The 72,089-nt window shown below is 38.9% G+C and overlaps 2 protein-coding genes across 3 annotated transcripts; one reads left to right on the forward strand and one right to left on the reverse strand.

The window, feature by feature from the left end:
• Window positions 1-8,282: 8,282 nt before the first annotated feature.
• On the forward strand, window positions 8,283-9,798 carry LOC107766858 (uncharacterized). Its single transcript, XM_016585746.2, has 2 exons — window positions 8,283-8,565; window positions 9,073-9,798. Exons 1-2 carry the CDS (start codon window positions 8,385-8,387, stop codon window positions 9,588-9,590), a joined length of 699 nt encoding a protein of 232 aa, XP_016441232.1. The 5' UTR covers window positions 8,283-8,384; the 3' UTR covers window positions 9,591-9,798.
• Window positions 9,799-10,994: 1,196 nt separating this feature from the next.
• Window positions 10,995-13,993, reverse strand: LOC107766848 (NAC domain-containing protein 71). Of its 2 annotated transcripts, XR_012693976.1 has the most exons (5): window positions 13,295-13,993; window positions 12,714-12,991; window positions 12,296-12,619; window positions 11,622-12,208; window positions 10,995-11,474 (listed from the first exon to the last, which is right to left on the reverse strand). XR_012693976.1 is itself a non-coding variant. In XM_016585736.2 (4 exons), the coding sequence occupies exons 1-4, from the start codon at window positions 13,449-13,451 to the stop codon at window positions 11,933-11,935; spliced, it is 1,035 nt and encodes a 344-aa protein (XP_016441222.1). In that variant the 5' UTR covers window positions 13,452-13,993; the 3' UTR covers window positions 11,605-11,932. The 2 variants fall into 2 exon arrangements, 1 of the variants encoding a protein (XP_016441222.1); XM_016585736.2 differs by lacking the exon at window positions 10,995-11,474 and having other exon boundaries at window positions 11,605-12,208.
• Between the last annotated feature and the right edge of the window lie 58,096 nt (window positions 13,994-72,089).

A 72,089-nucleotide genomic window follows, 5' to 3' on the forward strand; every position in this document is an offset into this window, starting at 1 on the left:
AAAAAAGAACCAGATAGAGAGAGAGAGAGGAATCTGAAAATTAGATAGATATACAGACAAGGATATACACACAGGGAGAGAAAAAAACCAAGAGAGAGGAATCTGAAAGCGGGATTGAGAAGAGAAGAAAAAACATAACTAAGAAAAAGAAAAAGAAAAAGAGAAGAAAGAATCTGGAACAAAAATAGAAGAGAAAGAAAGAAAATCTGAAACATTGTTTCTTGAATCTGTTCGGGATTTGTTTGTCGATATTGCTTGGTTTTAATCTGAAATTCTTCTTAAATTTCTGTTACTGTTCGTTTGGTTTCACGGGACTTGTTGTTTTGCTCAAATCTACTGAGTTATTTGGCATTTTCTGCTGATTTTGTTGCTGCTGCTACTGCTGAAATTTGCCACTTTTACCCTCATTTTCAGGTATATATTTTAGACTCATGTTGTGGAAAGCTTCAACATTGCCAAATAAATGAAGTTTGGAATTATAATTATGTCTTTTACTCGTTTAAATCTATTAGTTTAAATTTCAGTTTTGTTTCGGTTAGTTAACATGGTAGTATGCTTAACATGATGACTATTAGTTAATCATTCCCTTTTGAAGTTCGTATAAGCGTTGTAATAATGTTATCTATTTCAGAATTTCATTAAGTAAAAGTTATGTTCAAGATAGGGAACATGGTAGAAAGTTGGTCATTAATTCGATCTTGTGATATTGTTAGCTAAGTAAAGAATAGTGTAGAAATATCAAAAAACTATGTTATTAGCCTATTTTGTCAAATATCCGATTTTGTTTAAGGCTAGATAATGTTAATTGTATTTTGTTCATATATGGCGTAATAATGGTTATGTGTATAATCAATAGTTGAAAGGTGCATTGATATAATCCGTTATGTTTATAATGTGGGAATATTGAATGGTGTAGATGTATATTTATGTTATATGTAGTATCATCTTATTACGTCAACAGGTAGATTAGCTCTTTTTCTTAATAACCAATGGCCTAGTTATTTTAGGAATGCGATTAACTCATTTCTTTTAAAATAAGGTAAAAGATAATGTCAACAATTTTTACAACGTGTAAAGGTATTGTTTGCAAATAGCTCGCATAGGTTGAGAATAAAACTTGGCTTGATTATGTCTATCTCAAACTCAATTATAAGCAGAATTAACATAATCATACCTATTGGATTAAAAAAACAAGTAATGTAGAAGGAGATTAGGTTTTATAAATTGTAACAATTTTAAGAATGTAAATAGCGTTCGCTCCAAATATAACAATGAAAATTCTTCGAAAAAATATTACTTCGTTTATTAAATCAATTCTTTTCCTAAGTTTTATACGCAATTCGCTTTTTGGGTAGACAAATATTATATTTACGATAAAAATGGTAATACTAAGCACACGTTGTTTATTTATTTTTTTACTCTTTAAATTCGAATGGTTTTGAGGAATATAATTCACACACGAAAAATATAATTTGTGGTCAACACTTAATAAATTGTGAATTCTTTTCAAGGAATTTAGAGGCATCTCAAATAGGGATTTCTCATGACTTTCACATAAAAATGTATGGATGTAATAAACAATTTGAGGAAAATTTATATTACCATCAAGAATATTCTGTGTGATAGGGGATACGTTCGAAAATTTATATTACCATCAAGAATATTCTGTGTGATAGGGGATACGTTCGCGTGACCTGATTATATTTCTAAAAGCAATTCGGATTATGCGTTCGCGCAACTTCGAGCGAACATTTAATAAAAAGGGGTTCTTCGGAGAATGTCAAATTAATTTCATATAACCGGAGATGTGCAGTTCACTATTTAATCATACAAGAGCGACGAACGTTCTTAATTTTATTTTAAGCACAATTTCGAACATAAGTCTATTTTTATAATAAAAATAAACAAAAAATAATATTATCAATCTTATTGTGTACACGTATGCGTGACACGATTCTTTACGTTTATATAAATATATAATATGAATATATGTACGCGTGATTCGTTTCAAGAAATATATATATATATATATATATATATATATAACACGAATATACGTACGCGTGATTCGTTTAAGGGTTTATAATTATAAACAATCCAAGGCGGTAACAAAATCATATAGCAAGAAAAATATATTTAGCAAATCGAGATAATTAAGCCAATAACGGTTAAGCGACCGTGCTAGAACCACGGAATTCGGGAATGCCTAACACCTTCTCCCGAATTAATAGAATTCCTTACTCGGATTTCTGGTTCGCAGAATAACAAACAGAGTCATGTTCTCCTCGATTCGGGATTAAAACTGGTGACTTGGGACGCCTTGAAATTCCCAGGTGGCGACTCTGAAACAAATAAATAAATCCCGTTTCGACTATCCTTTAATTGGAGAAAACTCCCTTCGCACCTTCGCCGGGAGCGGAAAGAGTAGGTGTGACAACACAGAGATGAAACATCAAGCAAAGAAATTAGTCGAACAGTAAAAAAGAAAGGCCAGAGTTGAACCTTTAAGTATTTTAAAACATTTGCAGAAACTTAAAAGATGAAACCTTAGTTCTTAGAGAAAAAATGAAATCGGTAGATAATAGCAGTAAAAATGAAAGAATCTTAAAGGAAAACGATTAAATAAACTCCAATCACTTCAGATCTAAAGAGATCTGAACCTATTTAGCCAAAAATAGTTAGGTTTGTGCAAAAATAAACAAATGTGTAAAAATCGAGTTTTAGACCGGAGATTTGAAGACACGAAAATACAAAAATGATAATACTCACAAACAAATGGTGAATACATACGGATTCATCAGAAGATTGAGGGATTTGAACCAAGTCTGTTCGAATCCTCTTGAGATTCCATCAAACAACAAAGAAATCGAACAACCAATAGAGATAAGAGGCCGAATATGGCCTAAGAACGAAGAGAAACCCTATGGATTGAAGGGGGTTTAGGTGACGGCGGGCTAGGGTTAGGGAGAGGTTGAGAGACAAGAGAGGAAGAGGGGATTTAGGGGCGGCGGAATGGGGAAATGAATAGGGTTTAGGGGGGTTATGGGTAATTAAAAATGGTAATAACATCCTAGACCGTTGATCTATGAGATCAACGGCCAAGATTTGATCTGGGGTTGGGCGGGTTTAAAGATTGGGTTATTGGGTATTGGATCAGGGTTATGATTTAATTGGGCTGGGGTAATAATTTGGGCAGGTCCAAAGTTAAATCAAATTAAAAGAGGCTATTTGTTAAATACGCAATTAATTTGATAAAATAATTTGTAAAAATAGCTAATAAATGATAAAAATGCTATTGATGCATAAAAATAATTACTTAGTATTATAAAAATATAAAAGGTCATTTTCGTGTAAAATAAAGTAATTATGCACATATGAGCTATTATTACAAAGTTATTGCAATTATAGCCTACAAATGTAAATAGGGTTATGCATAAGATAATTAAAGCTTGATATAAATATAAATGATAAAAATTAAGCAATAAAATTATTATAAAACCCTTTGTGATGCAATTAGTAATTATTTATATAATAAAAATGCTAGGATAAATTAATTAAAAATCCTTTAAAAATGCAACAATTATGGAAAAATATTGATTGATGCACCTGCATTGTTTTGAATATATATATGTATTTTTAAAAATAATATAGGAAAAAATTGGGTATCAACAACTTCCCCTCTTTACCCGGGAAGGATGAAAGAGTTATCGGGTAAAGATATGATGGCCAATTTTGACCGAATAGGGTAATTTGAGAGACATAGGCCGCACTCTGGTTTCCAAGATACCTACATATCCTTGGTTTTATAGGAATCAGGCCGTGTGTAGTTCTGGATCCACCGACGAAGTATACCGATAGAGTTATCACAAGGATGGATACAAGGTTTCGAATAGGTGAAATGGTTACGGTGAGCGGTCAGGTTTGAAATAGTATGAAGGAACTGGAGCAGGATTGCTCCTGTTAGGGATGATGGTTGCTCGTCGGGTTACCTACAAATAAAGGATGCACTACAAGCATATATCTCTACGTAAATTTAAACATGATGCAAATTCCCTTCAGACCATGAGAATTGTCTTTGGACGGTTGAGGATGAAGTCCTTAGACCATGATGTACCGGGCCATAAATTGTACGGTAAGGGATTCGCAGGCCATGAAATGATGTTCTCGGGACATGAAAATAGTTCATCCGAACCATGATGCCTTTGAATAATGATATGCAAGTTTGAGAGATCCGCAGGCTATGAGGATGATGCCCTCGGACTATGACGCCTTTGGACAAGTTGGCTATATATCAGCCCATGAAGTGTATAGGCATGGTACCAAAGGTAATAACAAGGCAAAGCTTAGCCTTGTGAAAAGTTTGGGGGCAGAGCTTAGTCCCGAGAGAAGTAGATAATGCAAAGTTTAGAATAGAGCAATAGTTATGTAGAGGGAGACAAAGCTTAGTCTCACGAGAAGGCAGTGCTTAGCCTTATGCAGCTAGGGAGGCAGGGCTTAGCCTCGTGCAAGATTTGAGATGGAGCTTAGTCTCATGCAAAGAGAAGGAAATGCTTAGCCTTATGCAAATACGTAGGCAGGGCTTAGCCTCATGCCAAGAGAAGGCAATGTTTAGCCTTATGCAAATATGGAGGCAGGGCTTAGCCTCATACAAGGATCGAGATAGAGCTTAGTCTCATTCAAAGAGAAGGAGTGCTTAGCCTTATGCAAATATGGAGGCAAGGATTAGCCTCATGCAAGATTTGAGACAGGGCTTACTCTCATGCAAAGAAAAGGCAATGCTTAGCCTTATGCAAATATGGAGGCAGGGCTTAGCCTCATGCAAGATTTAAGACATGGCTTAGTCTCATGCAAAGATAAGGAAATACTTATCCTTGAGCAAATGCCGAGGCAGGGCTTAGCCTCATGCAAGATTTGAGACAGGGCTTAGTCTCATGCATAGAGAAGGAAATGCTTAGCCTTGTGCAAATGTGGAGGCAGGGCTTAGCCTCATGCAAGAGATAGGGCTTAGACTCATGCAAAGAGAAGGCGATGCTTAGACTTATACAAATGTGGAGGCAGGGCTTAGCCTCATGCAAGATTTGAGACATGGCTTAGTCTCATGCAAAGAGGAGGCAATGCTTAGCCTTATGCAAGTGTGGAGGCAGGCTTAGCCTCATGAAAGATTTGAGACAGGGCTTAGTCTCGTGCAAAGAGAAGGAAATGCTTAGCTTTATGCGGTAGACAAATAGCAAATAGGAGCAGAGTACTTCTTAGCTGGAGATATATTTGCGCTCGGCGGTCCAGTTATTATGGTTTTAAGGCATACACACTTGTGGTTATTCCTTGTCCCTGCGTTCAAAAAAAATCGTGAGTTTTGCGGAGGAGGTTAGTTCGTGCCTTTGTCTTGCTTGCTTTGTTTTGCTCTATTTTGGAGGCCCTATTTGAGTTACCCTGAGTAACACCTGGCGGCCATAGAAATAAAGTTTTCTAAAATATGCACTTATTAATGAAATAGAGTTATTTTAGAAAACATAGTGGTATATAATATCAATTAAATTAGATGAACTAATGACTTTAACACTTTTAGAGACATTCCGGCTTCCTTGAACTAGAATTTTGAGGGTCATCCTCAAAAAATTTCCCCAGTTTGATCCTTCGGCCATTCTGCATGCAATGAAATATGTTGGCTACTCTGGAATTTTGAGAATCCTTCTCAAAATTCTGCCCTAATTACTTAATCGATTTCTAACTTTCTGGCATATGATGGCATCGGCTGGACTTGTTGCGGAATTTTGAGGGTCCTCCTCAAAATTCTTCCCCAATTTCTAGTTTTGGGGAAATAAAAGTTTAATTAAGATATAACCAAACCCACAAGGATGCCTACGTATCCCCTCTTAAATGATAATCAGGTCAAGCATAGTTCAGTTATATCAGATGAATGAATGCAAACAATCTAAGCATAGTATTTCTTGACTGCATCCGAATTGATAGGTTTTGGCCAAACTTCTCCGTCCATTTCTATGAGTATGAGTGCTCCTCCTGTTAGCACCCGGTGAACCATGTAAGGACCTTGACAGTTGGGTGAAAATATCCCTTTGGCTTCATCCTGATGCGGGAAGATTCGCTTTAGCACCAGCTGCCCCGGTGCGAATTGTCTTGGTCTGACCTTTTTGTTGAAAGCTCTGGACATTCTATTCTGATAAAACTGACCCTGACATACTGCATTCATTCTTTTTCTGTCTATGAGGGCTAGTTTCTCATAGCGGCTCCTTATCCATTCTGCATCACTGATTTCGGCTTCTTGTATGATCCTTAAAGAAGGAATTTCTACTTCGGCTGGAATGACAGATTCGGTACCATAAACCAGTAAATAAGAAGTTTCCCCAGTTGATGTGTGAACCATAGTGAGGTACCCCAATAGGGCAAAGGGTAACTTCTCATGCCATTATTTGTGATTTTCTACCATCTTCCTTAGTATCTTCTTGATGTTCTTGTTAGCAGCTTCCACAACTCCATTCATTTGAGGCTTGTATGCTGTAGAGTTTTTGTGCTTGATTTTGAAGGTTTCACATATGGCTTTCATCAGATCACTGTTGAGATTGGCGGCATTATTAGTGATAATGGACTCGGGAACCCCGAATCGGCAAACAATACGATCTTTGACAAAATCTGCGACGACTTTCTTGGTTACAGCTTTGTAAGATGCAGCCTCTACCTATTTTGTGAGATAGTCAATAGCCACTAAAATGAAATGGTGCCCATTAGAAGTGGTGGGCTTGATCGGACCGATGACATCCATTCCCCAGGCACCAAAAGGCCAAGGTGCACTTGTTGCATTGAGCTTATTTGGCGGTACCTTTATCATGTCTTCATGTACCTAGCATTGGTGGCATTTTCGGACGTACCTGATGCAATCCGTTTCCATGGTCATATCCAGCTTTGAGTATCTTTTGGCTAGAACAAAACCGTTCTTATGTAGTCCGCAAGTTTCGGCATGTATCTCCTCAAGAAATCTGGAAGCCTCCTTTGCGTCAACACACCTTAACAACACAGATCAGGAGTTCTTCTATACAGGGTCCCTCCGCTTTGGAAGAAGTGATTGGACAGCCTCCGCAGAGTGCGTTTCTGAGTATGGTTTGCCTGTTCTGGATATTCTCCTTAGAAGAAGTGGATGTTATAACAAGCGCAAGTTGAAGAGAGGATGGACTCAGAGAAGATGAAGAAACTAGTGAGGATTTGGGAAAGGTTTGTGAAGTAAAGATTGTAAAGGTTGGGAAAGTGACCTATTTATAGCGGCCGCTTCAACGGTTTGGGGAAGCCAATTGCCGACCATCAGCCGCCTTCAATTAATTACCTTGGGAACTATGCATACGCGACCTTTCAATCACTTCTATCGCTGACGTCACGGAATTGACATCATGATCGAGGCATTGGAGGATCGAGGATCAGATTGTTTCTTATCATCTTACTCTAAGAAATGCGAGGATTATCTGTATAGAGTCAAAATCAGGCATGACCGATTTCATGTTCTCGAGGGTCACTTCGAGATCAAGTTCGGAATGGACCAGGCTCGAGCCCGAGGGCAGAGTACAAGACTCAAAGATCGAAGTGCTCAATGAACATCGAGGCCAAGTATGACCTACCTCAAGATAATATCGTTATGGTTTCATAACAGAAAGAGCGAGATTCCTGCAGCGGCCCTAGATCACGACGTAAATTCCGGAACGGATTTGTACTAGGCGGTTAGACAGCTGTATAATAAGATTCCCTACTACAATTAGAATTGTACCTTATTTAGGATTCTCCTACTATATAAAGAGGACCTCAATCATTTGTAACGCATCAATCATTGAGAAGAAAATATACATATTTCACTTTCTTGCTTATTGTTCATCCGATTTGCTTTATTTTTTTATTGTTCTTATCCACCTACCTCGAGGTCATCATTGCTCGAGATCAAGGTCTACTTACACGCTGGTTTGACTTACTTTACTCTTTAATTTATACATTGAATTCCTTGTTCATCAATTAGTATTGGATTAAATCACTTATCTTTAAAACCACAATACAAGTTTAATTGTTACTCGGATTTTAGGGTAAACACAAAGAATTTAGTAAAAATATCTTAAATTACAAAGTTGACTTGCAGAAAGCAAAAAGTGAAGGATAACTTGTGGGGGATGGATATCATGAGTAGTATTTAATTACCATTACATATTAGCAAAAAAAAAAAAAAAACATTAATGTATATAAGATAAATCCTAAATAGCTAAGAGGACAAAAGTTTCAAAAAAATTTCATACAGATGGCTCCATATGTAAAACGGATAAGGCTTTGTATGAAGAGAAAAGCGCCACATAGAAGTAAGCGAAGGAGAGTGCTCTATTTGCATCAGCCATCTTCAAATGACTTGCTCCATAGCAATACTAAATTCCATTCCAAGTCCTTATTGTAAATGTTCTCCGCGGAGTTTATTTAACTGGGATTTTGGTAATAATAAAAAGACTGATGATAAGCCACAAGTTAGATACCATGATCTTGATCTTCCTTTCCCTCCTTCCCTAGTCGGCAAAACATTCTTGAAAGGTACTTCTTTCTTTCTCTGTTACAGATAATTCATATAAAGAATTCAAAAATGAAATGAAAAGAAAACCTTAGTTGAACTGAAGATCCAGAATTTAGAGACGGTAGATTCGGCTCCGACAAGTGTTCATGTATATATTCTTTTTTTCTTTTTTTTTTGTTTACAACAACAGCAACAAGCGTAGTGTAATTTCACAAGTGAGGTTTAGTGTAATTCCTCGTGTGGGGTCTGGAGAGGGTAATGCGTACAAATAACTTATACCTACCTTGTTAACAGAGGTGGACCTATGCTATAGGTAGAAGGGTCACCGGCACCCGTTAAGTTAGGCAAATTATTTATGTATACATGTATATGTCATTAGAAAATTGTGACATATTAGTAGCAAACATCCTATATACAAATCAGATTTTGGTTGAATTAAAAAGTGCACCCGCAACCTTAAAATCCTGGGTCTGCCTCTGCTTATTAAGTATATTTTATTTTTTGTTTCTCTGATGATAATTACACAGGAAGGAAACTGAAGTGCTGCTATAAGGCCTCGGTGGATGGATTTAGTGCAACTGACTTTCACAACAACAGTGATTTCAAAGGACCATGTGTGATTATTGGCTATACAACAAAGGACTTTAAGTTTGGAGCATTTAATCCAGAAGGCTACAGAAGTACAGATGATTACTATGACACTTTTGATGCATTTCTCTTTTACTGGGCTGAAGATGAACAACAACCAATAATCTTGCCTAAAGTAGGGGGAAGTGGTGCTGCTCTATTTGATTATGCTAGAGGAGGGCCACAATTTGGTGCTGATGGATTGTTAATTGGACCTCCGTTGGCTCCTGTTATGGGTGGATTTGCAGGTCCTGATACTAATTCTGGGATTGGTGATTTAAGGCAAGCTAAGTCAAGATTGGGACTTTCTTATGCTAAAAGGCCAGATGGTAAAGAGTCATTGTTTGGTGATGAGTCCAAGGCTGAACTTGATGAAGTTCTTGTATTTTGCAGTCCTCAAATTGCTAGCTTATATTGACTCAATTTTGGCAAAAATGGATGCCATTGCCTCAGGGAAAGTAAGTCTCTATGATCTTGAGGTAACTAAAGAAAATGTGTATTGTTATACTAGGTTTTAAAATGTATCAGTATAAATTTCACATATTGTGTATAGAAATGGGCTGCAACAGATTTTCCATTTCCTGTAACTAATGATATTGCCAGCTCATGCCATCATTTTTCAATAAGCCAAAGTGGAGCATAAGTTTAAAGTACAGGCCAAGAGGAGTACATAAAAGGAAAAGCATACATAAGTCCATAAAGGATATCTGGTTTTATTGTAGGATTATTTGCTAAGTGATAAAGGGGCCACACACTTCTTTGATTCCTCTCTAGCTAGCTAACCTATGGTCTTATTGCTGAACTAATAGTGAGTAGGAAAGAGCAATGTTTGATCAGCTGGTGTGCTTATCTTTCTTTCCCTTTTTGAGTTAATGGCTTCTGAGCTTTTGGTTACACTATTCCAAAGCTTTGTTAGTGTTGTTTCTTTGATTCATTTTATTACTGAAGCAAGAATGGTTGGGAGGACATCTTTTGTAATTGAGTTCAAGGAAACTTAAAGCAGCAAATGTTTGATTCTCACTTTTGTGGAACTTGCTTTTGTATTTTCCTTTATTGGTTTAGCAACTTCATTTTAGATTACCTTGATACCGTCCAGCATCAGATATGTCCAAGGCAAGAAATAATAACTCTTTTTTCTTGATAATTTGTGAAGTACTGTTAGTAACCGTAATCTTTTTGAAACTGTCACGAGCACACGGTGAATATGACTGAAATCTTTTACCATTCACTCTTTTAGTCAAAGAAATGTTGCATCAAATGGATTTGTTTGAAGTTAGAAAGCTAGGGAGAGCAAAGAAATGGTGATTCTTCTTTCAAGTTTCATAACACCCTGAAGGTGTTATAGACACATCTGGTGTGGAAATAGGCCTTCAATTTCCAAGAATAGGGGCGACTGCTTGTTACCTTTTCATTTACATTTGCCATCTTACTAGGTTTTGAGCCCACAAGATTGTTTTGGATATGTGCTTTGCCTAATGTCATCTAAATGGCAATTAAAGTGCCAATGATGATCAAATGATGTCAGATATAGCATTCTGAATCATTTTTGTAAGAGATTGAGAAAGGCAATTAAAGCCCTTAATCATGTAATTGAACTTAAAAATGTTAATGGCTATGAAAATGATGCTAGAAAGCTCAATCCTTTAACTTTCTTTTTTTCATCCTTTGCTTGTGATTTACTTTAGTGTTCCCTATTAGGATGGTAAAAGCAAGATTCTTTCTGGTCATTTGTTATAGATTCTTTTGATCATGAATGCTTGGAACTATCAGAATCACATCTGTTGATGTCAAACAAACGTTCAAATTAGTGACCGGAAATACTTAACTCTAAATTTGCATCTCATCCATATACCTACGAGTACAAGTGAAGCTTGGTTTATACATAAATAGTTATTGGGAAGCTATCAAGACCACAATCAAACTAGAATAGCAAGTTGTGCATATGAATCTCAGGCTGCATTTGACTAATTAGTTATTCAGTTATCAACGGGGCACTTCACTCTATTAGAACTTTAAACAATGTTTTTTCTTTAAATCTTGGTTGCATGTGTTGAAACAGTTCAAAAACTTTGTACAATGCAACCAATAGTTGCTGATTAGAGGAAGTCACTAGCTAGGAAGCTCTGCTGATAAACAGAAGCCCTGGAACAAGTTAATACAAGTATTTAACCATGCATTTCAACTTTGCAAAGCTGCTTTGGCATTTCTGGTACAAGAAAATTCTGAAAATTTGGAATATGTAGAGTGGGAAGACTTTAAATTCATAAGGTCTACGGCATTTTCGCTCCATTTTGATTGATATCTGGATGTTTGAAGCATCAAAAAACATTAATTCATATAGTCTACATATATTTCAGCTCAGTTATTGGTTCTTGATAACATTTTCATACATGGAAATGATCAGAAATAGAACAGTGACACATATCAGAAAGGGATTTAAGAAGCTTACTTTAACAGAAGTTCAGCTACTAACTTGACCATATGTCCATATCCCAGTGGCATCGTTAAAAATGATCATCACTGGGTATCTCATACTTCACACAACTTCAATGACAAAATATAAACACACCGAGCTGCATTGAGCTTTTCTTAGTATATTCTTATATCAGACTACTTAAAATATCTTCCTGTGACCATACACCATTATGTTTTCCCGATATCCAATTTTCACTACTCTGTCTGCATATTGGAGCTTGATTTCAAGTTTAACTCCTTGGATAAATGAGAGAAAACTTTACACCTATTTCGCCCCAATGTTCCTCAGAAGAGATTTGGATTTCCCAATAAGTTGCTCTGGTTATAACCTTTATACGAAATATCCTCATTGCGATAGAATTCCATGTAGGTTCCCTCATCTAAGAAGGGAGGTGCAAAGCCATAGCCACTGAGATCACCAGAAAGTTCAACGTCCCCTCTAAAATTCGGGAAAGATGAACTTGATGTGAAGTCATATTGATCATTTGGCTGCCATGAAGTCAAGTTTGGGAAGTCATACACCGGATAATTTCCAGATATACTTTGTACTTGAAGACATTCCTACATCCAGCCACCAAAATATTAATAATACAAACAACCAGAGTGGAAACAGGAGTGAATGCATAGAAAATAGAAAAACATTAGTACCTTTGAAGGATCAAGAATCATATTCTGAGACATCCAGAGGTTTGCAGCATTTGTCCCCATTGCAGACTCGGACTCTCCTATTTGTGTTGTCTGATAAGGTGAACCGATAGGAGTTGAATAGTTGCTGTCGTTGCACACGTATGTATTTTGAGTACTTGGCATGTCATCAGAAAATACAAGGGGTTCATTTGAGGTTACTGCTGATGTAAAAGCTTCATTGGTTGAACTGCATTCAACCTGTTTAGAGGTTGTTTCTGCACGACCATCACTTGTTTTCGATGAAATGTCCTTTCTCTTGATAACACGACAAAGAGCATAAGGCCCCTGAAGATATTTAAATAGTAGTTAATATCATGATCAATCTCTTGCAGGTTTTCATTAAGTGGAAGAACTTTACATTATGATTTATCAAATTTACCTGGAAACTTGGAGTGCCTTGTGAGACATCATCACATAGGCGATATTCATGCATCACCCAATCAGTTCTATCCCCTAAAGGAGCTCTTCCGCGATAGAAAACCAACGTCTTTCGGTATCCAACAACTGCAGGCTTACAGACCACTTTCCTGTCTTTCCCTGTTGCTTTCCAGTATCCACATTTTGTGGCTCGATTGGTTCTCGAGCCATTCGGGTACTTCTTGTCCCGAGGACAGAAGAAATACCACTCCATGTCACGCTTTGGCAAGAAAGATTTCTCTGCATCCCAAAGACATGATAACAGTACCCACAAATACCAATATCAGAATAAGCATTTTTAGAACTAACTAAAAAAAAAAAAAAAAAAACTCTAATGCCTTTATACATGTTTTTGTTTTTGATATGTGGTTAGGGTGTGAATATAGATAATAACTCCAGCTTTAAAGTGTGAAAAGAGAGAGGCCCCACAGAGCACTCCATCTTGTGACCATATATTACAATATTATATGATTTGTAATTCATAAAAGAAATGGTTCTTAATGCGTAGGTAAGTTATCAAGCTGATCAAGAATGTATATATACCTGGAAGCTCCCATGGGTCAAATTTATACAAGTCTATTACTGGAATGACCTCCAACTCAATCTCAAGTTCATCAGTTTTCCTTTTCAGGTAATATCCAACCAATTCCTCATCAGTTGGATGGAAACGAAATCCTGGAGGTAGTGATGTTCCTCCCATAATATAAATTTAGCAAAGTACTAAGTACTAACTACACACAGAATCTTCTAAAACTAGATAGAATAGACCAGGCAGAAACTTCAACAGAAGTTAGAAGCAATGTGAAATTTAGCTAAGTGCCCCAACAGTACCTATTGAAAATTTGAAATATCCAAAAGTAAAAGCTTTTGGCTACACTAAATTTTGTCTCAAGAATTGCGAAAAATTTCCACAAAATGCACCCCTGGGACAACACAATCATCTTCTGGAAAAACTGTTCAAAACTGCCTTTCTTGCAAAAAGCCCCCCTCCCCCACCAATATTTCTTTGAGATTGGAATTCAAAGGAAACTCAAGTGGAAAGGTAGAAAATGTCACTATAGAGTTGTTGAAATTTTTCAAAGAAAGGATCTTTTCTAATACCAACAAGCCTAAACAGTTCAAAAATGACAAATGTGGAGAGTTCGATTGATCTAAATCGAAAAACAGACACCAGATAAAGGTTTATAGTAAGGTATACTTAGTTTAGAGTCTATAAAAAAGAGAAGTTTGTGTAGAGTAAAAGCAGAGGAATGTGGATGAGCTTTTATAGGAAATGAAAGGCCAAAAAGTCCAAAAATATGAAAACCGAAAGGTTTTGTAGCTTGTCTAGTGTCTAGGCTACACCAAATTCTACAAAAAAGGCCCCACTTAAACCAGAACCTGATTCACACCTAGAAATAGTAATACCCTGCAAAAGCAACCACTACTGACAGTTCAAAATTTGAGCATCCTGGAGTTCCACAATACTATAATTTAAATAACCGTGAGAATTCATATAATCGAATTTTTAAATTTTGTGTATTTTTTTGACAATTGTATTAGGCTGTAAAGTATTCTTCCAAATATATCGGTGAAGGGAATCTTAGTGTAATTGGTAAAATTGTTATGTGACTAGGAATCACGGGTTTAAATCGTGAAAGTAGAAACTGCGTCCAATAGACTCTTGTAATTTAATCCCTCCCCGAACCTCGCGCATAGTTGAAGCATAGTGTACCGAACTATTTATATTGGTCAGAGGTCTTTCCCTACTAGTCTTGAACTCATGTGGTCTTTCCACATCATCATGAGTCAGACAAAACTACTTTTGCTTGGTTTAATGGGAGTGATTTTGTCATTGTATGGCCCAATGTTCGAAAGGGAACAGGTCCTTAAAGGGTTTGATAAGCTTATTAACACTTTTGTGTAGTCACCAAAGAGTACAACTTAGTGGAAACTCTTATTCTGATTTTCTTTTTCAATTCACTTTTTTTCTTTAATCAGATGTGCCTCCAGTGACTTTGAATTCACATTGTTTGAAACTCCTTTGAGATGCTACCTGCATCCCAATTTATGTGAACCCTTGGTACGAAGTTTGAGAAAAGAGAAGACTGTGTGGTGTAAAATGAGGCACATATATTCTGTGTGGTTATAAATCATTGTGTAAAGGTAAATTGTTTCTAAATAAGGAAAGTGGTCATTCTTTTTGGCATAAACTAAAAAGGAAATAAGTTCACATAAATTGAAACGAAAGAAGTATTATAAAGTACATGGTAAGTTGAACGTTGCAGCCAAAACCAATGTGATCCCCATTAAGTTATTGGTTTCGGCTGTGATTAGTCTTAATTTAATTAATAATAATCTTCTGTATAAGATGGTCCCCAACTCTCATTATCCTCAAGAAAAAGGTGCAGATTAATGTGATCTCATAAGATTTACTTGCTTTAATCCTTTTCACACTGAAAAATGAGATACGAGACATGTCAGAAATTATTGTATATATTCTGAAGCTAGCTACATTTAGAGCAACAACTATTAGAAACCGTGAAGAGTTCATTTATCGGGAAATTAAAATTCTATTAAATTTTTACTTTAAAGCATGCATATTAGTTCCATAATTTGGAGCAAACAAGAACTAAGTTTGGGAAGTTAGGAATATTTTCTTGTCTTCCCTTTCGAAAAGCAACATTAGAAAAGGCTGCAGCCTTGTCATCCTAATTCCTACATCGAGATTAATAGCATCTATTGTATTAATGGGAACTGAAGAATGGTAAAGAATCAGATTTCCAACTAAACAAGCCATAGAGGTCTATGTTTAACCAAAAAATAAAATTTTAGTCAAAGATAGAATTTAGAAGAACACGAGCGACTGATAATCAAAAGAATATATAAAACGAAGTAATTTAGGTAGCAAGAGAGTAATCAAGAGAAAAACAAGTAAACCAAAGTTTATATCTTTAGTATTTCGTGTCCCCACAATTGATCAGCTGTCTCCCTTTTATAGATATCTTGGAGATATACGTTTTGCTCAAATCATAATGAGGCTATTATGAGTAATTAAAGACATTTAATGTTACGTTACATAATCATTATATTCAATACAAATTCTCTAACGTATTCCACATTTAATGCCTATTAATTGCTGTATCTGCACTCTTTTCTATTGTCAGATTCATTCCTTTTGATTCTCGGACATAAATGACTTAGATAGGTACGGGTGCTGGGTTATTTGTATTCCTGCCCGTGCCTCTTCCTCTGCTATTTGCTCGTATCTGTTGCAACTCGTGCCTCTTGGCTAGTTATAATTCTTTGACCATTTGACCAGTCTACGTGTTTCGACACGTCATCTTCATATTTAAATATAATTTTTCCCAATATAGATAGTCCCCCTACTTTTCATTTATTCATCAGTTGAATATTTGGGAAGTGGATTTCATTAAAAGAGAATTTTTGTCACCATTAATGATATAACAAAATTGACGCTTCAATTGTCGCTTCCATTTAATGCTTTGTACATGTGTCTTTTTCCCATTGGTTCTGTAGTTTTGCAGTCCCTTTTCAAGGCTTTTTACGGCTCCACTATTCACGAAGTGCCAGTTATCATTATTACGGTCCTTCCATCACTGCACTTTTACTTTTAGCGGTGGCGTATTAATATAAATATAACTTCTTTCCTTGTCTTTTACCACATAAAGCTTATTGAACACTTAATTCCTCACATTATTCTTCTTCGCCATGTCTTCACCAAATCCCAACCCTAAGAGAGTTCCCATTGTTGATACCTTCCCTAATGCCCCCATTAGACATAGAAGGGGAGGTAGACTTCGTAGCTTAGGGTCTACTCGCGGTGGCGGTTCGTCTATACCTTCTCCTAGTTCTGGTTCTTCTTCCAAACCAGAGGTTCCCTTTCTCACAGATCCTCTTCTAGGGATAAAGAACCTTCTGAACCATTACGTGAACCTTTAGTAGAGGAGATAGTCCCTACAGAATTATCTTTTTACCATGATAGGGAATATCTTCGAAACCAGGTTTCCGCCTTAGATCGTGCTGACGCTTACCCCACTCAAATTACAGAAGTTTTGACTCCTGTAGTTCGCAAATACTGCCATTGGAGTAATGATTTTTCCATTATTTTCCCTAATCCAAATAAAAGAATTACTTCTTACTTGACTGGGTTCTCTTTTGTTTATACATACCCTTTCACTTTAGGGTTCAAACCAGCTATTGACCCAGTTATTCTTGAATTTGCCGTTTCTTTAATGTCTGTTTGGGTCAAATTGGCCCAATCATATGGAGGGTTGTTGCCTGTTTGAGGCATTTAACCAATTTGGCTGACGTTTCCTTTACTTTCCCTCACCTGATTCATCTTTACTCCCCTAGAATTTTCCGTAATGGCGTTTTTACCCTAGTGGCCAGGAGTAAAAGGGTTTTAGTGAGCCCTGAAGATGACAAAGACCATGGCTAGTATGCCCAATTTGTTGCTGCCCCACTGTTGGTTTAGTGGGTGAGAATAATGTTCCCTTCCATGAGAAGTGGAATTTTGCACGTAAGTCTTTTATCCGTCTCGCACCTTTTTCCTTCAAGTTTATCAACTTCTCTAATTTTTGCTTCTTTTTTTTAGCAACGGTGGGAGTGGTAGAAAATATTCCCATTTTTTGCGGTTGGGTAGATAAATTGTTGAAGGCCGCACTAATAGATAGTAGGTCTTGGAAAACACTTTCTAACCGTTACGGCTGGAAAGTAAAGACTCATGGTAAGAGTTTTTATTTCATCTTTCACGCATGTATATATTTTTCTTTATGGTTCTAACTTCTATCCTTCTTTTTATCAAGATTTGCTATTCGAGGAGTTACTACTAAAGCAGTTGCGGCCTCTCGTGTCTCTTCGGGAACCCGTACTCCTTCGGGAACCCGTATCTCTTTAGAAAGAGCCCGAGAAATAGTCTTGGGTTCTTCTTCTGCAAAAAGGAAAATTGTTGAAGAAGAAGACTCTAAAGAAGAGGGAGATGGGGGTTCCCTGGTGACGAGGCCACGAGCTAGGAGACGCATCATCTCTGATGACGAAGTCGAAGTTTCCCCTCGTCTTTCTGTTCCTCTTACCGAACCTATTGAAACCCCAGTAATAATTCCTGACGATGACTTCACTCCCTATGATACCCATGAATCTATTGATCAACTTTTCTTCAGTGGTTTTGGCAGTGGAAATTTAGGGCCTGTTTTAGATGAAATACCCTTGTCTTCTTTCTCAACTCCCGTGCCTGTGATTCCTTCCTTACCAGCCCCAGCTGTTTCTGTTCCTTCTTCTACTATTTTCACTTCCTCTACCGCTCCTCCTTCGACAACTCCCCCTCCTATTGTTCACCATACGAAAGCGGGCTCTTCAGGTAGAAGTGCCGCAATGAGGAGGGTAACCATTGAAGTTCCTACTGATAGCAGCCTTTTGAGAAAGTCAGGTCAGGCAGATGTATGGCTGGAACCTTTAATCAGTCAAATTGAAAAAGCAAAGCTGGAGAGACATAGTTCCCTGACTCTAATGAATGATATCGTGCATGCCACTTTGAAGGTACTTTCCTTCTCTCCCTTCTTTACCTTATAAAAATTTTTTATCTTTGGGATTCTTATATTCTTATTTTCTTTCCTTTTTTTAGGCCAATCTTATCGGCACAGAAATGATGAGCAGAATCTTTCTCTTGGAGAATGTAGCACGTGATTCTCAGTTGGAGGCGATCAATTGGAAGGAATAATTTAAGAGTGCACAAATTGATATGGAAGATTTACAAGAAGGCAAGAGTACCCTAGAACAGCATATGCAGGCTTTAACTTTAGAGTTAGCGGTTGCAAAAGCTTCCTCAAGCCAAGCAGAAAAAGACAAAGAACGTCTCAAATCTTCCTTCTCAGAGCAACTATCTAAGTCCAGCGAAGAGAACAGAGAGTTGAAGGCTCTTTTGAGTCGAAAAGAAGTTTACGCTAGAGAGCTCGCGCAAAGCTTAACTCAAGCACAAGAAGACCTTCGAGTCTCGGCTGATAAGGTTTGTGCTTTAGAGAGCTCTCATGCCTCTCTTCAAGCTTCTTACAACTCCTCCTTGGCTGAAAATGAAGAGCTAAAGAATGAGATTACTGATTGGGAAAAGGATTATGAGACCCTTGAAGAAAAATCTGTTGTTGAGGTAAGTTGGGCATTTTTGAATTCACGTCGAGATACCCTAATTGAAGCTGGCCAAGAAAATTTCAACCTGGAGTCGGAGTTAGCTAAGATCAATGAAACCATTGAAAAAGCTCAGCAAACTCAGGACTTCCCTTCTCTCGTGGTTGAAGCTCTCGTGAATGTTGAAGTTGATACGGGTATCCCAACTCTTTCAAGCCCAATCGAGCCTATTGTTACAAGCCAAGTTGAAACCTCATCTGTTGATTCACCTGCCAAATTGAGCCCGCTGCTATTGATGTTCCTGCTTCAGTTCCACAAACTTCTCAGTAACCAGTTGTCACACCTCCCTTTTACCTGCGCCCGCAGGGGCGTAAGGGGGTAAGGGAGTTTTTCCAATTAAAGGACAATCGAAACATGATTTATTATTTAATTCAGAGTCGCCACTTGGGAGATTTATGGTGTCCCAAGACACCGGTTAAATCCCGAATCGAGGAAAAGATTGACTCTGTATTACAGTTCGCGAACCAGAAATCCGGGTAAGGAATTCTGTTAACCCGGGAGAAGGTGTTAGGCATTCCCGAGTTCCGTGGTTCTAGCACGGTTGCTCAAATGTCATGTTCGACTTATTTATCTTATTTTAATACATGTTGAACCTATGTGCAAATTTTAACTTTTTACCGCTTTTATTATTATTATTGTTAACGAGAATTGCAACGTCGTGAAAACACATATCGAACCACGTTACATCAATGCACCCATGGTTATTGACACATTTCGATTCTGTTGAGATTTGGATTTGGGTCACATAAATGTGCACTCGAGTTTAAGAAAGTAAATTATTAAAAGCACGTCTAAAATGACTAGCGCGTTATTATCTTTGGGGAGGGCCGTGAAATTCACTAAATGGCCCATCCCGAATTCTAAATGTTTCATTTTAACCATTTAATAAGGACCCCGCAATTTATATATTTTTGTTTGGCGAGGCTCGTCTCATTTATTATTTAAAAGGCAAACCTAAAAGCGACTATGAATTGCTATTTTTATTTTGTCTCTAAAAAATAACGAAAAGGCCCTAATTAATTAATACGTCAACAACCTTACTATGAGAAAGGTTGCCTCCAACATTGGGCCTATAAGGACGTTTGCAGCCCAACGAGCCCGGGGTTTGAGCCTGGACGGGAACATCACAACACGAATTTGGGCAGTCCAATCAGCTCCAAACGAATCATCTGATGGCCCAGACCCAAACAATACTTTATTTACATTATCAGTACTGAACTAGTACTCGATTAACTTGGTATTTAACTATTGGGATACGGAAGTGAACTATATGAAATCCGGAGCTATTTGAACTTGTTTTTACAATTATTGAAACGAATCAATGCTTAAGAACTGTCATAAAAAATAAACTAACACTAACCACTTTAATGATTCACGATTTCCTAATAGAACTGCTGAAGGACACATTGACACTAAAAACCATTCAAGCCTATTTTATAACTACTGAAATTAAACATTCAAGGTAGGCCTTTTAACTAAGGTTCTAAAAGAACTACTGAAATCAAGTCACACTATACAGCCGTAGTAAACCATCCAGGGAAATTTTGGCAGTCTACTACAATCCCTATACAGCCTGGTCATATTTAAATTACCTGAATGAAACAAAACAGCCACTCCAGGTTTTATCTTATACTACGCTAAACGGATTCACAAAGGTCTTTAACACGAAATTAACTATGACTAGTCATGAACTACTCTGTACCATGAATTTGGCTACAACCAGTACTCAACAGGTGCAAGAATCAGCTAACAAGGAATTAACTACAATTGGTGACTTACTGGGAAAACCAATCCAAGAAAACTAAGCTATAATAGTCTATAATCCAGTTATTGCATAGCCCAGTTCTATTCAGCCAACGCAACTATAAACAAGAGTCTAAACATACTTAACGAACAAAAATGTTCAAATATACAAATCAGAAACTGAATTAAATTAAAGTCTTCAGGCTTCAATTACAAGTTCATCCTTTATATTTCAGCTTCAAAATTATTGAAGTCAAGCTGTGTACCTGGAAATCAGTTACAATGGAAGAAAAAGAGGTCAGCCACAACAATGCAATAGTAGCAGCAACAAACAATAACACCAGCAGGTTGACAATCAACAGCAACAAACAGGGCCAAGCTCAAGACCAAACCACAATCACAAAGCCCAGGAAGAAAGAAGCTTAACCAAAACACTGAATCTACTAGAAATTAGACTAGGCAGTCATAGGACACCTTTTAGCAATCAGATAATACCCAGCACCCTTGAGTAAATCACCAAATATCTTCAAATGCCCTGAACATCCAAGCACAGAACAGGAATAGAGAGATTTGAACTATTTCTGCTCTTGAAATCAATGTAACAGTGTGAGCTGATTGTCTAAAGCACTCTCTCAAACTCTTAAGGTTTCAAAGTGTAGAAGAATTCAGCTTTAAAAGCTCTCAAGAAAACTGATTCTCAAACTCTCTCTATGAGTTCTAGTTCTCAGAAACTGATTCAAGAAGGAAGACTCTCTCAAAGACTGAACCCCCAAAAAAGGACCCCTAACTCTGTCCTAAGTCCCTCTATTTATACTCAAACACTGACCCTGCCAGCTCGTAAGAACACAAGTAGAATTAAGAAACTAATTCTGCCCATGATCCCTTTAGAACTCCACTAGAGTATGTTTTGTCCCCATTAACCCTTGTCTTTTCTTTATTTAAAGTTCAAGCAGGTATGGGCAACATATTTTAATCAATTCCTTTTAAGCTTCCCTATACCATTATGTTTTGTTCCCCACTAATTATTAAACAAATGCATTATTTTAATGGTACACTAGTGCTTAGTGGACAGAACACTCAGACTACCCATTTCTTCAAGTTTTCAATTCCCAAATTACCCCTGAAACCCCTGTGATTGCAGCTATAACCAATTCTCCTAAGTTCTGAATGCAACCTTATAACTCACTACTATCTAATGAACATTATCATACCAACACTGAATTCAAACCAATGTCAGATTCATTTCAGACCTTAAACAGTAGGATTCAATTCATCAAACTCAGACCACAGTTTAAGCTTGAAACTCAAATTAAATGAATAGCATTAAAACAAAGATGTAGGAACAGAAAGCATACTAATGATGAGCCCTGAAGCTAGGAATCTAAGGATCACAAAATGAGTCAATTGACACCAAATAACTTGACGAGGACTACTAAACTACAAACATGAACGGACTAAGCGGCGAAACTATTTAATCGACTCAACAATTTACAGCATATGCTAATCAATAGAAAAAAATGGACCAAGAAAAAAAAAGGTCCGAAAGAGAAGAGAGAAATAAATCGAAAAGATGATGAAATACAATGAAGCTTAAGCAGATAAACAACAACAAAAATAGAAAAGAAAAAAAAGAAAAATACCTCAAAATTACAGGCTAAACTCCAAACGGTTCCCATTTTAAACTTTGACTTGAACTTTTGAGGTCCAAACGGACCTCAATCGATTGTTCTCGACTGAAGACACTCGACTAAAGTCGATTAAGAACCTCAAATTTCCCCTTTACTCGGACAGGTTCCAGGTTTTGGCTCTCTAGGGTTCTTCAATCAATTTAAAATTCGACTAGTTCTTGCAAGATTCGAGTCCAAGTAGGGGTGGTTTGGGAACGAGGGAGGTCAGGTGGAGCTGGGGTGTGAACTTGGGACTGGTTGGGTAGGTTTAGGGTTTTGCTCGAATCTTTAATTGAAGATTCGAAACAAACCGGGATGATTCGAGGTTAAAGGGGTAGGGATTTGTGTTGAGGGTGGTTAGAAGGTTCAGGGGTGTGAATTTGAGGGTCATCGGTCCTCAGGCCGCCGGGTATTCAGGCGAAGGGAACGAGGGCGGCTAGGATTTGGTGGGTCGTTTGGTTCGTCTCTGAAAGAGACGACTGAGGGGGTTTGGAAATGAGATGGGTAGGGTATTGGGAGGGGGTTTGATAGGTTAGAGTTTAATCAATTGATTTCAGCCGTTGGATGATGGGAATCCAACGGCCACAATTGATTTGTTGATCAAAACGGGGTCGTTTGGTAGTAACGGGGTCGGGCGGGTATAGGAACGGGTAAGGGAGAGATGATCTTGGCCGTTGATGGATTGGGATGTACGGTTGAGATTGGACGTGACAGATACGACGTCGTTTGGACGTCGTATTGCCAGGTCGGTTGGACCGGGTAAAAGGGGTATTCAGACTGGGCCTGCGGACATATTGTTTAGGCCTGTAGAAAAAATTAGCCTGGTCCGAGTTTATCAACTCTTTCTTTCATTTCTTTATTTTATTTTTTAATTCTTAATTACCAAAAGTTCAAAATTAAATTGTAAAACCAAAATTAACTTAGGAAATACTAATTAACCCTTAGTAATATTTATCACACAAAATTAAATACAAAGATAATCACACAATTTGACATTAGACATTAAAAATGCGAAGTGTGTTACTGTTTAATTAATCCTAAATTGTAAATGCAGATGCAACACATATATATTTTTTGTATTTTTCATTAATTAAAATAGAATAAACATTCACAGACAAAATACAAAAAATTATCCAAAATAACACAAAACTATTTTATTTTGAATTTTTGGGAGTAGTTCTTGTAGGGCAAAAATCACGTGCTCACAGCTGCCCCTCTTTGTCCGGAAACATGAAGAGTTTTCGTGCAAAGATAAAGTGAGCGGATACGAGCGATTTTTGTCCGTTAGCCTACTCCGTGTGAAGTATTTTTGAAAGATTTGATCGAACCTCTGCTTCAAAGGCTTCCTACATATCCCTAGCTAAAAGGGAATCAAGTCAATGTAGTTCGGGAAGTTTTGGTAGCTGGGACTACCACGGAGCTGTGGTTTTACTGTTACTGCTGTTGCTGCTGCTGCCGCTACTTACTAACCTCCTTACTACACCATGCTAAAAGAAAACAAGAAGCTAGACTAAACTATAGTCTATGAATTACAAAATCTTATCTAGATCTTCAGTCGTGCTCTTGTGTCTCTTGTTGCTTTGACGTCTTGGTGACTGGTGTTTCCTCTGATGTTTCTTTCTTTCTGTCTCGACTCGTAGTCTTCTCTTGATTGTTGAATTTGAACTGCTTATTTCCTTCCTATGAGCTTCGAATTATTTTTCCTTCGAAGCTTGAACCGCCTTCTTCTGACTAGTGTTGCCTTCCTTCCGATTTCTGAACTTTAATTTATGCTGGGGATCTTTGTTGCAACCCTCCGCTCTCCGGGTGGGCTCCCGACTTCTACTACGACTTAAAAAGATAATACCTCCATTCTCCAGGCGGGCTCCTGACTTCAACTACAACTTGAAAATATAACAACCTCCATTCTCCAGGCGGGCTCCTGACTTGGACTACAACTTGAAAATATAACAACCTCCATTCTTCAGGCGGGCTCCTGACTTCAACTACTTCTTAAAATATAACACCTCCATTCTCCAGGCGGGCTCCTGACTCAACAACTTCTTAAAAATATAACACCTTCATTCTCCAGGCGGGCTCCTGACTTCAACTACTTCTTAAAATATAACACCTCCATTCTCCAGGCGGGCTCCTGACTTCAACTACTTCTTAAAATATAACACCTCCATTATCTAGGCGGGCTCCTGACTTCAACTACTTCTTAAAAATATAACACCTCCATTCTCCATGCGGGCTCCTGACTTCGACTACAACTTGAAAATATAACAACCTCCATTCTCCAGGCGGGCTCCTGACTTCAACTACTTCTTAAAATATAACACCTCCATTCTCCAGGCGGGCTCCTGACTCAACAACTTCTTAAAAATATAACACCTTCATTCTCCAGGTGGGCTCCTGACTTCAACTACTTCTTAAAATATAACACCTCCATTCTCCAGGCGGGTTCTTGACTTCAACTACTTCTTAAAATATAACACCTCCATTCTCCAGGCGTAATAATAATGACAAAAACGGTTAAAAGTTAAAACTTGCACATGAGCGGGCTCCTGACTTCGACTACAACTTGAAAATATAACAACCTCCATTCTCCAGGCGGGCTCCTGACTTCGACTACAACTTGAAAATATAACAACCTCCATTCTCCAGGCGGGCTCCTGACTTCAACTACTTCTTAAAATATAACACCTCTATTCTCCAGGCGGGCTCCTGACTCAACAACTTCTTAAAAATATAACACCTTCATTCTCCAGGCGGGCTCCTGACTTCAACTACTTCTTAAAATATAACACCTCCATTCTCCAGGCGGGCTCCTGACTTCAACTACTTCTTAAAATATAACACCTCCATTCTCCAGGCGGGCTCCTGACTTCAACAACTTCTTAAAAATATAACACCTCCATTCTCTAGGCGGGCTCCTGACTTCGACTACAACTTGAAAATATAACAACCTCCATTCTCCAGGCGGGCTCCTGACTTCGACTACAACTTGAAAATATAACAACCTCCATTCTCCAGGCGGGCTCCTGACTTCAACTACTTCTTAAAATATAACACCTCTATTCTCCAGGCGGGCTCCTGACTCAACAACTTCTTAAAAATATAACACCTTCATTCTCCAGGCGGGCTCCTGACTTCAACTACTTCTTAAAATATAACACCTCCATTCTCCAGGCGGGCTCCTGACTTCAACTACTTCTTAAATATAACACCTCCATTCTCCAGGCGGGCTCCTGACTTCAACTACTTCTTAAAAATATAACACCTCCATTCTCCAGGCGGGCTCCTGACTTCAACTACTTAAAATATAACACCTTCATTCTCCAAGCAGGCTCCTGACTTTAACTACTTCTTAAAATATAACACCTGCATTCTCCAGGCGGGCTCCTGACTTCAACTACTTCTTAAAAATATAACACCTCCATTCTCCAGGCGGGCTCCTAACTTCAACTGCAACTTAAAAATGCGTTCTATTGTCGTTGTTCCTTCCTGCCTCTTGAACCATTTTCCTTCTAACTTGAATTATCTTCTTTCAGAACTGCTTCCCTTAAAACTGGTGTTTCATTCCTCTGAGAACTGCTGGGGATAACACCGGTGTTTCATTCAAAATATGTTATTTTCCTCCTTCAAAGACTACTTCCCTTAAAGCTGGTGTTTTCCTTCCTCTGGAACTACTTCTCTTAAGACTTGTGTTATCTTCCTCCCGAAATTGCTTTCTTGAAAACTTGTTTTGTCTTCTTCTGACTGCTGGGGATACCACTTTTCTCCAAACTTGTGTTATCTTCCTTCTTCCCCAAGTGGGTACCTGACTTCCAGAAAATTTTCAAAAATGAAAAAAAAAATCTGCCCCAGTTTGACAATCTTTCTTGTGGCATGTCTTTCTGTCATCAATAACATTTCCTGTCTCTGCTTAAAATCAAAGAGAATTTGTTAGTTTAAAATGTGGGGATGCTCCTGCTGGGGACGGTTTTCCCTTTTGCTCTTTTCCATGCTCTACGTTGTTCGACCATCTTGAAACTTGGCTGATAACTTCCGACCTTCTTGATGATTCCGTATTCACCAACTTCTCCACCGTTGTTTTCCACCTTTGCTCCATACTGTCCCGAAATCTTAGACCAATCCATCATTTGGTCTTACAACGACGTCTTTCCATCCCATCACATTATCCTCGCATGTCTTATCCCCATTTACCTTGCACTATGTTGGCAACTGGTAGTTAGCTCTGAAAATCCTTCTTAAAAACAAACTACTATTGATAAAAAAGAAATGGAAAATGATGACTTTCGAAAGATAGAACAAGAAAAATCTTTCTGAACAATTGTTTGAAGAGAAAATAACTTATCTGAATGGTATAACCGATCCCAATGGTCATGTCGTGCATTTTTGGATTAATCAACCCAGTCTATTTACATCAATCAATCTTTCTGATGTCCCTACTTTGCATTTCAAAGGTCCCGCAACCCATCTTCTTTTGCCGAAACAACATCTTTATTCTGCTTGATGTCTCGACGGATCCTTTCCATCAAGCTTATCTCGTTTGCCCCCTTTTAATTCCTTGTCGCCTTATAGTGCCCTTCGAGGGGTTTTCACTAATAAGACTCTCTCGTTTCTCTCAACTCCCGTCGCCTTATGGTGCCTGTGAAGGTTTTCACCGATAAGACTCTCTCATTTTCATTAATTTCCCTGCTTGGACCGGAGTATTACCCTGATATGAATCACTTCTGTTTGCTCGACTTGTCATCTCTCGAAAAACTGATCAGAAGGTCTTTCTTTGGACCGTAATGTGGGCTTTTGGATGGGATTAGAAAGAAAGGGTATCAAAGGCTCAAAATAATTTGACATGGGTTTAAAATTACAACTTTTGGAATCACATTTCTTATTACAAATACAACCTCTGCCCCAGTTTCTTGTTTGGGGATCTTTGGATATTTTATATCACTTTGACCGAGCCGTAAAACTGCCTACGTACCCTTAACAGGGATCAGGTCAAACGTAGTTCACACCTGAATTTCCTTGTTGTTATATTTTTTCACTTTTTTTCTCTTTTTCTTTTCTTTCTTTTTCTCTCCTTTTCGTTATTGATTCCAAAAAAGGGGTATGAAAGAAATAAATAAGGCTCAAAAAGGGGAACAAAGGGTAAAGTATTTAGATAGTAGAACAAATTGCCTTCGTCATTTTAATCTTCAAAATAATGCCAAATACAAACAATCAACAATTATACTAAAGAAATCATACATAATATCTTTTTACTGCATCAAAATTGATAGCCATGTCTATGCATTTTCCTTCGATATCTGTTAAACATAAAGCACCATTGGACAATACTCTGGTTACAATGAATGGCCCTTGCCAATTTGGGGCAAACTTGCCTTTTGCTTTAACCTGATGTGGAAGGATGCGTTTCAGCACTTGCTGACCCACTTCAAATTTTCGGGGACACACCTTTTTGTTGTATGCTCTTGCCATTCTCTTTTGATATAACTGGCCATGGCACACAGCTGCCAATCTCTTTTCATCAATCAAGTTCAACTGCTCCAAACAGGTTTTGACCCACTCATCATCATCAATCTCAGCCTCAGCAAGAATCCGAAGGGACGGGATTTCAACTTCCGCCGGTATTACTGCTTTAGTTCCATATACCAACAAATAAGGAGTTGCACCTACCGAAGTACGGACAGTAGTGCGATAACCCAGCAACACAAATGGTAATTTTTTATGCCATTGCCTAGAACCTTCCACCATTTTTCGAAGTATTTTCTTTATGTTTTTGTTGGCTGCCTCAACTGCTCCATTCGCCTTGGGACGATATGGGGTGGAATTGCGGTGTGTAATCTTAAACTGTTGACATACCTCTTTCATCAAATTTCTGTTAAGATTAGCACCATTATCCGTGATGATCACCTTTGGGATTCCAAATCGACAGACGATATTTGAGTGAACAAAATCGACCACTACTTTCTTGGTCACAGACTTGAAAGTTTTGGCCTCAACCCATTTGGTGAAATAATCAATGGCTACCAGAATGAACCTATGCCTGTTGGATGCTGCCGGATCAATTGGTCCAATGATATCCATGCCCCAAGCGACGAAGGGCCATGACGCTGACATTGTGTGCAATTCCAATGGCGGAGAATGAATCAAATCTCCGTGTATCTGGCACTGATGACATTTGCGCACAAAACTAATACAATCTCGCTCTATGGTGAGCCAATAATAACCTGCTCAGAGAATTTTCTTTGCCAGCACATATCCGCTCATATGTGGTCCGCAGACTCCTGAATGTACTTCGGACATGACAGACGTAGCTTGTCTAGCATCTATGCATCTTAACAATCCCATGTCTTGTGTTCTTTTATATAAAACTCCCCCACTCAAGAAAAATTCGCTTGCCAACCGTTGAATTGTTCTCTTTTGATCCCCCGTGGCTTGCACTGGGTATATCCCTATTCTGATGTATTCCTTGATATCATGAAACCATGGTTCACCATCAAATTCTTATTAAATCATGTTGCAGTAAGCATGCTGATCTCGTACTTGAATATGCAAAGGATCGACATAGGCTTTGTCCGGGTGGTGCAGCATTGACGCGAGGGTAGCCAAAGCATCGGCGACCTCATTATGGACCCTTGGAATATGCTCGAACTCCATTGATCTAAACCATTGACAAAGATCATGCAAGCATTGTCGGTATGGTATGATCTTCAGATCTCGCCTTTTCCATTCTCCTTGAATTTGATGTACCAGAAGGTCCGAGTCTCCCAAGACCAAGACTTCCTGGACATCCATGTCTGCAGCTAACCTTAAACCCAAAATGCATGCTTCGTATTCAGCCATATTGTTGGTACAATAAAAACGAAGTTGAGCTGTAACAGGATAGTGATATCCTGTTTCAGAAATAAGCATGGCTCCTATTCCCACTCCTTTCATGTTAGCAGCCCCATCAAAGAAAAGTTTCCAACCTGGTTTTTCGGCATGTTCTAGTTCATCAATATGCATCACCTCTTCATCAGGAAAATAAGTCCTCAGTGGCTCATACTCTTCATCGACCAGGTTCTCGGCCAAATGATCGGCCAATGCTTGGGCTTTCATCGCAGTCCGAGTCACATAGATTATGTCAAACTCTATGAGCAAAATCTGCCATTTTGCAAGTCTTCCTGTCGGCATAGGCTTTTGAAAGATATACTTCAATGGATCCAAGCGTGAAATGAGGTAAGTAGTGTAGGATGACAAATAATGTTTCAACTTCTGTGCCACCCAAGTTAGGGCGCAACATGTTTTTTCCAAGTGAGTGTACTTGACCTCATAAGCTGTGAACTTCTTGCTAAGATAGTAGATGGCCTGTTCTTTTCTGCCGGTGGCATCATGCTGCCCCAGTACACAGCCAAATGAATTTTCCAGGACAGTCAAGTAAAGAATCAAAGGTCTCCCTGGTTCTGGTGGTACCAGCACAGGCGGGTTAGACAAGTATCCCTTTATCTCGTCGAATGCTTCCTGACACTCATTAGTCCACTTGACCGCAGCTTCCTTCTTCAACAACTTGAAAATAGGCTCGCAAGTCGTCGTGAGCTGAGTGATAAACCTGCTGATATAGTTCAACCTTCCTAACAGACTCATTAATTCAGTCTTATTCCTTGGAGGTGGCAATTCTTGTATGGCTTTAATCTTTGATGGGTCCAACTCGATGCCACGCCGGCTGACTATGAATCCCAACAGTTTTCCGGATGGAACACCAAATGCACACTTGGCAGGGTTAAGCTTGAGGTTGTACCTACGAAGCCTCTAGAAGAATTTCCTCCAATCCCCGACGTGGTCGGCCTGATGCTTTGATTTTATGATCGCATCATCTACGTATACCTCAATCTCCTTGTGTATCATATCATGAAATACAGTAGTCATCGCCCTCATATAAGTTGCCCCAGCATTCTTCAAACCAAATGGCATTACCCGATAGCAATAAGTTCCTCATGGCATGATGAACTCCATCTTTTCTGCATCTTCTTCATCCATTAGAATCTGATGATACCCGGCATAGCAATCCACAAAAGATCCAATCTCAAGCTTGGCACAATTATCGATCAAAATGTGGATATTGGGTAACGGGAAGTTATCCTTCGGACTTGTTTTCTTGAGATTGCGGTAATCGACGCATACTCTGATCTTGCCATCCTTCTTCGGTACGGGCACGACATTAGCCAACCAAACAGGATATCGGGTGACCCGAATAACCTTTGCATCCAACTGTTTGGTAACTTCTTCTTTGATCTTCACACTCATATCAGTTTTGAATTTCCTCAACTTTTGCTTGACGGGAGGGAACACCGGATCAGTGGGCAGTTTGTGGACCACTAAATCAGTTCTTAAACCCGGCATGTCGTCATATGACCACGCAAAAACATCTTTGTACTCGATGAGTGCTTTGATTAACTCCTCCCGAATTTTTGGCTCGAGGTGGACACTTATTTTAGTCTCTCGGACATTGTCTGTGTCCCCTAAATTGATGGCTTCTGTGTCATTCAAATTGGGTTTGGGTTTTTCTTCGAAGTGAATTAACTCCTTACTAATCTCTTCGAAGGCTTCATCCTCATCATCATATTCTGATTCGTAATCACAATCTACTCCTTGAACTAACATTTCGGAATCAGATTGATTTTTAAGACTGGGCTGAGGATTCCTTATGCACGCCATGTCATTAGAACCAGCGTAAAAAGAACTGTATAGAAAAGAAAACAAAACAAAAGGAAAACCATCAGGAATGATGAAGAAAGGGAAATTGTATTTCATTGATTGATAAAAGATAACAAGGTTTGCACACTCAAACAGACTGAAAAAAATGAAATCTGGATTACAACCCTAGAATAATCCGTACAAACTTAAACGAAAATCAAAGTAAACTACCAAGACTCCTTCCGAGTAGGGAGAGGAGTAGCCTTCCAATTATTAAGTTTTGTTTTTGGCCCAACAAATTGCACTTCTGAGTTGCTAGAACCTTCTCCAATCTCCACCATGTTCATACTATTGAACAACTTCTCAAATCTTTCAATCAACTCCTTGTCAGGATTAATCACAGAACTGGGAATTGTTGTCACTGGGCGACTCCTTGTACCAGACTTGACAAATGATCTGGAAAGACGTGGGACCGGCTTTGGAAGGACCCATGTCCTCTGTTTCAATTTCCTGGCTCTTTTTATGTCTGCGGTTGTGGGCTTGAATCTCAGACCAAATGTTCCCAAGTTTTCAGGAAGAGACACGGGCTGTATGATGCCTTGCAACGCTGATCCCAAACCCTTTCCTGGTACAAAACCATTCTTCAACATTTCATACGCTACCATGACTGATGCGGCGTTTATCTTCGGATTCGGGATACACTTCCCTTCTGGAACTTTCTCGACTGACATTGCGTCAGAAACTTGGTAGACCCATGGTCCCTTGTCATCTTCCACTTCAATGAATGGCACAATGGTGTTGTTGTGAGCGCACAAATTATCTTCGCCGTGCACCACTATTTCCTGTCTGTCCCATTCAAACTTGACCATCTGATGGAGTGTTGATGGTACTGCTTTAGCGGCGTGAATCCACGGTCGCCCTAATAGCAAATTGTAGGAAACAGCTATATCCAGCACTTGGAATTCCATTGTGAATTCTACTGGACCTATGGTCAGCTCCAATATTATGTCCCCGACTGAGTCTTTGCCTCCGCCGTCAAATCCCCGCACACAGATACTGTTCTTATGGATCCTCTTACCTTCTACTTTCAGCTTGATTAGAGTGGAGAGAGGACAGATATTCGCACTTGAACCATTGTCAACCAATACCCGGGTAACCACGACATCCTCGCATTTCACTGTCAGGTAAAGGGCTTTGTTATGCTCAGTACCCTCTACCGGCAATTCATCATCGGAAAAAGTGACTCTGTTTACTTCAAAAATCTTGTTGGCTATCTTTTCCAGATGGTTTACCGAGATCTTGTCGGGAACATGGGCCTCATTCAAGATTTTCATCAGGGATTGGCGGTGCTCATCTGAATGGATTAGCAACGAGAGTAATGAGATCTGAGCGGGCGTTTTCCTCAACTGCTCTACAACAGAATAGTCATGCACTTTCATTTTCCTCAAAAATTCCTCTGCCTCTTCTTTAGTTACAGCTTTCTTTACCGGCGTTGAATTATCTTTAGCTCTTCTTAACTCCTCGGGAGTAAAACACCTTCCTGAGCGAGTCAAACCTTGCGCTTCACAAACTTCTTCTTTGACTTCTTTCCCCTTGTAAATCACCGTCACCCGTTCATAATTCTAAGGAACAGCCTTGCTGTTGATTACTAGAAGCTAAGTTACTGGTTTTATAATAACAGGCTATGTGCGAGCACCCTTCACGACCATAACAGGTTTACTTGCGACCCCTGGTATTACCACTTTAACTTTCTCTGGTTTCACTGCAACAATGCTTGACGACCCTCTCTCGGCTACCACAGCTGGCTTATCATCTACCCCTCTCAACTGGACCACTGATTTCTCACTGGTTACTTTTTCCTTCGAGCTGGTTTCGCTGGAACGGATCATCATTACCGTCTGTGAGGGCTTCCTGGGCTCCCCTCTTTGTGTATCAACTCAATCATGTGTGTCTCATGGTGAGCTGGCAGTGGATTCTGATTGATATTTGGTGCTTCTGGGGCTTGAACCTCGATCCGATGAGTATCAATAAGCTCTTGCACATCTGTTTTTAGTTTCCAACACTTCTCTGTATCATGCCCAGGGGCCCCTAAACAGTACTCATAACTCACCGAGTGGTCAAGATTTCTAGGGGAAGGATTTGGCATTTTAGGCTCAATTGGATTCAACATGCCCAACTGCCTCAACCTGTGGAAAAGACTGGTATATAATTCCCCCAGTGGAGAGAAAGTCTTTTGCTTCTGTGACCTCTCATTCTTGAGGGCTTGGTTTGGTTGAAAACCTGTCCCAGGGGGATTTGTGTAGGCCCTTGGGGGTGGATATGTGTTTTGTGGAGCTGGGTATGGATTTTGTGGAGCCGGCGCACGCCATTGTGAGTGTGCTGGGGTTTGGGTATAGGCTTGTGCATGATGGACGGAAAAATGGGGATCTGGCGGTGGGTAGTAGTGTTGTGGAGGGCTATATGAAGTGTGGGGGTAATTTTGGTGGTAGGGTTCGTGGTTGGCTATAGTAGGGTGACGGGCCTCTAGATCCGAACCAGGCTCCGGACTCAACAGTCGTGACATCTTCTTTCTTCTTCCCAAGTACACCCCTAGTGCCGCTTTGAATGGCTTGAGTGGTTGCCTTGATCGCTGAATAACTCATGATTTTGTTGGACTTAAGCCCCTCCTCGACCATGCCTCCCATTTTTACAACCTCATTAAAAGACTTGCCAATTGCGGACACCAAATGACCAAAGTAAGTTGGCTCCAAAGCCTGCAAAAAGTAATCAACCATCTCGCTCTCTTTCATTGGGGGATCTACCCTTGCTGCTTGCTCCCTCCACCGGAAACCATATTCTCTAAAGCTTTCACTGTGCTTCTTCTCCAGTTTAGTCAAAGATAGTCGGTCTGGAATGATCTCAAGATTATACTGAAAGTGACAAGCGAATGCTTGTGCCAAATCATCCCATGTGTACCATCTTCCGTGATCTTGGCGGGTGTACCACTCCAATGCTGATCCGCTCAAACTCTGACTGAAGTAGGCCATTAGCAATTCATCCTTTCTTCCAGCTCCCCTCATCTTACTGCAAAAACCTCTCAAATGAGCCACCGGATCACCGTATCCGTTGTACAAGTCAAATTTGGGCATTTTGAACCCTGCCGGTAGTCGTATATTTGGGAATAAACACAGGCCTTTGTAAGCCACACTTACCTAACCTCCTAGCCCTCTCATATACCTGAAGGATTGTTCTATGCTTTTCATTTTTTTGAACATCTCCTCATGTTCGGGATTTTTGGCTGGTCTCTCAGCTTCTCTCGGGGGATCAGAACGTGGATCGTAGGGGTAGATTTTGGGAACTTTGAGGGTGGGTTCCGGGGGATAATACTGGTTGTCCTGGGCCTGGAACACGGGTTCACTCAGGGATCTATGGAGTGCAGCTGGTGGAGATGTCACAAAGATAGGGGTGACTGGCGGAGGAGGGCATGGAATCGATTTTGGTGGTGGAGCTTGCGGCATATGAGAAGTAGTGCCATGGTAGTGTTGATAAATGGGAAAACTTGGATTGGTGGCGGGATGATCCTGAGACTGAGCTAATGGTGGGGTAAAAGTAGGGTTAGCAGGGTAAGCTAGCGGTGATTGCCCTTTGGACCAGGCCTGGTACATTTCGGCCATCTGTTGCTTAAGCTTGAGCATCTCCTCTTTCATTTTATTGACGTCCAACTCCTCTACCTCAACACTAGTGTCGACATCTGGGATAGACATGATTTCCGGTATTGGTCCCTTCGATCTGGTTTGGTAATGATAATGTGCCAGTATCCTCTAAATAAACTAACTACTTGAATTCTCTGGAAATCAACAAACTTGTTAGTTTTTTAGAGTTTAACACATATGCAATTACACGTTGGGATGCAATGCACCTAGGCAATTAACCATTTCTATCATGCATTTGCTTCGGTTGCGTGTGTCATTCCGGCCTCTCACAATTGTGCCTCTTCTTTTAAACTTTCTTTATTCTATCCTTCTTTATTTTTCCTTTTCCCTTTTAGTGGCTTTTTTAGTGGTGGTCGAATCCTATAGAAATTGCCTACGTATCACGTCCCCGCATGAATCAGACCGTGCGTAGTTCTGTCAGATAAGCGTGCAAGTAAATAAAACATTTTTGGGTTTTTTAGCTTTTATAAAAATAGATGCTTTGATTACAAAGACTCAATATCAACAAATTTCAAAAGACTAACAGACTCTGACGCAAAGACGACAAACAGACCCCGAAATTAAGCTATCATACTCTAAAGAAATACAGGCTCAAAACAGAAAGAAAATACAAACCTAACATAACTCACAGACTCTGACAGAAAAGGAAATACAAATTCAAACGGAAAATCATGAGTACATCAATGCTCCTGGTGTCCGTGAGACATCATTCGGTCTCGCCACGGGCCTTTGTGCAAGATCCCTTTGAAGTCGGTCCAAGTTGTTCATTATTTGTTTAACAAAGGTCATCACTGCTGCAAAGAATATAGTGCGAGTCATATCCTCACAAATGTGGCACTTCATAACGATGTAGTCAGTGATGTTTCTAATTCTCTCTCTTATGACGCCCTTTTCTTGTAACAAACGCCCAATCTACTGGGCCCTGGCCTCCAAAGTTTGCTTGGCTGCATAATTTTGTTCCTGAAGTTGTTGCAAGTCTATTTCTAACTGCGCCAACGTCGTGTAACAGTGTTCCCTTTCAACCTTGAAGTCTTTTGCCTGCTTGATCATTTTGTTTCTCGTGGCGATAACCCTTTTCTTCAACCCCGCGACCTCATCGTCGTACCTTTCTCTCAACTGCTTAACCAGGCATACCCGTTCGTCTACATTTTTAGCCAATTGTTTTTTAGCCCCGGCCAGTTCACTTTCTACTTTGTTCAAATAGAAACTATAGTTACTCACTTTCTGCCTTAAGTTAGCTACGAGCTTTTCATCTCTGTTACTTCGGACTGGATTTTCTGCCGCTACTTTCAGTTTCTGAATTTGAGCTCGGAGGGACTCATTTTCTTTGGCTAGCCTTTTCTTTTCACCCTCATCCGTCGCTGCTTGTAAGCCATTCTCGAATTGAAGGTCTTTGACTTGCTTTTCCAGCTTTCCTATTGCGGCCCTGTACTCGTTTTCTTTGGCCAACCAAGCCCACGGTTCTTGCGATGCCTCGACGAATTCCTGAATGTGTGGTTTTTTGGCCGGTCTTTCTGATTCGGCCCTTGCAGCGTTCTTCTTTCTATACCAGGCAAGGTAGGCGGGTGAGACCTCGCCTTTAGATAGGTTCCGCACTCGGGTGCTTGCCGTCAAATACTGGCACTCGTTCCAAACAGAACGAACTGTTTCTTCGTGAAATTGGTCATCGGAACTAATCTCAACCGTGTGGATACTAAGATCTTCATCTGGATGCATCACCTGACACCTTCCTAATTGTCTCATCACTCGGTAGGGAGCGTAAGGCTGAATACCTCGAAGACCCATTAGGAGGAAGTAAGGACCTGTGGCGGGTATATACATAATTTCTTCAACAGAAAGCCAACCTAGTGTCCATTCTATTTGTCCCGTAGTGATGGCGCGAAGGCGGGCTATCCATTCTCCAAACCCCTCCGGTAACTTGAACCCTGAAACCCTGGTGTTGAATTCTTCAATGCAGCTTTTCTCTGCGGATCCATAACTCATATACTGAGGGTGGTGGCACAAGTGCTCGATCATTCGCATTTGTAATAGCAAATTGCATCCCTCGAAGAAGTCTACCCCAGCTTTACAAGCTGTGAGAGCTCGGTATATCTCAGACACTATCATAGGGGCGAGAGTGCTCTTGGCATTGGTAACCAGGACCTTGACGACTCCAGCCACCCGCAAATCGATATTCCCGTCTTTTCGGGGAAACACCACAAGGCCTAAGAATGCTACCATGAAAGTGAAACGCCTATGCTCGTCCCATTTTGTTCGGTTCCCTTTACTGCAAACCCCGCTTTCTGGATCATTGAACCCTCCTATATGCCCGTACTTCTGGTATATAAAACGTAGAGCGAAAAACCCTCATTCCAACTCGGAATATGGGATTCCCTTGTTTATCTTTAGCAAATCCATGAATTTGTAAGAGTTAACGACCATTGGAGCGATCAGATACTTATGCCTCAAACCTGCAGTACTTTTCATATAACCTGCTATCTCTTCTAAGGTCGGGGTGAGTTCAAAATCCGAGAAGTGAAATACGTTATGGGTCGGGTCCCAGAACGTAACCAAAGCCTTTATGATGTCTCCTCTAGGTCTGGTCTTTAATAACCCAGTAAGACGCCCCAAATGTAGATTGACCTTATCCTGCTCTGACTTGCCCAGATCTTCCCACCACATACGCAACTCCAAAGGGATTTTGTTCATAACTGTTACTGGCAAATTCTGACTCGTGCTCATTCTGCATGTTTATTGGGGTGTTTAAAATTTAAGACTTATTTGACTCAAAATAAAATTAACACACATTTTTTCAAAAATAAAAATAAAAACCCGATTTCGCAAATACGGCCTTTCAGCACTTCAAGAACGAAGATTTTAAGGCTGTGTTGGCTCACTGGTGAAAGCCTTGCAAAAAAATGACCACAGGTGGCTGCTCTTGCAAAAACGGCCTTCTGGCGCCCTTTTTAAGGACATTCGGCTATTTCTGACAAGAATGACATCACTCTAACTATTTTTCAAATAAAAATAAAATTTTGTTCTTTTGGCTATTTTTGCGAAAAGGAAGTTGGACCCGATGAGGGTTGCCTACGTATCTCACACCCTGTGAGAATCAAATTGGCGTAGTTCGGGCAAAGAAATAAACTAATTTGGAAAACAAGACTTCTTTCTTTTGTTTTTTTCAAGTAAATCACACTAAAAACATTTTTTTTCATTTTCTCAAAATTTTGGCAGAGTTTCGACGCTATTTGGGCACTGGTGTTTTCTAAAAATAGGTAATTATCTCTCTACACTGCTATTTTTCTTTTACTTTTTCCGATATTCCCGTATTTTCAGAAGCCGATCAGCATGCAAATTTGAAGCAAATAAATGCGTTAAACAAATAGGATGCAGCAGGATGGTCATTTCATTTCAGGTTGCTTTTCCTAGACGGACCTAACCCCTGTGTTGAGTCCCCTAAGTCAAAAAAATACATATGATGCACACAAACGTTCCTACTAGGGATTCGGCATAAGGTTTTGTTATACTAGGTTTAATGTCTGGGTATATTGTTCTAGACCTGGCTTGCCCGAACGGACAACTCGAGCCGAGGATGGGAGCTGTGTACCGGTAACCAAAAGATCATCCGGTTTTGCAACTCCTCCGAATCCTCGTTCTATTTTGGGATATGACACTAACAGAATGAAGTCACGACCAGCGTGCACTCCTCAGGAGAGAGAAGAGAGGGGTTACGTAGTAGTTTATATATACAGTTCAAATAATATCAAAGCGGTAAAAGCAACATTTAGCACATTAAGCCCAAACAGGTAATAAAATCAGATAATAAATAAAGCCAATTATAACAATTATTCTAAGCTCGAATTCTGGAACCCTGAACCAGAAGTTCTGGGTTCTTGTCCCCAGCAGAGTCGCCAGAGCTGTCACACCTCCCTTTTACCTACGCCCGCATGGGCGTAAGGGGGTAAGGGAGTTTTTCCAATTAAAGGACAATCAAAACAGGATTTATTATTTAATTCAGAGTCTCCACTTGGGAGATTTATGGTGTCCCAAGTCACCGGTTGAATCCCGAATTGAGGAAAAGATTGACTCTGTATTACAGTCCGCGAACCATAAATCCGGGTAAGGAATTCTGTTAACCTGGGAGAAGGTGTTAGGCATTCCCGAGTTCCATGGTTCTAGCACGGTCGCTAAAATGTCATGTTCGGCTTATTTATCTGATTTTAATACATGTTGAACCTATGTGTAAATTTTAACTTTTTACCGCTTTTATTATTATTATTTTTAACGAGAATTGCAACGTCGTGAAAACACATCTCGAACCACGTCACATCAATGCACCCGTGGTTATTGACACATTTCGATTCTGTTGAGATTTGGATTTGGGTCACATAAATGTGCACTCGAGTTTAAGAAAGTAAATTATTAAAAGCGCGTCTAAAATGACTAGCGCATTATTATCTTTGGGGAGGGCCGTAAAATTCACTAAACGGCTTATCCCGAATTCTAAATGTTTCATTTTAACCATTTATTAAGGGCCCGACAATTTATGTATTTTTGTTTGGCGAGGCTCGTCTCATTTATTATTTAAAAGGCAAACCTAAAAGCGACTATGATTTGCTATTTTTACTTTGTCTCTAAAAAATAAAGAAAAGGCCCTAATTAATTAATACGTCAACAACCTTACTATGAGAAAGGTTGCCTCCAACATTGGGCCTATAAGGACGTTTGCAGCCCAACGAGCCCGGGGTTCGAGCCTGGACGGGAACATCACAACACGAATCTGGGCAGCCCAATCAGCTCCAAACGAATCATCTAATGGCCCAGACCCAAACAGTACTTTATTTACATTATCAGTACTGAACTATTACTCGATTAACTTGGTATTTTAACTATTGGGATACAAAAGTGAACTATATGAAATCCGGAGCTATTTGAACTTGTTTATTGAAACGAATCAATGCTTAAGAACTGTCATAAAAAAAATAAACTGACACTAACCACTTTAATGATTCACGATTTCCTAATAGAACTGCTGAAGGACACATTGAGACTAAAAACCATTCAAGCCTATTTTATAACTACTGAAATTAAACATTCAAGGTAGGCCTTTTAACTAAGGTTCTAAAAGAACTACTGAAATCAAGTCACACTATACAGCCGTAGTAAACCATCCAGGGAAATTTTGGCAGTCTACTACAATCCCTATACAGCCTGGTCATATTTAAATTACCTGAATGAAACAAAACAGCCACTCCAGGTTTTATCTTATACTACGCTAAACGGATTCACAAAGGTCTTTAACACAAAATTAACTATGACTAGTCATGAACTACTATGTACCATGAATTTGGCTACAACCAGTACTCAACAGGTGCAAGAATCAGCTAACAAGGAATTGACTACAATTGGTGACTTACTGGAAAAATCAATCCAAGAAAACTAAGCTATAATAGTCTATAATCCAGTTATTGCATAGCCCAGTTCTGTTCAGCCAACGCAACTATAAACAAGAGTCTAAATATCCTTAACGAACAAAAACATTCAAATATACAAATCAGAAACTGAATTAAATTAAAGTCTTCGGGCTTCAATTACAAGTTCATCCTTTATATTTCAGCTTCACAATTATTGAAGTCAAGTTGTGTACCTGGAAATCAGTTAAAATGGAAGAAAAAGAGGTCAGCCATAGCAATACAATAGTAGCAGCAACAAACAATAACACCAGCAGGTTGACAATCAACAACAACAAACAGGGCCAAGCTCAAGACCAAACCACAGTCACAAAGCCCAGGAAGAAAGAAGCTTAACCAAAACACTGAATCTACTAGAAATTAGACTAGGCAGTCATAGGACACCTTTCAGCAATCAGATAATACCCAGCACCCTCGAGTAAATCACCAAATATCTTCAAATGCCTTCATCCAAGCACAGAACAGGAACAGAGAGATTTGAACTATTTTTGCTCTTGAAATCAATGTAACGGTGTGAGCTGATTGTCTAAAGCACTCTCTCAAACTCTTAAGGTTTCAAAGTGTAGAAGAATTCAGCTTTAAAAGCTCTCAAGAAAACTGAATCTCAAACTCTCTCTATGAGTTCTAGTTCTCAGAAACCGATTCAAGAAGGAAGACTCTCTCAAAGACTGAACCTCCAAAAAATGACCCCTAACTCTGTCCTAAGTCCCTCCATTTATACCCAAATACTGACCCTGCCAGCTCGTAAGAACACTAGGCAGAATTAAGAAACTAATTCTGCCCATGATCCCTTTAGAACTCCACTAGAGTATGTTTTGTCCCCATTAACCCTTGTCTTTTCTTTATTTAAAGTTCAAGCAGGTATGGGCAACATATTTTAATCAATTCCTTTTAAGCCTCCCTATACCATTATGTTTTGTTCCCCACTAATTATTAAATAAATGCATTATTTTAATGGTACACTAGTGCTTAGTGGACAGAACACTCAGACTACCCATTTCATCAAGTTTTCAATTCCCAAATTACCCCTGAAACCCCTGTGATTGCAGTTATAACCAATTCTCCTAAGTTCTGAATGCAACCTTATAACTCACTACTATCTAATGAACATTATCATACCAACACTGAATTCAAACCAATGTCAGATTCATTTCAGACCCTAAACAGTAGGATTCAATTCATCAAACTCAAACCACAGTTTAAGCTCGAAACTTAAATTAAATGAATAGTATTAAAACAAAGATGTAGGAACAGAAAGCATACTAATGATGAGCCCTGAATCTAGGAATCTAAGGATCAAAAAATGAGTCAATCGACACCAAATAACTTGATGAGGACTACTAAACTACAAACATGAACGGACTAAGCGACGAAACTATTTAATCGACTCAACAATTTACAGCATATGCTCATCAATAGAAAAAACTGGACCAAGAAAAAAAAGGTCCGAAAGAGAAGAGAGAAATAAATCGAAAAGATGATGAAATACAATGAAGCTTAAGTAGATAAACAACAACAAAAATAGAAAAGAAAAAGAAGAAAAATACCTCAAAATTACAGGCTAAACTCCAAACGGTTCCCATTTTAAACTTCGACTCGAACTTTTGAGGTCCAAACAGACCTCAATCGAGTGTTCTCGACTGAAAACACTCGACTAAAGTCGATTAAGAACCTCAAATTTCCCCTTTACTCGGACAGATTCCAGGTTTTGGCTCTCTAGGGTTCTTCAATCGATTTAAAATTCAACCAGTTCTAGCAAGATTCGAGCCCAAGAAGGGGTGGTTTGGGAACGAGGGAGGTCAGGTGGAGCTAGGGTGTGAACTTGGGACTAGTTGGGTTGGTTTAGGGTTTTGCTCGAATCTTCGATTGAAGATTCGAAACAAACCGAGATGATTCGAGGTTAAAGGGGTAGGGATTTGTGTTGAGGGTGGTTAGAACGTTCAGGGGTGTGAATTTGAGGGTCATCGATCCTCAGGCCGCCGGGTTTTCAGGTGAAGGGAACGAGGGCGGCTAGGGTTTGGTGGGTCGTTTGGTTCGTCTCTGAAAGAGACGACTGGGGGGGGGTTTGGAAATGAGAGGGGTAGGGGATTGGGAGGGGGTTTGATAGGTTAGAGTTTAATCAATTGATTTCAGTCGTTGGATAATGGGAATCCAACGGCCACAATTGATTTGTTGATCAAAACGGGGTTGTTTGGTAATAACGGGGTCGGGGCGGATATAGGAACGGGTAAGGGAGAGATGATCTTGGCCGTTGATGGATTGGGATGTACGGCTGAGATTGAATGTGACAGATACGACGTTGTTTGGACGTCGTATTGCCAGGTCGGTTGGACCGGGTAAAAGGGGTATTCGGACTGGGCCTGCGGACATATTGTTTGGGCCTGTAGAAAAAATTGGCCTGGTCCGAGTTTATCAACTCTTTCTTTCATTTCTTCCTTTTCTTTATTTTCTTTTTTAATTCTTAATTACCAAAAGTTTTAAATTAAATTGTAAAACCAAAATTAACTTAGGAAATACTAATTAACCCTTAATAATATTTATCACACAAAATTAAATACAAAGATAATCACACAATTTGACATTAGACATTAAAAATGCGAAGTGCGTTACTGTTTAATTAATCCTAAATTATAAATGCAGATGCAACACATATATTTTTTTGTATTTTCATTAATTAAAATAGAATAAACATTCACAGATAAAATACAAATAATTATCCAAAATAACACAAAACTATTTTATTTTAAATTTTTGGGAGTAGTTCTTGTAGGGCAAAAATCACGTGCTCACACCAGTTTTAATCATTTGAATGATTTTGTTCTTGTTTTTATTTTGGAAAATTGTAATCACACCCTTAGCTTCATTTGAGGGTTGATTTTGGAAACGCAAGTCCCCAAGTCTTTTCTGGGGCAATCTGTATAAACAATGTCATAGTTTTATGACTAAGTTCAAGCTTAGTTTTAGATTTTTTACATATTAAGAAGTTTTTCATGTTATTATCTTAAACTTCTGTTTGCTTTATTCTTGCCTTTATTTTTAAGGACTTACAAAATAATTTGCATTTTTGTTTTTCGAATATGCTTCTATTAACCTCATGACTAATTAATTTAAACATGAGTTTTATAAAATAGGGCCCTTTTATACTTCGACACTTAATGAAAAAGACGTCTCAACTTCATAATGGTGTTGTCATACGATAAAAGAAATAGGAACACACATGTTTCTTTGAAATAACTTTGACTAGTTTTGAATAATACTTTACATGTATTTGACTTACATCTATAACTTTCTCGTAACTGTTTTTCTTGTAACAGATTTTTTCAAAAGAAGAATAATAGACACGGGATTTTTTCTTATAACCCGTTTTAGTACATAGCCTTTACCCTAACTATAGTGAGGTTTTTCTTTGGCCTTAGCTCGTGGCTTCATCAAATGCAACACATATATTTTTTTTGTATTTTTTATTAATTAAAATAGAACAAACATTCACAGACAAAATACAAATAATTATCCAAAATAACACAAAACTATTTAATTTTTGAATTGTTAAATTTGAAATAGTGATACCTGACCGTGGGTATTTCTTAGAAATAGTATCTGTTAAAATGAACAGCATTCCAATGTAAAGGTAGTATCCTGCCATCCATTGTCTCCAACTCATATGCTCTCTTGTCTGCAATATCACGAACTCTATAGGGTCCTTCCCATGTTGGACTTAATTTACCCGTGTTAGCTGCCTTTATGGATTGAAAACCTTTTTAAGCACGAAGTCCCCCACTTTGAATAATCTGAGGCGTGCTTTTTCGGTTGTAATATCATTCTATGACTTGCTTTTGTGCTGCCATTCTTATCAATGCATCTTCTCTCCTCCTCTCGAGTAAATCTAGATTGAACCGCATCTCCTCGTCATTAGATTCTTGTGTCGCTTGTGTGAACCACGTACTTGGATCCCCTATCTCAACTGGAATTAAAGCCTCATCTCCATAAACCAATGAAAATGGTGTTTCTCCTGTACTTATTTTTGCAGTTGTGCGATATGCCCATAAAATTCCAGGTAACACTTCAGGCCAGTTACCTTTTGATTCCTCTAATCGTTTCTTTAAATTATTGATAATAACCTTGTTTGTTGATTCTGCTTGCCCATTACCCTCCGGATGATAAGGTGTTGACGTAATCCTTTTAATTTGCCAACTTTGAAAGAATTCTATGATTTGAGCTCCAATAAATTGAGGGCCATTATCACACACGATCTCCTTTGGTACACCGAATTGGCATATGACATTCTGCCAAAGAAAATCTTTGACTTCCTTTTCTCGCACCTATTTAAATGCTCCTGCCTCCACCCATTTAGTAAAATAATCACTGAGTACGAGCAGAAACTTTACCTGTCCTTTTGCTTGTGGTAATGGACCCACGATATCCATTCCCCATTTCATAAATGGCCATGGGGAAATGACCGGGTGTAATAATTCTGTAGGTCTATGCATATTGTTACCGTACCTTTGACATTTATCACATTTGCCCACGAAACTTTCTGCTTCTTTTTCCATTTTAGGCCAATAATAACCTGCCCTGATTAAGGTTCTTACCAATGACCTTCCTCCTGCGTGATTCCCGCAATATCCCTCGTGTATTTCTTTCATTAAATACTCCGTTTGCGAAGGTCCAAGGCATCTTGCTAAGGGACCACCAAACATTTTACGATATAAATTGCCTTGCTTTAAGCAGTACCGAGCAGCCTTCTTTCGAAGCGCATGAGCTTTCTTCTTATCATCAGGGACGGTACCATACTGCAAAAAAGCAACAATCTCGTTCCTCCAATCCCAAGTTAAATTATTAAAATTTACCTCATTCTTATTAGGATCGAGAACTGAATGAAACAAATGTATAATTGAGGTGTTTGCATCGCTTGCCACATCAGCTGCAGATGCGAGATTAGCTAGGGCGTCCGCTTCAACATTTTCATCCCTTGGTATTTGTATAACTTTCCAGGTTTGAAATTGCTTTATCAATTCCCGTACCTTTTCTAAGTATTGTTGCATCCTTGCTTCCCTAGCTGTATAAGTCCCCAGCATTTGATTAACCACGAGTTGCGAATCACTTTTAATTATAATCTGATTTATGCCAAGCTCTCGTGCCAATTCTAGACCTTTAATCATAGCCTCATACTCCGCTTCATTATTAGTTATGGAGTGACATTTAATAGCTTGTCGAATGGTCTCACCCGTAGGTGGTACCAAGACAATCCCTAAACATGCACCTTTTACATTAGATGAGCCATCAGTGAATAAAGTCCAAGTTCCCGGGTTAGCCCCATTGAATACCTGTAATTCTTTTTCTGCTTCTAATTGCATCTCTTGGCTAAAATTGGCCACGAAATCAGCTAACACTTGTGATTTTATAGCAGTTCTAGGTTGGTATGTGATTTCGTATTTACTTAACTCTATTGCCCACTTAGCTAACCTACCTAATAGCTCATGCTTATGTAATATATTACGTAAAGGGTAGGCAGTTACTACGGCGATAGGATGACACTGAAAGTAAGGCCTTAACTTTCTAGATGTCATGATTAATGTAAGTGCAAGTTTTTCTAACTGAGGATACCGCGTCTCCACATCTAACAAAGATTTACTAACATAGTAGATAGGGGATCGTTTACCTTGTTCTTCTCGGACCAAAACAGCGCTTACCGCAACTTCTGAAACAGCAAGGTAAATGAGTAGTCTTTCCCCAGCCTTTGGTTTTGCCAGCAAAGGCGGATTTGATAAGTACGTTTTCAAATTCCTGAGTGCCTGTTGACATTCCTCATTCCATTCGAAATGATCCTGCTTCTTAAGAGCTGAGAAGAATTTAAAACACTTCTCTGATGATTTAGAAATGAATCTTCCCAAGACTGCAATTCTCCCTGTTAATCTTTGAACTTCTTTCTTGTTTGGAAGTATATCAGGGATTTCCTCAATGGACTTGATCTGTGTAGGATTTACTTCAATACCACGGTTAGAAACAAGAAAACCCAAAAACTTGCCTGATGCAACGCCAAATGCACATTTTTTGGGATTTAACTTCATATTAAATTTGCGCAAAATTGAAAATGTGTCAGATAAGTGTGATATGTGATCTTTGAATACTGAGTTTTAACAAGCATATCATCTATATATACCTAAATAGTCTTTCCTAAATGCTCTTGAAATATTTTGGTAACTAACCTCTGATACGTTGCACCTGCATTCTTTAGACCAAAGGGCATTACTTTATAACAATAAGTCCCCCTGTTTGTTATGAATGAAGTTGTTTCTTCATCTGCCAGATACATTTTAATCTGATTATAGCCTGAATATGCATCTAAAAAACTTAATAGTTCGTGACCTGCAGTTGCATCAATCAATTGATCTATGTGTGGTAGTGGAAAAGAATCTTTAGGGCAAGCTTCATTAAGATCTGTGTAATCTACACAAACTCGTCAATTACCATTCTTCTTTGGAACTACAACAGTGTTAGCTAACCAATTAGGATATTTTACCTCACGAATGGAACCAATTTTTAGCAATTTTTGGACTTCTTCCTGAATCACCTAATTCTTGAAAGTTCCTTGCTTTCTTTTCTTTTGCTTGACAGGAGAGTATGATGGATCTTCATTTAGTTTATGGGTCATCACTTCCGGGGGTATTCCTGTCATGTCAGAATGGGACCAAGCAAAGCAATCCACGTTAGTTTTCAAAAACTCAATTAACTTACCTCTCATACCTTGGCTAAGATTGGCTCCAACATAGACTTTTTTATCAGGCCATTGAGCAAATAACACGAAAGGCTCTAATTCCTTTATTGTTGTTTTGATATTTTCATTCTCTTATGGTTCTTGAATGGTATCAGGCCTTGAATCTACATTTGTTCGCCCTTGTTCAGTTGAGGTTTGTGTTGTGGTGACCTCAACTGCCGTCTGTGATTGCTATTTACCTACATTTCTCGTGCTTGTATCTGCAACAGAGTTGATAGCCCTGGTTGTATGTTGATCTCCACGAATTTGACAGATTCCCTATAGCGATGGAAATTTAATAACTTGATGCAAGGTTGAAGGAACATCATCCATTTCGTGGATCCATGGTCTCCCAAGAATCATGTTGTAAGCCATCTCCATATCTACCACCTAGAACTTTGTATCTTTAACGACTCCTTCAGCGAATGTGGTGAGTGTTACCTCTCCTTTCGTGAGGGCACTAGAATTATCAAATCCAGATAGAGTATGCACCTTTGGTATCACTTTATCTTCAGCTTGTATCTCACGTAATACTCTCAGTAAAATAATGTTCACGGAACTACCTGGATCAATCAAAACTCGTTTCACATTAGTATCATGTATAATTAAAGATATTACCAATACGTCATTATGAGGGGTTAATATGCCATCTGCATCTACATCATTGAATGTAATGTTGTCTTCCTCTAAAACATGCCGCACCCATTTCCCTTGGGTAATTGTTACTTTGGAAATTTTGTTAGTTGCAGTATATGATATACCCTTGACGTCTTCACCCCCACTTATAACGTTGACAGTTCTTTTGGGAGAAGGTAGTTTTGGAGGCTCCTGTCTATTCTTCATGTAAGCTTGCTTGCTTTTCTCACTGAACAACTCAGTAAAGTACCCTTGTTTTAATAAATGATCAACTTCACTTTGTAAAAACCTGCAATCTGCTGTTTTATGTCCGTGGTCATTATGAAACTCGCACCAATGGTCAGGGTTGCACCTGTTTGAGTTCGATCTCATTTCCTTTGGCCATCGAACTTTATCTCCCATGCTTCTCAAAACGGCTATGAGCTCGGAGGTGCCGACGTTGAAGTTGTAACCACCGAATTTCGCTTTTAAATTTTTATCATCATCTCGTGACTCATAGTTATTTCGCTCGTTCCTGAATCTTGATGAAGAACCCGATTCTCTGTTTTTTGATCTGTGCTCGTACCTTTGATTATCCTGCTTTGACCGTAAATCCTTTCCTGCAGGTCCTATGTAAGGCTCATACCTATTTTTACCGGATCTTTTTTCGGTCTCCGCATGTCTCGAACTTACCTTTTCTACTTTATGAAATTGTGGAACAGTATCTTCCTCAATCCTCAGCTTCGTGCTATACCTGTTATAAACGTCATTCCACGTTGTAGCTGGGAATTCTCGAAGGCTTTCCTTGAGCCTCCTCGTAGCTTCCGAGCTTTTTTCATTCAAATTACTTGTGAAAGCTATAGCTGCCCAGTTGTCAGGTACACGCGACAATGTCATTCTTTCTCGTTGAAATCTGTCCACGAATTCTCTAAGCAGTTCTGAGTCCCTTGCTTGATTTTGAAAATATCCTCCATTCTTTTCTCTACTTTTTGAGCTCCCAAGTGTGCTTTGATGAAAGAATCTGCAAGCTCAGCAAAATAATTTATAGAATTTTAGGGTAACAGAGAATACCATGTTAGCGCTCCTTTGGTGAGCGTTTCACCAAATTTTTTGACTACTACTGATTCAATCTCCTGCTTAGTCAAATCGTTGCCTTTTACACCCGTCGTGAATGCAGTCACGTGATCTCGTAGGTCTGTCGTTCCATCATACTTTGGAATATCAGGCATTTTGAACTTTTTTGGAATTGGGAGTGGAGCAGCACTAGGCTTCCAGGGTTGTGAATATCTATCCATATCTACCCTTTTGATTATGGGTGACACCCCGGGTATCTGCTCTATGCGCTCACTTTCCTCCTTGAGCTGTTTCTGCAAGGTTAGTACTAAGCTTTGTAAATTTGAATTAGCTAAATTACTTGGTTCTCCATCCTGCGATTCACTGGAGGTTCCACCGCTGCCTGAATTAACAAGCCCGGAACGAGGGTTCTCCAGAGTGTTGTTATTTGGAGTAGGTGTGGGGGGTGCAGCAGGTAACTGGCTAACCAAGGCCTGAATGGCTTTATTGACTTATGCGGTAATAAGTTTTTTTTGCAAAGCCTCATCCATAGCTTCAACATTTTCGAATTGTGCCTGTCCATCAGTATGAGATCCCTCAGGAGTGCCTTCACGAGATCGCCGAGGAGAGCCTTGTGGAGAGATAATCAATGCGTTATTATCCTGAGGGTCTCTCTGAAGTTGTTGGTTTATTTGGTTTTCTTGGTTTCCTTGAATGTTATCATTGTTATTCGACATAGTTGATGCAACAAGGAAAGTTAAGCGAAAAGAAAATAGATTATCAGATTCCCGGTAACGGAACCAATTTGTTTAACCAAAAAATGAAATTTTAGTCAAAGCTAGAATTTAGAAGAACACGGGTTACTGATAATCAAAAGAATGTATAAAAGGAAGTAATTTAGGTAGCAAGAGAGTAATCAAGAGAAAGAAAAAAGTAAACCAAAGTTTATATCAATAGTATTTCGTGTCCCCACAATTGATCAGATGTCTCCCTTTTATAGATATCTTGGAGATATACGTTTTGCCCAAATCATAATGAGACTATTATGAGTAATTAAAGACATTTAATGCTACGTTACATAATCATTATATTCAATACAAATTCTCTAACGTATTCCACATTTAATGCCTATTAAATGTTGTATCTGCACTCTTTTCTATTGTCAGATTCATTCCTTTTGATTCTCGGACATAAATAACTTAGATAGGTACGGGTGCTGAGTTATTTGTATTCCTGCCCGCGCATCTTCCTCTGTCATTTGCTCGTATCTGTTGCAACTCGTGCCTCTTGGCTAGTTATAATTCTTTGACCATTTTGACCAGTCTACGTATTTCGACACGTATTCGACACGTCATCTTCATATTTAAATACAATTTTTCCCAATACAGTCTCTTGTTTCTAGTTTTATTTTTCTTGATTAATCAACCATAGGTGATGACAATAACATAAAATTGCATCTGATCGTACGTAGTTTGTTGAAGTGTATGAAAATGGCGCTAATAATTAGTACTACTTAATAACTAAAAATATAATCTAAAGGTCACATCTGTTATATTATATATAGAGACACACACACATAGACCACAAACCCTAGTAACTAGTTAAGTATATTCTTCCTCATTTAGTCCAAAAACATGAAAAGACTTAGACATTGTATTGAAGATCTTGATTATTGGAATTAGATCGAGGTTTAGGTGTGAACGAAGAACCAAAGTAAAATAAAAGCTAAAGGTTGGTCCATTCAACAAGTTACATCACTCAGATGATGATAATATTAAAGACATTTTATTTGACTAATCAAGTTTTAAATTTGATTTCATGTTTTTCAACTAAACTTATGCCTAACCATTAATATAAGGTTTTCTTCATTATACATATAAACTATGCATTTCAAATTGACATTTAAATCGACAAAATGGTGTTAATAAAATGGAACGTAGGAAGTATCTTGGGTCATGTGAAAATTCCTCATAAGGCTTCCTTCAAACTTTTCTTTTGCCAAATACGTACCCTGATCAGATAGAAAGCAGAAATGATTAAAAAGGAATACAGACAAACAAACATTTCCCTAATTAATCAAAATAACCCAAAATAGCTAAGTCTTAATAAAAATGATTATGACCAAAGGCTTAATTAAAAGGTTAACCTATTGCACATTAGCCTCCTCGTAAGTTGTAGGCACACCAAAGTTTGCATGTTGTCGGCAAGTTAAACTAAATTATGAATAAATTATTGTTTTCAGTCATAAGAATATTTTGGGGATTGTCTTCGTTGAATTTTTGAAAAATCAAGTAGAAACACGGAACGCTATTCAAATTGAGGAGACCCGCATTCAAACCTTTCTATAACAGCATCATTTGTTTCGAAATTTTTCGGCTTTATAGTAAAAAGTTGTTATACACTTATAACAACATTTGACATTTAAATATATTTTGACTGTTATAGACAAAAATTATCCAAAAACTAATTGTTTTTCTTTTATAATATTATATATAAAAAATTAATAAAATATTTAAATTCAAAATCTCAAAAGATATAAATATTTCACGAATTAAACGCTAAAGAAATCTAATATATTATTAAAAAATTCTTAACTAAACACAAAAATATTTAAACTCTAAGGCATACAATTAAAAAATACGAATAGATTACGTTTACATATTACATCTTCAATATAAGATATATCATGTGTACATCTTCAAAAAAAAAAAAATGATATGCATATCTTCAGAAAGTATAAATAGATCTTTTAATTATCTTTTGGCATTTTTCTAATGCAAGATATATCATTTGTAGATCTTTAGTTATAAAAATATTTGATGTGCATATGTTCATGGAATATACCGCTATCCTTAAGATAATATATATATAGCTATTATAAGTTGTACATTAAAGTTATAGAATATTTGCTTAAATATTTAGAATTATTATTAGCAATAATCTTAGAAAATTTGCATGGATGTTATAGAGGGGTAATTTTACAAAGAATGTACTGTCATAAAGATCGGTGTTGCTGTTATATGCAAAATGTTGTTATAGAGAGGTAAAATATAACATAAAAAATTGGTTCTGAAAAAAATTAGGTTTTTATAGTGAATGACTGTTATATAGAAATGTTGTTATAGAGAGGTCTGACTGTACTTAATGACGTTTTGTTTTGTGTTTTTATTTATTTATTATTCGAAGTTTGTTGAATAAAATAACTTTGAGAACAAAGATGCCGTAAGATATCAACCTAACATAGGGAAAACAAATATCCTATTTACATAAACGTTAAAATAGCACAGTCTAGCCAGTTTTCGGATTGGTCATTCAAAAATAGCTAGCGTTTGTCAAGTCAATGAAAAATAGTCATTATTTTGCTGCAACAGATACCAGTCCAGCATAATATACTGGAGTTCGGTGCACTTGTGTATGAACTTTCAGCATATTATGCTGGATTGGTATACTTTGCTGGCTCCAGTATAATATACTAGAGAGTGGAGCACCAGTGCTCCAAACTCTAGTATATTATGTTGGACTGGTATATTATACTGGAACTCCAGTATATTAGACTGGAGTTTCAGTATAATATATTGGAACTCCAGTATATTATGCTGAAGTATTTTTTGGATTTTGAACAGTGTTTTCGTTCAGATTTATCTTTACATAAAAAGTGGCTAAATTTCGATTACTTTTGAAACTGTGACTATTTTTGAATGATCACTTGTAAATCTGGTTATTTTTGAATTTCTCCCTGCATAAACGTATGAAATATAAGATCCATTGAAGAATCCAAGTTAAGTTGATTTTAATTTCATTAAGCTATGTTTTCAAACAATATTTTCATTTGCGTTAAATTATCCACTAAATAATCCAAGTTAAATTGGTTACTAACCTCATTCAAAATTTGTTGAGTCATTTGTAGTTCTTGGATCTTCAGAAACGTTCATCTAATCATAGTTATACAATTCTTGACTAACCTTCTTTGTGCTGGTTAAGTCACCGAATCAATGATTATGCAATCCAAATCTGGCGGATATTTAGGATTTCTAGTTAGTCCACCCATTTTATTAGATTAGCCTCCTGTCACCTAAATTTCTTTTTCCTTGTCCTTGTTAATTACTCCTATAGTCCTATTTTCTGTAGTAATAATTATTTGATGACTGAACTTTTCAAGATTTTTCTCCAAATAGACATTATGTTGTTCGACCTAAAATAATGGTCCCTACTAATTTACTCTGTTCACTTTTACTTGTCCACTATACTAGAAATATATTTTTACTTTTATTTGTTCACTATACTTAAATCAAGAGAAACACAATCTATTTTTTTTCAATTTTGCCCTTATCATTAACTATTCATTTCCTAAATTATTTTTCAAGATTTTGGAAATGCTATTATTATTATGGGTAAAATTATAAAATATATATTACATTTATTGTTTCTTAAGAGACCTAAAAAAAAATATAAAGTGCACAGCTAAAAGTGAGTGAATGGAGGGAGTACATAGTTGTACTTATGCACCAGTACTATTAAATTTTAATATCATTGAATGAGGCAATTAATCCCACCATGAATAGTGGACTAATAATTGCCTATATAGAGATAATCATGATGGGATCTTAGTGATGATCACTTACGAATTTTTATTGTTAACTTGAATAAGTGAATTTGAACATAATAGTTTTATTATTAGGTCGCTGAAAATCACTATTTAAAAATATATTTATTAGTATATGTTTTTGTATATTTGGATAGTGACTGTAAATTTTTTCAGCTGATTAGACAAATGTGTTATGAGTAGGGGTGTCTATAGGTCGGGTTGGTTCGGATTTTTTAATTACCAAACCAAACCAATTGTATCGGGTTACTAAAACTAAAAACCAAACCAAACCAATAAAAGTCGAGATTTTCAATCTCGGGTTTTCTGGATTTTTCTAGTTTTTGGATTTTTTTCGATTTTTTTTCATAAAGTCTTCATAGCACAAAATATATAATTTGTGCTCCAAATATTTCTTTAATCCTAGTAAGATAGAACTATATAAGGTGTTTTTCAATAAAATAACATAAATATGAGATAAGTCATGACATTGTACTAAAATATTCAACAATAAAGATAATAAAATCGCATTAAATAAATATTTTTAATAAGCCAAAATAAAAACAAACATAATTTAAAATTACTAATAAGTTGCTAAAATAAGTATAACTAATAAGTATTATATTTACATGACTAAACACTAAAAGAAAAATAAGTAATGCATTTTATCTAAACCATAAAAAAACTAAAAAAATAAATATCCAACACTATTTTCATTCATAGTACAATTGAATTGAATGTCTTTTATTAACATTAGCATTAATTTGATATTGATTTAGAACTTATTTGAGTTACTAACCTTTATGAACTAAACTTATTGGATCATCCAAAAATTATAAGTCCAAGCTTGAAATAATACATGAAAAGATAAAATTATGAAAAAGATTAAGAAATATTTATAAACTACACTACAATAAATATTTTTATGTATTCAATATATTTAAAACGTCTATACATATAATGTCGGGTTGGTTTAGTTTCGGTTTGACTTTTTTAGTTAAAATCAAACCAAACCAAATATGGTCGAGTTTTTTTCCAACATCAAACCATCGTCGGGGTTTTTTTTCTAAGTTTGATTGGATTATCGGGTTGGTGCGATTTGTCGATTTTATTTGTACACCCCTAATTATAAGTCCTATACTCTAGGCATAGATGCTCCTTCACAATTCAGAAAATAAACAGAAATATGACACCATAAGGGGCAGTCTCTAACTTTTGGCTTTTGACCTTGAAGGTTTGCCCATTGCGTGACCTGCCCTGGTGATTAAAAATTCAAGACTTTTGAGCTTTACCCTTCACAATGGGAGATTGAAAAGAATGGCTTCGTAAGAGGTTGGTCTTAGCATAATATTCCCAAAATTACCAGCATTTAGAAAATAGCCCTAGACCCCCACAAAGTTATTGCTCTTCAAGGTTTTTTTACCAGATTGTAGAGTTTGTGCTATATTTACTCTACCTATCTATTAAATTATTCAACAAAATCTACATGGTTCACATCATTTTGCTCTTCAAGGTTTTCTATACTATATTGCCAGAGTTTATGATATTATTACTTTATTTATCTATTAAATTTTAAGTCTACCCAGTTGGCATGATTTGCTTTTCAGGATTTTTCTCTACCAGATTGGTAGAATATATGCTATATTTACTCTACCTATCTATTAAGTTATTCATCGAAATCTACCCGATTAGTAATATTTTTTTTTAATTCAACAAAGTGTTATTCAAATTTGCAACTTCAATTTCGATCAAACCACCACAAATCTGCTCCAAATAATCTCAAATTTGAAAATAATAATAATAAAAACGATAATATTCCCCCAAGACCAGTGCCATTGGGGACGAGTCGTGCAATTTTTTGCTTCACAACTGCTATCATGGCGACTTTCCAGCCATGCACAATGATTCATTGGACGCACCCCATGGCGTTTGGCAAGCCTCCCAATGCCTAACGCCATGGACGACCCCGTGGTCTTGGCCGCGCCAAGTGACAAGCGCGTCTGTGCCTATGTCGCTCCACCCATAGCCCTCGCCAACGCCTAGCCACAGGTAGATGCCAACAGTGCCGCGCGTGCAGGCTCTGATGTTAAAGACAAGGTTGTTGCCAACGGACATGCTTCTACTTTGTAGGAATCTTAGTCTTTTTCATTGTAAATATAGAGTAGTTTTACTTTCTGTATTTTCATTATGCCTCTCTAGCTTAGTTAGGTCAGGTCCTATAACTTTGGTTTATTTTTTAATCATTATTAGGGGGATCAAGAAATCAAACTTTCAAGCAAGCAAATAATTCTATGTACTGGTGTCTCTCCCCCTCGACACCGCATTGCCTTTCTGTAATAGCTTTTATTAATGCAATCAAGCTTTCTTTTATTCTCAATTTTTTTATGTTCTCTAAGAATTATTTGCTTGATTGACAATCTCATCTAGCGCAGGAGGGGACCCCAGTTGGCAGATAGTAACTGAACGGACATCGATTGTTTAGCCTTACATCACCCTTCAGAAGAATCTCAGGAAGGCACATTGTAACAGTTGGTATCAAAGCCAAGGCTCGACATCGTACGAGGTAACGCATTGACATTACGACCATTTCTAATCATGGTGAATCATGGGGACCGCATTGCGTCCCTTGAAGAGACGATTGATGTATTAAGACCCATCGTGAATACAATGTCTGATCTAAGAACCAGTCTAGTGCAAAGGTTGGACGACCTGGACTGCAAGATGCGGCAGGTTGAAGGTGACATCGTGAATATCAGTCGCGACTCTAAGAGACCAGCAAATGGCAACCATAGAGGCAACCAAAAATTTTGGTAAATTTGAGGGCCTCCAGCAGGAGTGTACCGAGGATTTAGCCTATAGGGAACAAGAGGCAGACATGGTGAGGCAGACATGGTGACTTCTATGCAGCAAACTATAGACAACTTGATGGGCCAGATCAATATTGTCAATGCTGCACTACAAGGCCTACTTCAAGGAGGCAAAAACTAAATCGGACGGGGGTGGGGCAGCGGACCTCACCCATGTGCCATAAAAGTGAAAAATTCCTAAGCCAAAACCCTACAATGGGGCTCAGAATGCCAAGAAAGTGGATAACTTCATCTTCGGCATCGAATAATACTTTGATGATGTAGGGGAGTTAGAAGAAGCAAAAAAGGTAGCAACTGTTGCCATATACCTTTAGGGTGATGCTTAACTCTAGTGGCGGGTGAAATACGAAGCCATTAGGGCAAGTGAAGATACTTTTGAGACATGGGCAGACCTGAAGATAGCCATATGCCTATAGTTCTTCCCTTAAAACGTTGAATACAATGCGCAGAGAAAGCTACGAGATCTCCGCTAGACCAAGTCAGTGCGGGATTACGTACGGGAATTTTCTGTGCACATGCTAAACATACGGGATATGGGGGACAAAGACAAACTCTTCACATTCTTGGAAGGTTTGAAACCTTATCCCTGTATGGAGCTACAAAGACAAAGAGTGGACATTTTTCCCAAGGCAATCCAAGCACCAGAATGCCTTGGGGATTATCAAATGGAAGCCTAGAAGGATAGGCCTCAACCGCCTATCCGAGGGGGATACAAAAGGGGCCAGCCTAGCAATGGTGACCTTAGAAGAAGTGGAGGAGATCGGAGTGCAACCAAATCTAAGGCTCCTTCATCAGGCAGCAATAGTGTTTTGTCTCACAACAACGATAGGGGAAGGAAGCCCCCTTTGGGATGTCGTCATTGCGGCAGGCCACATTGGAATAATGAATGCCCACAAGCACAAATGAACGCCCATCAAACCTTTGATGATGGGATAGATGACGACACAGAAGATGCTGACCAGACAGAACCAATAGGTGCCTTCAACGCACTTGTTTGTTCTATTTCTGAAGCCTTAGCGAAAACCAGTGCCAGTATCCGTAAGAAGAAGGACCCATACCCAACCATTAAAAAAAGAAAAAAGAAGGCGGATGAGGGGCCTCTTCTTAAGCAAGAGAATACCTTGATGTTCATCGAGATGAAAGTTAATGGCAAGATCATCCAAGCGATGATAGACACGGGCGCTACTCACAACTACTTAGCCTCAACTCAAGTAGAGCGCCTTGGTCTAGTTGTGAGAAAGGACAAAGGTCGTGTCAAGGCTATCAACTCACTACCTTAGCCCATGGTGGAATAGCCAAAGGAGTGCCAGTAAAGCTTGGCCCTTATGAAGGAAAATTCAACTTGTGTGTGTTGATCATAGATGACTTCGAGCTGATAGTTGTGATAGAATTCATGAAGCAAACCAAAACCTTTCCGACACCTTATACAGATATGCTATTGATGATGGGAGCCAACGGGGCCAACCCCTGCATTATCCCGTGCACAACTATAAAGATGATTGTAGAGAATATCTCGGTATTACAGTTGAAGAAGAGAGTCAAAAGACATGAACCTACGTTCCTAGGTACCCTCTGTATTAAAGATATTGAATGCTCTTGGGGTCCCGTTCATGTACCTGTGAAAGATTTGTTAAGGGAGTTTGAAGACGTCATGCCACATGACATGACAAAGCGACTCCCACCTAAGCACACTGTGGACCATGAGATTGAGTTGGTTCTAGGTTAAAAGCCACCTGCCCGGGCCCCCCTATAGAATGTCACAACTTGAACTCGGCGAGCTTCGAAGACAATTGACGGAATTCTAGGCACATGGATTATTGTGCCCTCCAAGTCCCCTTATGGGTCCCCTGTGCTATTCCAAAAGAAATATGATGGCACCTTACGACTCTGTATGGATTATCGGTCCATAAACAAAATCACCATGAAGAACAAGTACCTTATCCTGCTAATGGAAGACTTGTTCGATAGACTGGGTAGTGCTACAATGTTCACCAAAATAGACATGAAGATAGGTTACTAGTAAGTCTAGATTGCGGAGGAAGATGAACACAAGACGAACTATGTGACAAGATATGGGTCATACGACTTCTTGGTCATGCCATTCGGCTTGACTAATGCTCTAGCCACGTTTTGCACCCTGATAAACTAAGTCTTCCAAAAGTACATTGATGAATTCGTAGTGGTCTACTTGGACGACAATATGGTATATTACAAAACACTGGAGGAACAGCTGGAGCACCTATTGAAGGTCCTAGCCCGACTGCGGGAGCACAAATTATATGTGAACCTATCTAAGTGCTTTTTCGCCCCAAAATAGATTGAATTCCTCAAACATCTCAACGAGGAAGGGAGGATCAAGAAAGGACCCACAGAAGATTCAGGTTGTCACAGATTGGCCGTCGTCTAAGGATATCCACGCCTTGATGGCAATCCTTGGCCTATGCAACTTTTATTGGTGATTTGTGAAAAATTATACTCTCATTGCAATGCTGTTGACAAAACACCTAAAGAAGGGCACGCCTTGGTATTGGGGTCCTGTCACGACCCAATTCTCCCTCCGTAAGATTTCGTGACGGCACCTAGTCTCTATGGTAGGTAAGCCTAACAATTTGCGGAATAACGGAAATAAAAGCAAAATTTAACAACTAAACTTCAACAAATAACTATAAACTGATAAAATGCCACTCGGCACGTACAAGTAAACCATCGTCGAGTATAAACAATATTCCCAAAACCTGGTAGCCACAAGTCACAAGCTTTAAGAATTTGTCTAACTATTTCTATACATCGGTAACTAGAAGGAATAAAGGATAAACAACATAAAAGGGATAGAGGGGGATTCCGAGGTCTGCGGACACTGGTAGATATACCTTGAAGTTCAAAACATCAGCAAGTATGCAACTAATAGTGGGGCTGGTAGGAGGTACCTGGATCTGCACACAAAACATGTGCAGAAAAGTAGCACGAGTACACCACCGCGGTAACCAGTAAGTGACAAGCCTAACCTCGGTAGAGTAGTGACGAGATCGGGTCAGGACCCCACTAGAATATAATATTTAAGGCAGAAAAATATCGCAGTGTAATAAGAGACCAAAAATTTAACAAGGAGAAACTACAGAAAGATAACAGCACAACACATAAAGATAAACAACAGGGGCGCTCCCGAGATACCGTCTAGTAGTTCCAAAAGTAAATGCTCAATAGGGGATCTCCCGAGATACCGTCTCGTAGTCCCAAAGATAAATATGCAAGGGGATCTCCCGAGGTACCACTTCGTAGTCCCAAAAGTAAATGTGCAGGGGAATCTCTCGAGGTACCGCCTCATAGTCCCAAATGTAAATGTGCAGGGGTATCTCCCAAGGTACCGCCTCGTAGTCCTAAAAGTAAACACACAGCTCGAAATCGATGGAAACAACAATTTACAGCAAGAATTTTACAATTTAAGAATGGTACAAATCAAGGAAACACAGGAATTCAACTAAGCATGCTGCAAAGATTTCAAATAAGCATTTAAGATACGTAGACATGCGATATTAGACTAAATAGGATAACTACACATGCTGTTATAACTCAATTAAGATGTAACATGTTACTACTAACTGAATACCGTATTTTAAAACAATTAACCCGTGTACACACTCGTCACCTCGCGTACACAACACTCACATATCATAGAAGTGTTACAACAGTACTATGTCCTAAGGGGATTTCCCCTACACAGGGTTAGACAAGCCACTTACCTCGAACCAAGCTCAATCAATCAGTAAGAATGCCTTTTTCACGACTTTCCAACTCCGAATGGCCCAAATCTAGCCAAAAGTAATTACATACCATAAATATAACTATAAGAAACTAGTCTAATTAATGAAATCAAGATTTTAGCAAGAAATTAGAAATTCGCCCCAAAAGTCGAATCGGGCCCCTGGTACCTCAACCAAACCTATCAATAAGTCCTAAAAAATCATACGAACTTAGCCGAGCCTTAAAATCACATCAAACAATGCTAAAAACACGAATCGCACTCAAAGTCAAACTTAATGAACTTTGAAACTTCAAACTTCTACAACTGATACCGAAACCTATTAAAAACGTTCAATTTACCCCAAATTTTGCACACAAGTCACATTTGATATTATATACCTACTCCAACTTCCAGAATCGGAATCTGACCCCGATATAAAAAAAATCCACTCCCGGTCAAACTTCCCAAAAATTCAACTTTCGCTATTTCAAGCCTAATTCAGCTACAAACCTCCAATTCATAATACGGTCACGCTCCTAAGTCCAAAAACACCCAACGGAGCTAATGAAACCAACAAAACTCCATTATGGAGCCGTCTTCACATAGTTCCAACTATGGTCAAATTTTTAGAACTTAAGCTTCCATTTTACGGACTAAGTGTCCCAATTCACTCCGAAATCCAAAAACAAAACCTCTCCACAAGTCACATAAGCATAAAAAGGAATGGGAAAAGCAGTAAATATGGGATCGGGCTAATAATCTCAAAACGACTGGCCAGGTCGTTACATACTCCCCCTTTAAAAATAATTGTTCGTCCTCGAACGAGCATAGATACATACCTGAAGTGGTGAAAAGATGAGGATAACAGTTGCGTATATCATGCTCGGTCTCCCAAGTCACCTCCTCGACTGGCTGACCCCTCCACTGAACCTTCACTGAAGCGATGTTCTTTGACCTCAGCTTTCGAACCTGCTTGTCAAAAATAACCACTGGCTCCCCAACATAAGACAAATCCTTGTCTAACTAGACTGAGTATCCAACACATAAGATGGATCGGTGTGATACTTCCGGAGTATAGAAATATGGAATACTAGATGAACTCCTACTAGACTTGTAGGCAAGGCAGGCTCATAAGCAACCTCCCTAACTTGCCGCAACACCTAGAATAGGCTCATAAACCTTGGGTTCAGTTTGCCTTTCTTACCAAACCTCATAACGCCTTTCATGGGCGAAACCTGAAGCAAGACCCGCTCCCTAACCATGAATGCAACATCACGAACCTTCCGATCTGCATAATGCTTGTGTCTAGACTAGGATATGCGAAGTCAATCCTGAATCACCTTAACCTTCTCCAAACATTCTGAACCAAGTCTGTACCCAATAACCTAGTATCGCCCGACTTGAACCAACCCACTAAAGACCGACACCGCCTACCATACAGAACCTCATACGGTGCCATCTGAATGCTCGACTGATAACTGTTGTTGTAGGAAAACTCTGCAAGGGGCAAGAACTGATCCTAAGAACCTCCAAACTCCATCACACATGCATGGAGCATATCCTCCAGTATCTAAATAGTACCCTCAGACTATCTGTCCGTCTGAGGGTGAAATGTTGTGCTCAACTCAACCCGAGTACCTAACTCATGCTGTACGGACCTCCAGAATCGCAATGTAAACTGCGTACCCCGGTCAGAGATGATAGATACTGACATGCCATGAAGCTTGACAATCTTGCAGATATAAACTCGAGCTAGTTGCTCGGAAGAATAAGTAGTCATCACAGGAATGAAATAAGCTAACTTGGTCATCCTATCCACAATCACCCAAACTGCATCAAACTTTCGTTGAGTCTGTGGAAGCCCAACAATAGAATCCATAGCGATCCGCTCCCATTCCACTTCGGAATCTCTAGCTTCTAAAGCAATCCACCTGGCCATTAATGCTCATACTTCACCTGCTGGCTATTTAGACACCGAGCTACATATTCCACTATATCCTTATTCATTCTCCTCCACCAATAATACTTCCTCAAGTCCTGACACATCTTTGCAGCACCTGGATGAATGGAGTACCACCAACTGTGAGCCTCCTAGAGAATCAACTCACACAAACCATCTACATCGTGCACACAATGCCTGCCCTGCATCCTCATTGCACCATCATATCCAATAGTGACCTACTTAGCATTACCGTGTTGAACCCTGTATCTAAAAACAAACAGATGAGGGTCATCATACAGAATCTCCTTGATACGATCATAAAGAGAAGACTGAGAAACCACACAAGCCAAAACTCGACTAGCCTAAGAAATATCCAATCTAACAAACTGGTTGGCCAAGCCCTAAACATCCAATACCAGTGGCCTCTCTGCTGCTGGTAGATATGCTAAGCTCCCCAAACTCTTCGCTTACGACTCAAGGTACCAGCCACCATATTGGCCTTCCAGGGATGATACAGAATAGTGATATCATAATTCTTAAGCAGCTCTAACCACCTCCACTAATGCAAGTTAAGATCCTTCTAGTTGAATAGATGTTGCAAACTCCGGTGATCAATGTAGATATCACAAGGGACACCGTACAAATAGTGCCGCCAAATCTTCAAGGCATGAACAATAGTTGCTAACTCCAGGTCATGGACATAATGGTTCTTCTCATTTACCTTCAGCTATCTGGACACTTAGTTAATCACCCTACCATCCTGCATCAACACCGCACCAAGACCAATCCGCGACACATCACAATATACAGTATAACATCTTGAACCTGTAGGCAATACCAATATTGGGGCCATAGTCAAAGCTATCTTGAGCTTTTGAAAGCTCTCTTCACACTCTTCCGTCCATCTGAATGGAGCACCCCTATGGGTCAGCCTGGTCATAGGTGCTACAATAGATGAGAAACCCTCTACGAATCGACAATAATACCCTGCCAAACCAAGAAAACTCCAAATCTCCGTAGCTGAGGACGATCTGGGTCAATTCTGCACTGCTTCCACCTTTTTCGAATCTACCTCAATCCCCTCACTCGACACTACGTGACCCAAAAATACCACTGAATCTAACCAAAACTCACAATTTGAGAATTTTGCATATAACTTCTTTTCTCTCAAAGTCTAAAGCACAGTCCTTAGGTGCTGCTCATGATCCTCTCGAATTTGGGAGTTCACCAGAATGTCATCAATAAACACAATGACGAATGAGTCAAGATAGGGCCAAAATATGGTGTGCATCAAATGCATGAATGCTGCTGGGGCGTTGTTCCACCCAAATAACATCACAAGGAACTCGTAGTGGTCATACCGAGTCTTGAAAGCAGTCTTCGGGATATTTGGATCTCAAATCTTCAACTGATGATGGCCTAAATGCAAATCAATCTTGGAAGATACTCTGGTGCCCTGTAACTGATCAAATAGGTCATCAATACAAGGCAATGGGTACCTGTTCTTCACTATAACTTAGTTCAACTGCAATAATTAATGCACATATGCATAGAACCATCCTTCTTCTTCATAAACAAGACTAGGGTACCCCCAAGGTGACATACAGGGTCGAATGAAGCCCTTATCAAGCAATTCCTGTAACTGTTCCTTCAAATCCTTTAACTCAGGAGGACCTATATGATATGGAGGAATAAAGATGGGTTAAGTGCCCCATAACAAATCAATACCAAATTTGGTATCTCTTTCGGGTGGCATGCCCGAAAGATCAGCTGGAAATATATCTGGATAATCCCTCACCAATTTGACTGACTCAACTGTAGAGGTATCAATACTGACATCTCTCACATAAGCTAGGTATGCGTCACACCCCTTCTCAACCATTCTTTGAGCTTTAATAAATGAAATAACTATGGTGGGAGTATACTCTAAGGTACCTCTCCACTCTAACCAGAGTAATCTTGGCATAGCCAGCATCACGGTCTTGGCGTGATAATCAAGAATAGCATAATGGGACGACAACCAGTGCATGCCCAAAATAATATCAAAATCTTCCATACTGAGAAATAATAAATTGACTCTGGTCTCAAAACCACTAAGAACAACCAAACACGACCAATACACATGGTCGACAACAATAGAATCTCCCACGGGCGTAGACACATAAAAAGAGAACTCAAAGTATCACGTGATACTCCTAAATACTGAGCAAAATATGATGACACATAGGAATAAGTGGAGCTTGGATCAAATAAGACTGGCATATCTCTATGACAGACCGGAAAAATACCGATAATGACTTAGCCAGAAGCAACTGCCTCAATGCGAACATGAAGGGCATAATATCTGGCCTGTCCTCCCCTATAAGGCAACCTCTACCTACCACAACCTCCACCTCGAGCTGGCTGAGCATGTGGAGTGGTAGTTGGTGCTGTAATCATAGCCTGGAGACCTGGTGGAGCACGCGGTGCCTGAGAAATATGTGGAGGTGCAACCCTCCTAAATCTGGGGCAATCCCTCACCATATGGTGAGTGTCGCCACACTCAAAACAAGCTCTCGGAGGGCGTGGTTATTGTGGCTAGCTTGGACCAGGTCTGCTGAACTGACCAGTGAAAGTACCCCATGCTAGAGGTGCACTAGACACTAGTGGTGCATAATAAGGCTCCTGGGGCACGAGTACCAGTATAAGTGCCAGGCTCTCGAGACCTCTTGGCCTCCCTCTCCTCTCTCTCCCGAGCAAGAATACCCTCCAATCTCCTAATAATCCACACAACCTACTGGTATGCAATATCCATCTCTAACTCTCGGGCCATGCTAAGCCTGATACTGGGGTTGAGTCCCTCGATAAATCGATAGACCCTCTCTTGAACTATAGCAACCAAGGCTAGTGCATGTCTAGCCAAATTACTGAAACAAACCACATACTCTTACATAGTCATAACACCCTGGTGCAACTGCTCAAACTCGGCGCGCCATGCATCTCTGAGACTCTGGGGAACATACTCCCTCAAGAACATATTCCGAGAACTGAGTCCATGTAAGTGAAGCTGCCTCAGCTAGACTACCCAACTCATAAGCACGCCACCACTGATAGGCCGCTCCTCTAAGCTGGAACATAGTGAAAGAAACCCCACTCAACTTCGCTGCACTTATAGTACGGAGGATACGGTGGAACTCCTTAAGAAAACCCTAGGCATCATCTGACGCCAAGCCACTGAAAGTAGGAGGGTGGTACTTCTTGTACCTCTCGAGCCTGAGTTGCTCCTCCTCAGAAATGGCTGCCCTACCCTCGAGCTGAACTAGGGCTACTGGTTGCACTAGTATGACCTATGGAACCTGGTCGACCTAAACCCGTTACTCTGGGGTGCGGGCGGCAGGAGTCTATGTTCCTCCCCCGACCTGAGATGCGGAAGAAGCAAGTAGGATCAACTCTGCCTGATCCAAAGTGCCAAACATGATGAAAAACTGTACAAGGGTCTCCTGAAGAGCTGGTGCAGTAACAGGCATCTCAGGTGCCTGCGCTCCAACTGGAGCTACTGGTGGCTCCTCTGTAGTAGCTCGTGCGGGTGTTCTGGCTGCACCACGTGGACTTCTTCGGCCTCTACCCCGGCCTTAGACTCTACCTTGGACTCGGCCTCTCGCGACTCTAGCAAGGGGTGCGGGTGCTTGGTCATCTGATCCGGCTGTACGTGTTCTCACCATCTATGAAAGAATAGAAGACATAAGTTTAGAATTCTGAAGTCAACAATTTCAAACAACAAGGAATCAAAGAAGTGAAATTATTCCTAATAGTTCCATAGCCTCCCGAAGATAAGTACAGACGTCTCCGTACCTATCCGCAAGACTCTACTAAACCTACTTGTGACTCATAACACCTATGAACCTAGAACTCTGATACCAACTTGTCACGATCCAAATCTCCCTCCACAAGATGTCGTGATGGCACCTAGTCTCTACGACTAGGTAAGCCTAACAATTTGCGGAGTAACGGAAGTAAAATCAGAATTTAACGACTAAACTTCAATAGATAACAATATAAGTAATAAAATGCCTCTCGGCATGTACAAGTAAGCCAACACTCGAGTATAAACAATATTCCCAAAACTCGGTAATCACAAGTCACAAGCTCTAAGAATTTGTCTAACTGTTTCTATACATTAGTAACTAGAAGAAATAAAGGAAGAACAACATAAAAGGGATAGATGGGGACTCCGAGGTCTACAGACACTGGTAGATAGGAGGTACCTGGATCTGCAAACAAAATATGTGCAGAAGAGTAGCATGAGTACATCACAACGGTCCCTAGTAAGTGTCAAGCCTAACCTCGATAGAGTAGTGACGAGGTCTGATCAGGGCCCTACTGGAATATAATAATTTAAGGTAGAAAAATATAGCGGTGTAATATGAGGTTGGAAATTTAACAAGGAGAAACTACAGAAAGATAACATCACAACACATAGGGATAAACAACAGGGGCGCTCCCGATATACTGTCTCGTAGTGCCAAAAGTAAATGCTCAACAGGGAATCTCCCGAGATACCGTCTCGTAGTCCCAAAAGTAAATATGTAAGGGGATCTCCCGAGGTACTGCCTCGTAGTCCCAAAAGTAAATGTGCAGGTGGATCTCCCGAGGTACTGCCTCGTAGTCCCAAAAAGTAAATGTACAGGGGGATTTCCCGAGGTACCGCATCGTAGTCCCAAAAGTAAATGTGCAGGGGGATCTCCCGAGGTACCACCTCATAGTACCAAAAGTAAACACACAGCTCAAAACCAAAGGAAACAACAATTTATAGCAAGAATTCTACAATTTAAGACTGATACAAATCAAGGAAAAACAGGAATTCAACTAACCATGCTGCAAAGATTTTAAATAAGCATTTAAGACACGTAGACATGTGATATTAGACTAAATAGGATAGGTACACATGCTGGTATAAGTCAATTAAGATGTAACAGGTTACTACTCACTAAACACCGGATTTTAGAATAATTAGCTCATGTACGCACTCGTCACCTCGCATACACGGCACTCACATATCACAGAAGTGTCATAATAGTACCAAATCCTAAGGGGATTCTCTATCACAAGATTAGGCAAGCCACTTACCTTGAACCAAGCTCAATCAATCAGTAAGAATGCCTTTTCCGCAACTTCATGACTCCTAATGGCCCGAATCTAGCCAAAAGCAATTACATACCATAAATATAACTATAAAAAACTAGTTTAATTAATGAAATCAAGAATTTAGCCAGAAATTAGAAATTCGCCCCAAAAAGTAGACCCGGGCCCATGTCTCGGAATCAGGTAAAAGTCACAAAATATGAACACCCATTCCACCACGAGTTTACTCATACCATAGTTACTCAAATTCGATACCAAAATCTCAATCAAAATCCAAAAATTTAGTTGAAGAACTTTTTCCACCTTTCCCCCAAATTTCTCAACCCAAATCTTAAATTAGAAGATGAAATTGACGATAGATTAGTGGGATATAACAAAAAACGAGTGAAGAATCATCACCCAATAGTTGCCTCTAAAAATCCCATGAATTTTTGCCTCAATCTGATCTCTCTAGGTCCTAAAAATGAAAATGGGATAAAACCCTTGATTTTGAAATATAATATGTTTCCCAGGTAATTCCTTCTTCGCGAACGCGGAAGACTCCTCGCATTCGGGAAGCACAAAATTTGCTTCAGTCCAAAAACCTCCTTTTGTGAACAGGAGGTTCCACTCGCAAATGCGTAGCTTCCACTTCTTGCCCCTTCGTGAATGTGTTCACCTCTACGCATTCGCATAGGCTAAATGCCTGGTGACTCATCTGACCTTTCCTCTACGCAAACGCGAGGAACCAATCGCGAACGCGTAGGCCTAAGACCATAGTGCCTCGTGAATGCGCGACATACATCGCGAATGCGAAGCCTAATTTCTAGCAGCACTCAAACTTCATCTATGTTGATGCGGGAGAACCTTCGTGAACGCGTAGTAGGAAACTAGACACCAGCAATTCCTGAACTTTAGGGTTAACACTAAGTCCAAATTTGTCCGTTAACCATCTGAAACTCACCCGAGGGTCCCGGGACCATCGAGCCTTCAAATCACATCAAACATCGCTAAAAACACGAATCACACTCCAATTCAAACTTAATGAACTTTGAAACTTTAAACTTCTACAACCGATACCAAAACCTATCAAAACATATTCGATTGACCCCAAATTTTTCACACAAGTCACATTTGACATTACAGACCTACTCCAGCTTCCGGAATCGGAATCTGATTCTGATATCAAAAATTCCACTCTCGATCAAACTTCCTAAAAATTCAACTTTCGCCATTTCAAACTTAATTCAGCTACATACCTCCAATTCACAATTCAGTCACGCACCTAAGTCCAAAATCACCTAACAAAGCTAATAAAACCGACAAAACTCCATTCCGAAGTCGTCATCGTACAGTTCCAACTACGATCAAATTCTTAGAGCTTAAGATTCCATTTAAGGGGCTAAGTGTCCCACTTCACTCCAAAATTCAAAAACAAAACCTCCCGGCAAGTCACATAAGCATTAAAAAGTACGGGAAAAGTAGTAAATAAGGGATCAAGGCTAATACTCTCAAAACAATTGGCTGGGTCATTACAAGTCCCAAGCAAGTAGAGGCCTTCAACACATTGAAAGCGGCTATGTCTAGTAGCCTCGTATTGGCTCTTGCTGATTGGCCAAGCCATTTAAAGTACAAACGTATTCCTTTGACTATGCTCTAGGCAAAGTCTTGCTATAAGAGGGGCTTCAAGTTGCGTACGATATCTAGAAGTTGAAGGATGCAGAATGACATTATGCCGCCCACGAAAAAGAATTATTGGTTGTCATCCACTGTTTACGCCTTTGGAGGCACTATCTACTGGGAACCACGTTAGTGGTCAAGATAGAAAACACAGCCATTTCATGACCCATCAAAGTTGAATGGACGCCGGGCCAGGTGGCAGGAACTCATATCAGAATTTCACTTCAACTTAGAGTACCGAAATGGGAAGACTAACCAAGTTGCTAATGCGTTCAATCAAAGTGTTGACTTAGCATCGGTGTACCTACCCTCCACCCTAAGGGGGAGCAAAGTGGCCACCACTATAAGAGACCAGACACAAGATCTACTCCCAAAGAATCTTGTTGCACAGTATTTGGCTGATTTGGTAGGATAGGGCAAGGCTCACCAGTTTTACATGGAAGATGGGTTCTTGAAAGTGAAAGGGAACCGAATTTATGTTCCTAAAGGAGGAGATATGCGAAGGACTCTTCTGTTGGAATGCCATGATACTTTGTGGTCGTCCACCCAAGCAAAGAATGCACCATGGTGTTGTTGCACTGTGCTTATTATTGGCCTCAAATGGCTTATGATGTTGCACAGTATGTGAAGACTTATCCAGTATACCAGAAAGACAAGTCTGACCGCTTGACACAAGCGGGACTTTTGGAGCCATTGCCTGTTCCAAAGAGACCTTGGGAAAGCATGTCACTGGATTTCATCACCGAATTGCCCAAAGTCGAAAATGTTACAACTATCTTAGTTGCGGTAGATCGAATTTACAAGTATGCTATATTTATAGCACCCCCAATATATATATTAGCAGAAGATACTGCCCAACTATTCTTCTATCATGTTGTCAAATATTGGGGTCTACCAAAAGACATCATTAGTGACCCCGACTCTCGCTTTACTAGCAACTTGTGGACTCAAATCTTAAAGTGCCTTGGGTCAAAGTTCAGCCACAGTTCAAGTTTCCATCTGCAATATGATGGCAGACGGAGCGGTTCAATGGTATGCTGGAGGAATACCTCCGACATTTTGTTACCAGATCACAAAAGAATTGTGTGAAGCTCCTGGATGCTGCTCGGCTATGTTTTAATTTACAAAAGAGCTCTAGTACAAATAGAAACGCTTTTGAAATTATTACCGGACAACAATCGCTACTCCCACACACGGTGAATTTCCCAAACATGTCGAAATATCCTAGATCTGCTAGTTTCTCAAAAGAATGGAAGCGAAATATGAAGACTATGCGGAGCTATCTTATAAAAGCCCAAAAGAGGATAAAATCGCATGCTGATAAAAATCATCACTTTGTTGAATACTAAGTTAGAGACAAAGTGATGGTGAAAATTCCAAAGCGATACTTGTTGGCATGGGTCCATGACCCTCACCTATTGTAAAAGTAAATTGGACCCTTGTCCATTGAGAAGCGCATTGGGAAAGTTGCATACCTGGTGGATACCCCAGCCTGGTGGAAGATTCATCCAGTCTTTCATGTCAGCCTTCTGAAACCTTTTCGGGAAGACATGGAGGATCTTTTGAGGAGCCAACTCATAATACCTAGAATTCGAGGCCCTAACTGAACATGGAAAGGCGTGCATAAGCTATTCTAAATGATCGAGTGATTCATGTTTCAAGGAAAGATCACCAAGAGTTCCTAATGAAATGACTGGGTTGTGATGCAGAAGAGAATACTTAGGAGAAGGGAACAAACCTCAAAGCCTACAAGAGCCTTATCGATAATTATCTTACAAATAAGGCGCTGAGGATGTCGCCAACTCAGGTGGAGGAGAAATGTCATGGGCGGATTTCCAGCCATGACCACTTGGATGCGTGGTGTCCTGGCAAGCCTCCCAATACCTATATCGCCCCACCGATAGCCCTCGCCAGCACCTAGCTGTAGGCAGATGCCAATAGCGCCGCGCGTGCAGACTTTAATGCTAAAGGCAAGGTTGCTACCAACGGACTTGCTTCTACTTTGTAGGAATCTAAGTCTTTTTCATTATAAATATAGAGTAGTTTTACTTCATGTATTTACATTATGTCTCTCTAGTTTAGTTAGTTCGAGTCCTGTAACTTTAGTTTATTTTTTTTAAGCATTATTAGGGGTGATCAAGCAATCAAACTTTTAAGTAAGCAAACAATTCTCTATAATGGTGTCTCTCCCCCTCGACACCGCGTTGCCTTTCTATAATAGCTTTCATTAATGCAATCAAGCTTTCTTTCATTCTCAATTCCCTTTTCTGCTCTCTCAATTGCTCTTGACATTGATTTTCCATACGACACTGACAATCTCGTCTAGCGTACGAAAGGGACGCAGTTGACAAATAATAACTGAACGCACATCGATTGTTTGGCCTTATGTCTCCCTTCCAAAGAATCCCAGGAAGGCGTCGTGTACACTGCTTATGTGATGTTGAATCAGTGGAAGCCCAATTCAATTCAGCCAATATGCTCCTCGAGCCACTCTTCGCTCAAAAGAGTACTTAGTCTGGATGCTTGGCATTTGTTTCAAGAACATGTAAATTTCTTCTTTTTTCTTCTTCTAAAATTAGAAAGAATCTTCAGAAAGATTTTTAGCCAAATTAATATCCCTCACTTCGAATTTGTTCATATTTTGTAAAAACTGAAAAACTGCTCCAGAGGTGTTATTCAGCTTTTGCAAAAATTCAAATATTTTCTTTATCGGTGTTTGTTTAAAAGAAAATTCAAAAAAATATAAAAATTTAAGAATCTATATCTATATTATATTAAATGTAGGGTATTGAAGCATCCGATTAAGTCAAGTGGCGTATTGAAAAAATATCACTTGGCACTCTTAAGACATAATCTAAATAGATTAGATCTATATCTATATTTATCTTTATATCTATATATAGATCCACTCATTAATTTTTCTTCTATATTATCTAGAAAAGTGGAGGTGAAAATTAACTAAAAATAAGAAAATATTTTTTTGTGATTAATATCTGAATTGACTAGGGTTGGTTTAAGTTTGAAAGCATAAAATAATTTTTTGAAAATATTTTCAAATTTAGAAAATAGAAGGATAAAACTTATTTGAATTTAATATGAAATTTTTTGTTTTAGGTATGATAAGAAAGGTCATAATGTCTATAAGGCCACATAATTGAAGCTAAATAGATAAAATAGAGAATTAAAAATATTAAATAATAAAAATCAATTAAAAATAGTGCAAGGATTTTTGTACTAAGAATTAGTTTAGAAAATAATATAAATTAAATATATAATACTTAAAAATATATAAATCAAAATATATTATATTAATGGATAATAATACCAAATAAAAGGCAAGCTAATGAAAACCACGTGAAAATACGAATTACTATATATTAGGTAATGCAACAGCAATAATTAAAAAATTTAAAAATAAGTACTATTAGAAATAGAAGGAAAAGACGATCTGAACTTGAGATTAGATTAAAATTATGGTAAAAATGCTCAAATTATAGATATTACCACAAAATTAAAATTTTACTAGATAAAGAAAAATAACAATCGGATAACAAATTAAAATTTTAAAAATAAAAAATATATGTCTCATATAGGTAATTTTAGTTACAAA

Source organism: Nicotiana tabacum, chromosome 8 (genome assembly GCF_000715075.1).
Source record: "Nicotiana tabacum cultivar K326 chromosome 8, ASM71507v2, whole genome shotgun sequence".
Taxonomy (NCBI): domain Eukaryota; kingdom Viridiplantae; phylum Streptophyta; class Magnoliopsida; order Solanales; family Solanaceae; genus Nicotiana; species Nicotiana tabacum.

What these genes read in the sequence shown, in the direction of transcription:
- LOC107766848 (XM_016585736.2), bottom strand. Translation starts at nt 13,451, where the DNA reads ATGGGAGGAACATCACTACCTCCAGGATTTCGTTTCCATCCAACTGAT. An exon ending in TGACCCATGGGAGCTTCCAG is followed by an intron (nt 12,992 to 13,294) that starts GTATATATACAT and finishes TTTGGGATGCAG; the next exon opens with AGAAATCTTTCTTGCCAAAG. An exon ending in TGATTCTTGATCCTTCAAAG is followed by an intron (nt 12,209 to 12,295) that starts GTACTAATGTTT and finishes GGCTGGATGTAG; the next exon opens with GAATGTCTTCAAGTACAAAG.
- LOC107766858 (XM_016585746.2), top strand. Translation starts at nt 8,385, where the DNA reads ATGACTTGCTCCATAGCAATACTAAATTCCATTCCAAGTCCTTATTGT. An exon ending in CGGCAAAACATTCTTGAAAG is followed by an intron (nt 8,566 to 9,072) that starts GTACTTCTTTCT and finishes ATAATTACACAG; the next exon opens with GAAGGAAACTGAAGTGCTGC.